A 66,196-nucleotide genomic window follows, 5' to 3' on the forward strand; every position below is an offset into this window, starting at 1 on the left:
TTTTTCTTGACACATTTCTGTTTTAATTTCAAGTACCTGTACCCATCAAGCTGGGTGGGAGAACAGAACCTTTATTCCTTCTTCCTGAGCCATTTCATCTAATTTAAAGTATTTACTGAGTGACATCTTAATCCATTCAGAAACTTTAAAGATGTGTATGACAGATTATGCTTGACTTGATCCCTGCCGACAGGGCTGATTCTAACAGCCTTTGTTGGTTTGAAAACCCACTGAATTTTATAGTTTACCAATTGGGGCTGAAACCCATTTACCACTCTCAATCCTGCAAATTCCTGAATTGCTGTGTTCTCTTTATTCCTCTCTATTTCTTCTTATAAGTTAGTTAATTATTTTTTAGTACTTCTCTTTCATGAAGTTTCTTGCCAAATGCAGCCAACACTAGTCAACATATGCTATTAACATTTGTTTTCTAGTCCTTTCTCCTTGAACTACAAGCATACTAGGTTCATTATTTACCTTCCAAGTTATTGTAGGTGGCAGCTTTAGCAATTATTCTAACATAACAGATTGTCATTCTTCCAGCTTCTAAAATCAGTTTACTTTTCCCCTAAACCAATGTCACAAGAGTCAGGTGTTTGTTAAAATACACTCCATCTATAGGCATCAATTTTCTGTATCAATCAATATATGCTAGGTTTTGTCGAAATCTTAATGTTCTATAAATAACAGAGATTTCTTTCTTGTTCATGCTGCAGGTCTATCGCAGATTGCTAGGGCCTTTACACTAGGACACAGACTGATGGAGCAGTCATGATCTGAACATTGCTAGACTCAAAAGCAGAGAAAAAGAATTCTGGAGGTTCACAAATTGGCAATTCAAAGCTATGGCTCTGAAAGACACACATAATCTGCTTATAACTAATTGGGCAGAACTAGTTATGTGGTTCCACTCAACCACAAGAGAGCCAGAAGTGCAAACTGCCATGTGCCCTGAAAGTAGAGAGGAAATAGTAAGCAGCATATGAACTGTAAAATCAAACTCTAGGACTGGTGAATAGAAGCCCAATTTCCCTAGCCACTGCAACCCCTCACCTGTTCCTGGACTCAGAGGCCTCTGACCAGTTTCAACAGCACAAGTATGTACTAGGCATCTTTCTCCTTTTCTTCCACAAAAGGAAGCTGCAGTGAGTTTGTCAGGGGACTGGGCCAGCTAAAGGAGAATCCCCAAAGCTTCCATTTACAACTGCCCCTGAGTTTGAGATGAAACCTGTTCTTGGATGGTCAGACCTCTAAGTACATCCCCTGATCAGGAACTTAAGAACATCAGTTGATAACGGAAACTTCGGCCAGAATCAGCAAGTTCCATGTGACAGCAGTCATCCTGGGTAATTTCCTCAGTTTTGTAATGCATAGATAGAGCAGACTGCCTCCGTTCCATGGAATCACCCCCTGACTCCCTGACTCAAAGACTAAGTATATTTTAATAGGAAAAGCCAAGCAGAAGCCAGTAAGTAGGATGCTCTTCCTGGCTAAAGGAGGAAATGATAAGTAATTCATTTGGAATCTGTCAGGTAGACATTCTGTAGAATATAAATTCTACAGCTCTATCTCAAAGCAAAAGGATCACATGACTACTAAGCTATTGACGATATGGAAGTGACCTCATTCAACTCCTCTTAGAAGTAAATGATGGATAAATAGATAATCTTGGGCTATTCTTTCCAGCTTTCTTTTCATACAGGTTCCTTGCCCTGAAGAACTAACAGAAACATGCCAGATTCAACTAACACAGCTTTTGAATGAGTGAACTGGTTTTTCCTGTTAATGAGCTGTAATTTCAGTTCAATGGTTTTAAGAAGTGTAATAGTATAGGAATGAAGTGACTCCTGGAAACCTGAGTTTAACTATCTAAGCACTGAAATATTTTGTATTTTTAACAGTGTTGGTTGGACAGAAATCCTTTAAAACAATATATCACTGTGGTATTGGTTCTCTTCCTTTCTTATTTGTCTTTTCTTTTTTTCTACTGAGACTTAAGCCATTAAAATTCCTAAACTACCAGCTATGCTTGAACATACTGATCTGGGGAATGTCACTTTGTATGCATAATGCTTGCGTGTCAACTGCAGTTATTGTGCAATATTATAATGCACTCATGCTTTCAATACAGTTGCCAGATCTAGCATATAAAAAAATAGGACACCCTGTTAAATGTGAATTTCTGATAGGCAAAATTTTTAGTGTAAATATAAACCAAATGTTGCATATATTAAACAATTACTCATTGTTTATTTGGTATTCATATTAGCCAGGTGTCCTGTATTTTATCCGACAACCCTAATCACGTATCATTGAGAAACTTAGTCTGTTTGGTCCTGCCTGTCCTTGGAATGATACATAGTTCTTGTTTATCGCTTTTTAGAGTACTAAAATATTACCTTAAAGATCTGTTACGATAGAGAGTCCAAAGCTGGTTCTCTGCCCTGTTGTTCCCAGATCGCCGTTTCCTCTCTTCCTTCATGGCCATCTTTTTCCCTAATACTTCTTATCCCTATTGCTGCTTTTGCTGTCTGCCACCTTTTTCCTATACTGTGCTCATGCCTCTTCTGTACCAGTTTTTTCTTCCAATGACAGCTAAGTGTATGTTTTAAAGCATGGGCTTTAAAAGAAGATAAATTAGGATTTGAATCCCAGTTTCCTTTTCAGTAGATATGGGAATTTCAGTAAGTTACTTAATGTGAGTAAGCCTCAGTTTCTCCTTTTATAATATATAGGTCTTAATGACTACTTTATAGGGCTGTAGTGCAGGTTTAATGAGATGACATAGGCAAACTTCTCAAAAGTACAATTCTTACTAGATTGTTATTATTAAAAGAGCTTCAGGCTCTGAGTGCTGACTTGACTTCTTTGAGTGTGTTGAATGTGTTTGAATGCATTGACTTGCATTTCAGGCTCTGCTGACATTCTTTCCTGGTAAGTTTTTGTGCTATCTGGTTTGCCTCTGGCATTACCAACCAGGTCAGTTCAGTTCAGGAAACATGTGCTGAGTTCTATTATGTGCTAAGCACTGTGCTGGATGCTGAAGATCCAAAGATAAATAGCGTAGCACTGACCTCAAGGGAAGTGTTGGACAGGAAAGAGATGTATGTTAAAAAAAAAGATCAAAATGCAATGAAGCAAAATGGGTATAGAAGGCAAGTACCTCAACATAATAAAAGCCATATATGACAAACCCACAGCCAACATCATACTAAACAGCAAGAAGCTGAAAGCTTTTCGCTTAAGGTCAGGAATAAGACAGGGATGCCCAATCTCTCCACTGTTATTCAACCTAGTACTGAAAGTCCTAGCCACAGCAACCAGACAAAACAAAGAAATAAAAGGCATCCAGATTGGTAAAGAAGAAGTCAAACTGTCCCTGTTTGCAGATGACATGATATTGTACAGGAAAAGCCCTAAAGAATCCACCCCAAAACTACTAGAACTAATAACTGAATTCAGCAAAGTTGCAGGATGCCAAATGTACACAGAAATCTGTTGCATTCCTACACACTAGCAGAAAGAGAAATCAGGAAAACAATTCCATTCACAATTGCATCAAAAAGAATAAAATACCTAGGAATAAACCTAACCAAGGAAGTGAAAGACCTATACCCTGAAAACTACAAGACACTCTTGAGAGAAATTAAAGAGAACACTAATAAATGGAAATTCATTCTATGCTCTTGGCTAGTAAGAATTAATATTGTCAAAATGGCCATCCTGCCTAAAGCAATCTACAGAGTCAATGCAATCTCTGTCAAAATACCAACAGCATTCTTCAACGAACTGGATCAAATAGTTCTAAAATTCATATGGAACCACAAAAGACCCCAATAGCCAAAGCAATCCTGAGAAGGAAGAATAAAGCAGGGGGGATCTCACTTCCCAACTTCAAGCTCTACTACAAAGCCACAGTACAAGACAATTTGGTACTGGCACAAGAACAGGCCCACAGACCAGTGGAACAGAATAGAGAGTCCAGATATTAACCCAAAACATATGGTCAACTCATATATGATAAAGGAGCCATAGATATAGAATGGGGAAATGACAACCTGTTCAACAGCTGGTGTTGGCAAAACTGGACAGCTACATGTAAGAGAATGAAACTGGATTATTGTCTAACCCCATACACAAAAGTAAACTCAAAATGGATCAAAGACCTGAATGTAAGTCATGAAACCATAAAACTCTTAGAAAAAAACATAGGTAAAAATCTCTTGGACATAAACATGAGCAACTTCTTCATGAACATATCTCCCCGGGCAAGAGAAACAAAAGCAAAAATGAACAAATGGGACTATATCAAGCTGTACAGTAAAGGACACTATCAATAGAACAAAAAGACATCCTACAGTATGGGAGAATATATTCATAAATGACAGATCCAATAAAGGGCTGACATCCAAAATATATAAAGAGCTCATGCACCTCAACAAACAAAAAACAAATACTTCAATTAAAAAATGGGCAAAGGATCTGAACAGACATATCTCCAAAGAAGAAATTCAGATGGCCAACAGGCACATGAAAAGATGCTCCACATCACTAATCATCAGGGAAATGCAAATTAAAACCACAATGAGATAGCACCTCACACCAGTAAGGATGGTCACCATCCAAAAGACAAACAACAACAAATGTTGGGGAGGATGTGGAGAAAGAGGAACCCTCCTACACTGCTGGTGGAAATGTAAATTAGTTCAACCATTGTGGAGGGCAGTATGGAGGTTGCTCAAAAAACTCAAAATAGAAATACAATTTGACCCAGGAATTCCACTCCTAGGAATTTACCCTAAGAATGTAGCAGCCCAGTCTGAAAAAGACATATGCACCCCTATGTTTATTGCATCACTGTTTACAATAGCCAAGAAATAGAAGCAACCTATTTTTCCATCAGTAGATGAATTGATAAAGAAGATGTGGTACATATGCACAATGGAATATTATTCAGCCATAAGAAGAAAACAAATCCTACCATTTGCAACAACATGGATGGAGGTAGAGAGTATTATGCTCAGTGAAATAAGCCAGGCGGAAAAAGACAGGTGTCAAATGATTTCACTCATCTGTGGAGTATAAGATCAAAGAAAAAAACGGAAGGAACAAAACAGCAGCAGACTTACAGAACCCAAGAATGGACTAACAGTTACCAAAGGGAAAGAGACTGGGGAGGATGGGTGGGAAGGGAGGGACAAGGGGGTGAAAGGGACATTACGATTAGCAGACATAATGTAGGGGGGTGGCTCTGGGAGGGCTGTCCAACACAGAGAAGACAAGTAGTGATTCTATAGCATCTGACTATGCTGACGGACAGTGACTGTAATGGGGTATGTGGTGGGGACTTGATAATGGGGGGGAGTCTAGTAAACATAATGTTCTTCATGTAATTGTAGATTAATGATACCAAAATAAAAGTTTTCTTAATGCAATGAAGTAAGTAAAGTCATCTAGGTATGCGCAGGATGCGTCAATATCCATGATACTATAGAGAAGGGGTTCAAATCTCTGGGAGAAAGGAGACAAGAAAAGGCTTCAAGTGTGTGATAGTGTCTGAGCAGATAATTAAAAGATGAGTGGGACTAGCTATAAAAAATATGAGGGAGTCCTCAAGTCTGTACATCAGATAGGACTGGGCAGCTGGAAAGTGAGGACACTGAAGTCTAACCAGGAAATGCACAGACATCCATAGGATTAAGCACAGTCAGTAGGGTCAGTCAGAGCTTGAATAATATAAAACAATTCATTTCAAAGTGTGGTTGTTATTACACTTAAGGTCTTAATCAAATATGCAGGTCCTTCCTGTGGTGCTTAATGGCAAATAATGTGAATCTTATATTCAACAGCATATTTCCTATGATTTCCTAAGTATCTTGTCTGTTGAATACATTCTAAGTGAATAGCATGAGAAATAGGAAAATGTACTCCAGATGTTATATACAGGGAAACTCAAAGTAGCTCAGAATTATTAGAGTATAAATTATAAAGCAAGCAAAGGTGAATGAAAATGTTATTTTCTTTCAGTCATCAGTTTTGGGGCTCATATCTTTACATCAGCTGTTGGTCTCATATATTTGGTCCTCTATTTCCATTGTTGCTTTTGTTTGTATAGAGTTTTAGTCATTTTCAATTTCATGCCTGTCCAAGATGCCAAAACACATGTTACTATTTCATAATTTTAAGTGTTTCCATTTCTCATTTTAAGGTTTCTGAAGTTCTTTTTCTCTAAAAAAATGTATTCATGTCTTAAGGTATATTTTCTGCTGGAAATATTTAAATCTTTCTTTCCCCTTACAACCACACATATTTACTGAGTACCAACTATTTTTTGAATGAACATATATATGCATATATATATATACACACACACACACACACACACACACACATATATATAAGAAAATCTTAGAACAGTGCCTAGCTATTGTCAGGTACCAGTCACATTTTGTTCCAAAATATTTGGACAAACATCAAGGTCTAATATATATTCTACCATGCAGGAATTTTCTCAAGATCATATTATGGAAAATTTTTAATCCAGTTGTTCTATTCTAACACAGTTATCTGATTTTATTTTCCTGTTCTCTCTTTCTTCGTATTTCTCTCTTAGAGGTAGTTTTAATCATCCAATATAGCGACATACGTTTAATTTATAGCAGTATTAGGTTAAGAGGAAAGGGATAATCTTGCTCTATTTGATGATCAAACTGGAGCTAGAATACTAATTTCAGCTTATCCATCATCAAAATTGGCTGCAGTGGTTAGAGGGTTTCCAACAAAGATATTAGCCTTTAAAAGGTAATGCTGTGTAGGGGATCCACGAAGCCAGAAGGGGGTTAGTCCCTTATAACTCAGATCCATTGGCCCCATTTGCTCTTTTTTTCCTCTCCTGGTTAATGGCAGTAGGCCCATTGGTGGTGCCTCTTTAGGCTCTGCTCCGCCTCAGGTCTCAGCTAGGGTGGCGGAAAGGGTCATTCCAACTGAATGAGCCTTCCAGACTACTGCGTGCGGCCTGAGCCAGAGCTAATCTCGCCTATTTTCAGTGTCAGTGACAGTCATTTCTAGAAGCGGGTTTGTTTGCTTCCCGGATCGGCCTCTCCACTTCCAATCAGGGTCCTTTGCCCCAGTGGACTTTGTCTGTCCTTTTTCATCTGGATACACTCCGCAATCGGACAGCCTCGCAGAGGCCAGCGGCAGGAGTCACTCTGCCCGCCTCGTCCCCTCAGGACACATCTAGCAGGAGGCAGTGCCCCGGGCCTTGACACGACAGTGAAACAGGCACCGAGGACTGCCCGCGGAGCAGTCCAGGTGTCCCGCCTTCAAAACCTAACTGGCAACTGCCAAGCTGGAGCCGTCAAAGCCGAGCCTGGAACGGCGTTTGCCCGGGCCAAGGCGGAAGTCGGAGCATTTGGGAGACGGGACCGCGGGATCCCGGAAACGGCCGGGCCGCAGCAGGCTGGCTGCTGCAAAGGCGGCAGGAGCCGTCGGCGCTGCGCGTCAGGGCTCGCGGGGGACCCGGCTGGCTCCGGAGCCTGGGGCTCCCGGTGGAGCTGAGCCGCGGCCCCGAGCCGGCCGAGCTGCACGGGAGGTGAGCACGGCACGCTCCTGGGGAGCGGTGGGGGCTGGAGGACGGCGGCTGCAGCTCCCGGCCAGGGCGCGAGAGGCTGCTGGCGTGGCCCGAGCGGGAGGTGTGCGGGCATGAGGTCCGTCTTAGTGAGGGGAACGGTGTCGAAGACCTTAAGTACGAGCGAAGTAGGGGTGGGAGAGGTTTGAAGTGACACGTTGAACTCCGAGGGACGACGTGTGGAGTGTGCTGAGTGGAGGAGGAAGGGCCCGCGGAAAGGGGTGTGTGCCTCAGAGCCTGGGGCGTGCGGAGCGAGGGGGCGGGTGGGCCCGCTCCCGGCTGGCGGTCATTCCTTCAGTGAGAGTCCGCCGAGGTCCCGCTCCGTGTGTCACCCAGTGTTCGCGCCGATCCGCCAGACCAGGACCCTGCATTCGAGAAGCCGCAGGGACTTCACGAAATGAAAAGTCTCTCCTTGGTAAGGCTAATACGTAAGCAAGTGCGTGTTCCTTTCAGAACAGGTGTGTATGTTGGGTGTGTATGTTAATTAACATATTTATTTAAACCAACGAAACACTTCCCAGGCTCAAATGAATTAATAATATTAAATATAGTAATGAACCTTGCTTAGTAAACTATATTTAATTACGTTAGAGGACCGGATCTTTTGCTATGATCAATTGCATGCAGTATTTGAAAATGGAACCAGAGTGTTTTTTCTCAATCGATATTCAACTTTGATAGTTGAATGAAATTTGATACCGTTTTCCGCTTGGTTCACTTGCTTACTCGTTTGCACCTCTAAACTCAGGTTTTTCCCTTTAAGGAAATGACTACTAAGTTTACATTTCTGGTTCTCACTTTCCCCCCAGATATTGATTCTACTTCTTCAGCATCTGAATTTACTTCTTACCTTTTTCATTTTCACTACTTTGAGCTTAAATGTGGCTCTTCTTTCCTCTTCTTACTTACATTATATTAGTGACTTCCAAACTGGACTTGCTGCCCTCAGCCTGTCCGCATTCCAGTCACAGCTTCCATACTGTTTTTTAGAGCCAGAGTTCTTATGTATTATTTGGTTACTCTTTCCTCAGAAATATTCAGTGACTCTGTTGGCTCCAGAATAAATTTGAAATGATTTAGGGTGACATTCAAAGCCCTTCACAATTTGGAGCTGTCCCTTGCTTCAATCAGACCAATAAGTCCCTTTCATTTAAAAAAAATGACTTTATTCACATATCCTGTCTTTTTAGCTAAATCATAGTAATTACTTTGAAATATAATTTGTGAGTATGCTTTATGCATACCTGCCTTGTTGTTTTTTTTAACTGAAGTATTGTTGATATACAGTCTTATGTTCAATTCAAAAATACAACACAGTCATTCAGCAGTTATCCATATTATTAAATCCTCACCCTCTCTAGTGCAGTTACTATCTATCAACATAGAAAGATGTTACAGAGCATTGACAATATTCTCGATGCTGTACTACGTCCCTGTGATCAACGTACACTGTAATTGGGAATTATTGTGCCTCTTTATCCCCTTCACCCTTCCCCTCACACACCCCAACCTCTCACCCTTGGTAACCACTAGTAACTTCTCCGTATCTATGAGTCTACTGCTATTTTGTTCCTTCTGTTTTGCTTTGTTTTTGTATCCCACAGATAAGTGAAATCATATGGTATTTGTCTTTTCCCACCTGGCTTATTTCACTGAGCATACCTGTCTTGGTTTATGCTTACATCCTTTCTTCCTACAAGAAAGGCCTTCCTTACCATTTTTTGTAGAAAGTCTACTTAGTCTTTAACACCTTAAATACCACCCTCTTTTAAAAAAAAGTTTTTTATTTGAGATATGATTGACATATAACATTGTATTAGTTTCAGATGTACAATATAGTGATTTGGTATTTGTATATATTCCAAAATGATCTCAGTAAGTTGTTAAACACACCCATTGCCACACAGTTACAATTATTTTTTTATGTGATAAGAACTTTTAAGATCTGCTTTCTTAGCAACTTAGAAATATACATAACAATATTTTTAAACATAGTTACCATACTGTTCAGTATTTTTAGGACTTACTTATTTTATAACTGGAAATTGCCACTTCCTTCTTTGAAAAAGCTTTCTGAAGCCTACCATTATATTGAACATTATTTTTTCTTGTGTGCTAGGCTTTATAATTTTATAATACTTGCTAAATTTGTATTTTACTATAGTTATTTGAGAAATTTTTCTGTACTACCTCAGAGATTTATTACTAGGATCAAATGAAGTACTATAACATGGAATAGAAAAAGCACTTTCAAGTATAAAATTGTTACGAAAAATCTGAAATAAGGTTACACTACTACGTAAGTTATCCTTATCTCCAGGATCACTAGAGATTTCTCTAAAGTTTACATCAAGTTGTCCAACTTCAACTTGAAGGGCTTTGGGAAAAAGGCAGTTTTTGTTTTTAGTGATTCCAAGTCAGAAGGGTAGGAGAAAATTGGAGATGCTAGTTTGTAGAGCCATAGCCAGATATTGGAAAAAACTAGAAGAATTCAGGATCCAGTCCAGTTTACAGGTATATAACAAAACTTCAAAGTCAATGAACAGCACCAGAATCTGATATCCACCAAAGTATGCTACTGACATGTAATTTTTCTCTCTGCAGTCATCTCCATTTTTACCAGAGATAATCACAGTAAGACTGTTTTGTCTAGTCTCATTAAACTTGACCTGATTATTAATATAATTGCAGGAAGAATAGCAACTGACCATATAGGCTCTTTTTAAGTCTGGAATTTTTTGCTGGAATTTTTCAGAAGGAATTTCTGATTGGACTTTTAAAAAGTTCTCAAGGCTGGGAAGCTTCTCAACAACTTGCCATCAGATTTCTTCTGCAATAACTACAGATTTGAGTGATTCCTCTCTTCTCCTCTTTTTGAGTTCCCCAAGAAATCCTGAGGTTCTTGGGTCTGCCAGGAAGTGACCTTCCTTGCTCACCTGTTTTCTTCTTATGGCTTTGTTTTCTTCTTATGGCTGAATAATATTCCATTGTGTACCCTGAAAGCAAAATAGTAGGTAGTTTTTTTGAAGGGCCTTTGTTGGCTCTATAAAGTTACCTTAGTTCCTGAAAGCTGACTAGTAACATCCTTTGCAAATGTGGCATTCCAGTGAAAGCTTTGGCAATATAGCCAATGTGTCCAGTCGTGTTCTTTTACAAGGAGAACAGATTCCTTTTAAACTTATGCAAATAACTATTAACATTGAAGTAAGAATACTCACTAAGAGTTTCTGAATTCTGAAAAGATGAGGTCAGAAAAAAAATGTTTCAATTCTGTTTACAAATGTATACTTTGCCAAATTGCCATAAGTTACAGAAAGCTTAAGAGAAAAGGTTTCCTTAAATCTGTTAAGCAAAATGTTTAAGAACCAGTAATATTTCAAACAAAACCTCACATAAGAATTATAATCACTCTCATCAGTTTATTTAGCCTCATGAAAATAATTCTTGTTTTGTTTGATCCTGAGTTAGTAGTTTTATGAATACATCAGTTTTTTCCATGGAGTTCTGCAAATTTTTCCAGTTCAGTGGTATGATTTTAAAGTTATTAGAAATCTGTATTCTAGAATACTTGTAAGACTCCTTGTCATGAACTTTTTTTTATGATATCATTGATATACAATCTTATGCTGAGATTTCACATGAGCAACATTGTGATTACTACATTCCCCCTATTATCAAGTCCCAAACACATACCCCATAACAGTCACTGTCCATCAGCAGAGTAAGCTTCTCTGTGCTATACTTCCTTCCCCATACCCCACCTATATTATGTGTGCTAATCATAATGCCCTTAATCTTCTTACCCTACCCTTCCCACCCACCCACCCAGTCCCTTTCCCTTTGGTAATTGTTAGCCCATTCTTGGGTTCTGTGAGTCTGCTGCTGTTTTGTTCCTTCAGTTTTTGCTTTGTTGTTATATTCCACAGATGAGTGAAATCATTTGGTACTTGTTTTTCTCTCCCTGGTTTATTTCACTGAGCATAATACCCTCTAGCTCCATCCATGTTGTTGCAAATGGTAGGATTTGTTTTCTTCTTATGGCTGAATAATATTCCATTGTGTATATGTACCACATTTACTTTATCCATTCATCTGCTGATGGACACTTAGGTTGCTTCCATTTCTTGGCTATTGTTAATAGTGCTGCAATAAACATAGGGGTGCGTATGTCTTTTTGAATCTGAGAAGTTGTATTTTTAGGGTAAATTCCTAGGAGTGGAATTCCTGGGTCAAGTGGTATTTGTATGTTGAGCTTTTTGAGGAACCTCCATACTGCCCTCCACAATGGTTGAACTAATTTACATTTCCACCAGCAGTGTAGGAGGGTTCCAACATTTGTTGTTGTTTGTCTTTTGGATGGCGGTGATCCTTACTGGTGTGAGGTGATATCTCATTGTGGTTTTAATTTGCATTTCTCTGATGACTAGCCATGTAGAGCGCCTTTTCACATGCCTGTTGGCCATCTGAATTTCTTCTTTGGAGAAATGTCTGTTCATATCCTCTGCCCATTTTTTAATCGGGTTATTTGCTTTTTGAATGTTGAGGCATGTGTGCTCTTTATATATTTTGGATGTCCACCCCTTTTCGGATATGTCATTTATAAATATATTCTCCCATACTGTAAGATGCCTTTTTGTTCTGCTGATGGTGTCCTTTGCTGTACAGAACTTTTAGTTTCATATAGTCCCACTTGTACATTTATGCTTTTGTTTCCCTTACCTGAGGAGATATGTTCATGAAAAGTTTGCTCATGTTTATATTCAAGAGATTTTTGCCTATGTTTTCTTCTAAGAATTTTATGGTTTCCTGAATTACATTCAGGTCTTTGATCTTTTTTGAGTTTATTTTTGTATATGGAGTTAGACAATAATCCAGTTTCATTCTCTTACATGTAGCTGTCCAGTTTTGCTAACACCAGCTGTTGAAGAGGCTGTCATTTCCCCATTGTATATCCATGGCTCCTTTATCATATATTAATTGGCCGTATATGTGTGCATTTATATCTGGGCTCTCTATTTTGTTCCATTGATCTATGAGTCTGTTCTTGTGCCAGTACCAAATTGTCTTGATTACTGTGGCTTTGTAGTAGAGCTCAAAGATGGGGAGCTTAATCCCCCCCATTTTATTCTTCCTTCTCAGGATTGCTTTGGCTATTCGGAGTCTTTTGTGGTTCCAAATGAATTTTAGAACTATTTGTTCCAATTTGTTGAAGAGTGCTGTCGGTATTTTTGATAGGGATTGTATTGAATCTGTAGATTGCTTTAGGCAGGATGGCCATTTTGACAATATTAATTGTTCCTGTCCAAGAGCATGGGATGATTTCCATTTATTAGTGTTGTCTTCAACTTCTCTCAAGAGTGTCTTGTAGTTTTCAGGGTATAGGTCTTTCACTTCCTTGGTTAGGTTTATTCCTAGGTATTTTATTCTTTTTGATGCAATTGTGAATGGAATTGTTTTCCTGATTTCTCTTTCTGTTAGTTCATCATTAGTGTATAGGAATGCAACAGATTTCTTTGTATTAATTTGGCATCCTGCAACTTTTGCTGAATTCAGTTATTAGTTCTACTCGTTTTGGCGTGGATTCTGTAGGGCTTTTTCCCGTACAATATCATGTCGTCTACCAACAGTGACAGTTTAACTTCTTTACCAATCTGGATGCTTTTTATTTCTTTGTGTTGTCTGATTTCCATGGCTAGGACCTCCAGTACTATGTTGAATAAAAGTGGGGAGAGTGGGTATCCTTGTCTTATTCCCAGCCTTGGAGGAAAAGCTTTCAGCTTTTCACTGTTAAGTATGATGTTGGCTGTGGGTTTATCATATATTGCCTTTATTATGTTGAGATACTTGCCCTTTATACCCATTTTGTTGAGAGTTTTTATCATGAATGGGTGTTGAATTTTGTCAAATGCTTTTTCAGCATTTATGTAGATGATCATGTGATTTTTGTCCTTCTTTTTATTGATATAGTGGATGATGTTGATGGATTTTTAAATGTTGTACCATCCTTGCATCCCTGTGATGAATCCCACTTGATCATGGTGTATGATCGTCTTGATGTATTTTTGAATTCGGTTTGATAATATTTCATTGAGGATTTTTGCATCTATGTTCATCAGGGTTATTGGTCTGTAGTTTTCTTTTTTTGTGCTGTCTTTGCCTGGTTTTGGTATTAGAGTGATATTGACTTTATAGAATGAGTTTGGAAGTATTCCTTCCTCTTCTATTTTTTGGAAAACTTTAAGGAGAAAGGGTATTGTGTCTTCTCTAAATGTCTGATAAAATTCAGTGGCAAAGCCATCTGATCTGGGGGTTTTTTTAATTTAGTTTTTTGATTACTGATTCAATTTCATTGCTGGTAATTGGTTTGTTCAGATTTTCTGTTTCTTCCTGGATCCGTCTTGGAAGGTTGTATTTTACTAGAAAGTTGTCCATTTCTTCTAGGTTATCTGCCATGAACTTTTTGAAGACAAGAATTTTGGATCATAGCTGCTTGTAAAAGCTTTTGGAACAGCATCAGAGTAAAAGACTATCTGTAAATGACAAAAGACTTTAACTGTAAATGACAAAAGACTTTAAATTGGCCATTGTTAAAGAACTCATGAGAGTTCATTCTAATAGAGTTGACAAGGTAATTTGGTTATTCCTGTGACACACAACATGTTAAGATGATAACTAGAATTATGACATAATATTATACCAGGGTATAACAGAATTTAGGAATTTTATATTATTTCTGGAACACTTACATTAATAACATACTCTTACAAATGTAAACTAAAAAGGTTAAATATCAGTTCTTATTTAGCAGTGCTTCCTATATAATTTATAAAATAAGACTAATTAGTTTAATATCTCTTTATAAGGAGAGAGATCCAGTCTTTTGTGATATTCCAGGGGTCCTCTGGAAAATCTCAGTCCAAGGTCAAAAAAGACTTTATTTAGAATTTGATTTAGGGAAAGTTGTCAAAAATATAAAAATGTTTCAAAACATCTGATTAAATAGGGTCATAGATCATTGTGAGACAATACTTAATTATCCATTTAACCAAAGTAACAAAAACTTTGAAGGTAAACACTGAAAGTTACATACCTATTTAAAAAAAAAAAACTTAGCTCCTTTAATGGAAAAGACTGTTGTTTACTCTTTTTACTCTTAAGTAATGAGACATCTGACAAAGACAAACAGAAGCACAGGAAGTTATTTTGATAAAACACAGATTCTTTGTTTCCTGGGCAGATTACATAAAACAGAAAGAAAAACCTTTCTCAATCTTATGAGTCTCAAGAGCAAATCCATAGTCCCAGAAAACATTGTCCTTTTAGGAGAGAGAAGACTGTTCTATTTTTACATCAATGTGTTTTTGATATTAAGGCTTATTTTTAAAACCCTTATAATAAGTTCATTCAGTTTTAGTCAGCTTGACCACTAAGTTTCTCTTTCTCTCTTCCCAACTTTATGTCTATTTAGTTTTTTCCTTTATTATATTCTTTCTCATTCTGGAACAACCAGTTATTCTCCTTTAGGACAAAATTAATTTTCCCTTAATAAAAACATTTTCCATATCTCATTCCTTTTCATGCCAAAATACATCCTACTTTCTTTGCATACAGAGTTTTTTCCTCTTATTTCTCATTATTTTAATTACATGCATTAATTAGAATTCTTAACTCTTAGAAACATTCATTTCTAGTGAAAGGTAGGAAATAAACAGTTGTGAGCTGTCTGTCACATACCAACACTCTGTAGATTGGCAAATATATGGCTACTTCATTTCTTAATTTATAGAGGTGTATACTTCCTCCTAGTAAGTAGATCATTGTGAGACAATACTTAATTTTTTTCAGTGAGGCACAAGACATGTTTACTAACAAACCCAGATATCTTTAAATGCTCTTAAATATGAGGTCAAAATTAGGTGAATTTATGTTCAATAATTAATGTTTCAGTATTTGGCCTTTTTTGGAATGATCAATATATATTCAATGAATGTCCATCACTTGACTTATCAAAACTCTAAGGGTGTAAGTTACCGAAGAGATTTGAGAAATTATTTTTAAGCAGACATATTATAAAAATAGTCATTGTTGAAAGTTCATTTATAAACTTTTATATTTATTTAATTTACTTGTTTTAAACAAATATGTTTAGATTATTCATGAAAATCTCATGAAACATTAAACAGATATCTATCTTAAGTTGTTTTTCTCTGACAAATTTTATAACATAGAGATAATATGAGTTTCTTTGACTTGTAAACCCAGGTAGAAAAAGTTGTATGTCTTCATTATATTTAATGTTGACAACTCAGGAGATACAGCTATTTTTTGTTTGGCTGGGGGTTTTTTGTCCGTAATTTTGGCTTGTTTTGTTTTTTGATTTTTGTTTTTTTTTAACTAAACCAACAACATTCTTAATTACAAGGATTACCCAAGTCACATGAACTAAAAAACATTTGGTTTAGTGTCTTTATTTCTCTGAGAGAATATATAACTATGATAGCACTTTTTTAAGTTAATTAAATTGAGCTCTTTCACAAAGTTTTGCAATACCATCTGGAGGTGGAAAAATGTCACACATTTATAACATACACAAATGTACAGGCAAGCACAAATAGAGATCTTATATCTTTCCTTTTAAAATTTTAGCCATGTGTCAGGTACAGTAATACAAAACTCACTATTTTATAAAAGAACAGTTTGATCCAAATTGTGTTTCTGGCAGATTGGAATAAGATAAGATTACCTGTACAGATGGCTTAAGCTTTTGCTGTTTACATTTTAGTATTGTGGAGGCTTTCAACATTATTCATTTGCCTATTTTCCAAATAGCTCCCTTTCCCTTTTTACCTCAGATAGTTGTGTCTGGATAGTTGTCCCTGAATCCCTTAGAAGTCCCTGATAGGAAGCCTAAAATTCAAGTGATTGTAGGAGTCTAAAGTTCCAGTGACGAGCTAAAGTAAGAAGAGAAAAGTCTGGTGGGGGTAGACAGAGGGATGACGGAGGTAGGAGTTTAAAAGAGGACATATCAAAGGATTCAAAGGAACTAAATGGAAGATTGAAGGTGATAAAAGGAGGAAGGAGAAGAGGCAATGGGAAACAAGAGGTCTTAGGGGAGCCAGTGTGGAGAGACCTTGTTTCCCAAAGAAGCCAATAAAGTTCCAAATTATCTTCACCAAAATGGTGCCAACAGGGAGAAGGTGGACAGAGTTGGCAGAGCAGATAGTCAACAAAGGTTTGAGAAGAGAATTTCAATCAACAAAGAAATCCCCATGGGAGGAAGAAGATGAAATAGAAAGGCTTTAAAAAAACAGCTTCCATTACCCTCTGAATATCAGCTTCCAATTAGACTAAGTTGAACATTAAGGCTCTTGAAAAAAAAAAAAACCTTTCAAATATCTCACCAGGTTTCAGCTGGGAAAAACAATAAATATTCTTGGCAGTTTTGAACTCCTTTTTTAAAAATTATTTTTTCCTTTCTCTTTCAAACCAAAAGTATACCTAACAAGTGACTCAAAGTCAAAACCAGTAAGACTTGTATGATTTAACCATGATGCAAGAAACATCCCCAAAGAGGGTACAAAAGATATAGCCCTCCCAAGATCCAGTACCATTCCCAAAGATAGCTGAAAGACATCTTCATAACTATCCTATGACACACATACTATTTTTATCCCCATTTTATAGATAAGTGAAAGGAGGAACAGAGAGGGTAAGGAATTTGCCCTAGTTATCAAGGAGTGGAGAAAGATTGTGAAGTTAGGCAATCTGAATCGAGAGGCATATTCTCATATACTATGCTAACTGACTCTAAAACTTAGGTTTAAACACTTAGGCTTTACTGCAAGAACCACACAAGACTTACTGCAAGAACCCATGGGCCATGAATTGGTAGCTTTTGAAGCCAGAGAAATCTTGCTTCCTATCTGAGCTCTGACATGTTATGCAAGGCAAATTATATACTTAAAATCTGACAACCTCAGTTTTTAAACCTGTAAAACAAGTCATACCTCCTTTTACAGATTAAATGAGATTTAAGTGAGATGATTCCTGTAAAGCACCTAGCACAATGTCTGAAATGCCATAACTGCTCAGTAAATATTCACTTATTAATTTAAGTTCTCCTCATGAAGTTACAATTATTAGAAAACATTTAATGAGAACCACAGTCAGCATGCATCCAATGTTTTCCAAAAAAATCCAAGAAGAATGAGTGAATTAAATTTACTTATTCTTTATTTACTTATTCTTTTATAAATCCAACATAGAGTAAATACCTAATATGTGACAGGTACTCATAAGGAGATGCAGGAAATACAATGATGAATAAAAGAAGGAAATGCATATATGTCAACAAATTAATTTGATAAAACTTATGAGTGGTATTATAAAAGATATGTGCAAAACTGCATGGGAATATAGTAGAGGGAAGACTACAGTTTTCTTGGAAGACTTAGGAAAACTCAGAGTAGACTTGTATTTCTTGAGGCCTGTAAAGTATGTAGAAATTCTACAAGTAAAGAAGAGGAAAGTATTTTTTAAAAAGAGGGATATTTGTTCAAAGTATGCATGAACAATACATATTTGAGACAAGTAATAGTTTATGGCAGGAAATTTAGGTAGGGGCCAGAATCTGAAGGACTGTTTGATGTTAAGGAGTTTGTGCTGTATCTTCTATTTGGTAGGAAGTCAGTTAACATTTTACAAACAGGAAAGAAATGTGATCAGAAACACATTATATGAAATTATATGCTGTATAGTAGATAGAGTTGTGAGAGTCTAAAGGCTGTCCCCATCAGTTAGGAGGTGGAGAGATACAAGACTTAAACGGTAAATACGAAACAGGCAAAATTGAAATGTATTGATATTCTGTGTAGTTTATAAACCCACAGTGTATATAAACTCCGAAAACTGGAGGTTTACCTGGGAATGGTACAATTTCATGCTTAGAAAAGGTGGAGTTAAAAAAAAAAACAGTACATAGCATTTGAATTCTAACAATGGAATTTTGTCCTTAGGGGATGGTGGTAATATTCCATTTATTATCCACACATGATTAATAGCTAGGATTTTTTTTTAATCCTTGAAAGTTTGCATTCCACAAATCCATAAATATCAGCTTATTTTATATGTTCTATTTATTAAGTTTCAGCTAAATTATTTTCACTAATAACACATTTTTCTGAAATTTTTACTATTTGTGTATATACTACAAAGAAAAACATTTTAAGGACTCTCACCTTTGAAGTTTATCCTCGGGCTGAATTAAATAAATAGCTAAACATTATTCTTGATTACTCTTGTACATTTTAATATATAAACATTTGAAAAATAGATAGAAAACACTGGAACCTTGTTATTAATGTTAATGCCTGGTGAGCAACACTATCTTATAGCGTGACTATATTATTTGTGACTTCCTGCATATAGATACATATGTTTCAGATGGCATATTTTAACACATGGAGTATACCTGAAATTGCACAGTCTTTAAAGGAGTCAATTTGAGAATAGTCCAGTATGGACAGAGCACTTATAATAGCGAATTATTTTCTACTTTATAAACTTTAAACCTGATTATCTGCTATTAATATTTCAAATTATAACAGCAAAGACACTAATAAAAATAGTGACAATCTGTACTTTCTCTTGCCTTTTATGCCCTTTAAAATAGCACAGGAATTGATGTTACCCATCAGCAGTAGCAGAAGGATCACTTTGTGACATGGATCAAGTCCTTACAAAACTAAACTAGCCATTTAGTTTTGTGAATCATGTGGATGGGCTTTGGACCTGCCATGACAGAAGATTACTAGAGTAATGCCTCATCTATTTGGAATCCTTGATTTGTTACTGAGTCTGGCATTTATTTTTATTTTTTTATTATTTATTTATTTATTTTATTTTATTTATTTATTTTTTCCTGGATAATTATTTTTTATTGAAGGGTAGTTGACACACAGTATTACATTAGTTTCAGGTGTACAACACAGTGATTCAACATTTATATACATGATAATTCTAGGTACCAGCTATCACCATACCAAGTTGTTACAATATTTTGACTGTATTCCTTATGGCATTTATTTTTACAAGTATTTATTGAGCACATACTATGTGCCAGGAACTGTTCTATATGCTCTTGAATATAACCCAGTTTTCCTGGTAATTTATTAATCCTTTTCAGTACTGAAAACTTAAAATTTAATCAGTATCACTGGTCTGATAGTGACAACAGGACTAAGCTCCCTCTGGAGGCTCCAGGAGAGAATCCATTCCTTTCTTCCAGCCTCTGGTGGTTGCAAACATTACTTGGTTTGTTGCCAAACACTAAAGTCATCACGGCCAGCATCTTCAGCTCTCTCTCTGTTCCACCTTCACATTGCCTCTCTTGAGTAATTGTATTCTCCTCTTTTGTTTGTCTTTATAAGGATGTTTGTGTTGGCATTTAGGGTTCTCTTAGCTAATCCAGGATAATCATCCGACCTCAAAAACCTTAATTTCATCTGCAAAATGCCCTCTTCCAAATAAAATAATAGCTACAGGTTCTTGAAATTTGAACCTGATGTATTCTGGGGCCGTTATTCAGCCTATTTTAATCCTCAGGCATATCTTGATCTCTGGTCACATGCTAGGGCATAGAGATTATAAAAATACATAGAATATAGGATCCTGAGATTCTGTAAAGTTGTAAACTCGATTTGCTTCTTATTTTAGCCTACAACAGGATCAGATTTTTAGATTTGGTTTTCAGAAAAGTTGATTTTGTAGCTAAAGGAAATAAGTTGTTTTAGGACAGTCATAGAAGCTTTCTGATTTCTTACCTTTGGCTGTGAATTTGGACCACAAGTCCATTATTTCCTTTCTCCAAGTTTACTAATGGGCATAGAAGCAAGCAGTGGACACCATTATATACCTATTTCCAGTAAAATGAGGTAGCAACTACTTGATCACCAAAGCCTTACCTTGACTAGTTTACAGGTGATATTTAAGTAGATTTTGCCTTGGTATAGTAAACTAGTATCTCCTTTACCACTGGTAGTAGGTCATTAATGGCCTTAAATCCAGTCAGATTAGAAAACTGATACCAGATTACTATCATTATGGTTCTTTTACCATGGATCCACACTTGATATCAATAACTGTATCAGTTAAGAGTTCAGTAGAGAAACAGAAACCTTTATTACTATGGACTAGGGCATTTATAATAGGAATAAAACCTTTCACAATTGTGGGAGAAGCAGGGGAAGTAGATGTCAAAGAAGAGAGTGTTAGATGAGTACTGAAAAGTCACTAAGCAGCCCTCCTGAAAGACTGATGTGAGTACACAAAAAAGCTTTCAAAGGAATCTGGGAAGCCAGCCATGTCCTGTAGCCAGAGTAGGATCATGCAGTAGAGCGGATGGAAAAGTTTATGGAAAGTTGTCACCTCTATATAGCTATCTTTCTATGTCCACAGTCAAGAGTCTTGGTGGGGAGCCTGGTCCCACTGTAGGGTCAGCAGTTAGGAAGAAAAGCTAACCTAGAGAAGGGAAGAGTGAGGATAAACTGGAACCTGCCGACACCTCTATTTCTGTTTCACTACACTGAACTCTGGGACTTCTCCAAGAGTAAGGCTCTTGCTTCACTTTTGCCTTCCAGATTTTGTACAGATTTTGTGTTTAGCTAATTCTAACCTGCCATTATACAGAGAAAGGGATTTGGGGAAATGTGTTTGAGTGTAGCCAAGTTGCCATAACATAAGGCATCATAATTTCTCTACTTTTCCTCTTGCACCCTATGTCATAACAGCTTATATACTTGTACTATTTCTTGAATTATTTGAACAATATGCCTTGCATGCTAAGGAAAAGCCCCTAGTAGAAACAGATTATATTTGTCTCATTCATTATTGTGTACCCATTGCTCATCACAGTGCCTGACCATAGTGTGTGTTAAATATTGATGGCAAGTTGTGGAGATTTTGTAGTAGCTGTTTTTCACTTATGCCTCCAATCTCCTTGCTCTTGAACCTTCACTAATGGTTAGTGCCTCTGGCCCCTACCTGGCTGTTACACTAATCTCTGTTCATTATAGAATACCTTCAATTTCTATCTTTAGCTGTAAGTCGTGGGAAATGACCATAGCAGAAAGTGGTAGAGCAGAATAGCACAGGGGTGGGGAAATGGGCGAGTGAGGAAGAGTACATTTTTACGTGGCACCATGCATTCAAAGGGGGATCTTAGAGCACTTATTCGGTCATTGTTTTCCAAATCACTGACATTATGTAAAGAGTACAATAATGCTGAACAATTTTTAATCTAAAAGTTAGAATGCAAATAGGTTTTATATTTGTATAGTTAAAGAAATATTTGAGCACTATTGATTTTATCTGAAGGTAAGAATGGAAACTCTGCAGTCTGTGAAAGAACAGGTTAAAAATTGACAGAACCTTAACTTACATATAGTTACTGTTGTCTTATGTAAGCAGACACCTGGAGGAAGAGAGGGAAGGAGAAACAATGAAAAGTTGTTTAACTTAGAATGAAATAAGAACCAGAAGAGTAGATCTTAGAGTTAGTTGTTAAGTGTTATTGAGCAGGATTGAACTTTTTTAAGCACTTGAAAGTGAACTAATTTAATGGAAATTATTCTATCATACAAAGAAAATTGTATTGTATTGATAGAGTATATTACCTTCGACTCATATTTCTTTTGCTTTTATAAAAAAATGATTTTTTAAAATTTTCCACAGAATTATCATGGATTTCAAGTATGACATATTGTTACTTTGGGGGAATACTGTATCTACTTCTGAGATAGTTTGAAAAGAAGATATATGAGCACCAGTGTCAGAAGTAAAATCTGTTGTTATTTCATCTGTCATTATTTAGTATACAGTTACAGGTTTGCAGTTTTCAAGTTTTGACATCATGGAAGATAATGGACAAAAAATTGCAACTGAGGTCAGCATTCCTGTATGTATTTACTTTTTCTGTTCATTTACTTGGGAAAACCTTAAAAGTTACATTTTTATACCAATAGGTGTTTCTGACCAGATATAATGTGAACTTACATGTTTTTGTATGTACTCTGTTATGTCTGAACCTCTAGTAGATTATTATATTATACTTAGGGAGTATGCTTCAAACTAGTGTTTAGAAAGTGTAAATATAGCTCACTAAAACCTGTTAAGTTTGAAGTTTAGCCTTTTGTTTTGACACTAGAAGGAAAATTGATTTGCAGAGTTCCTTAGTTATTTAGTAGTCTTTAAAAATCTATATAAATTTTATTACAGTTTAAAAACATTCTAATTTAGGACTTTTAGTGACAGGAGACATCAATAAATATATACATTGTCCTAGTAGATATGATGGACTTCATATACAACCTAAAGATTATATATATATTGGTAAGCTATTGGAAAAAAGTCTATAGCCAAACTAATTTTCAGATTTATCTAAATGGACCTATGTATGTCTGAGAAGATGAATAAAAATTATTAGTATAGAGTGTTTTGAATATTTCAGAACTTAGTTAATGCATATCTAATACAATTAATGATGGTATAAACAACTGTTTTCTCATTAATCCTGATTAATTTGGGGGTAGAGTAGCAGTGTACATTAATGGTACATATGCCTTATGTAATGCATATGTTTTTTGTTGAACTATTGTTGAACAATCTTATATTGGTTTCAAATATACAACAGAGTGGTTTGACAGTTACCCACATTATTAAATTCTCACCCCCTCTAGTGCAGTTACTATCTATCATCATAGAAAGATGTTACAGAATTGTTGACTATATTCTCCATGCTGTACTACTATTCCCATGACCAATTTATGAGTGAGAATATTTGTGTAATGCGTATTTTTAAACATTTAAAGCCTGTAAAGTAACAATTGTCTGACAGAGCATTGTAAAGCAAGGATCTTCAGGTGCTACTGTAATGAAAATGATAATAAATCTAACTTTATAAATATTAAGTTTATAAATCAGAGGAAAAATAGTTATTGGAAATAAAGTGCAAGATTTAGTAGAGTGACTAACCAAGCCCTGAAATCCTTGTGCAAAGGACTTTTCCATCTAGTACTAACAGTGGTTGCTGTAGCAAGTCAGTATGACTGTAGTATACATACATACACAAAGATTACAAGTTATTATAATAAAATAATTATACACTAATAATCATATAATAGTTCATTGTATGTTATATATTACTATATATATGCTCACAGTTTATAATTTAAAAATTTAGACAAGTTTTAGGCTAAAAATTGAAATTAGATTAATAGAATTATGTGTGTGTATTAGAACTGAAAGAGATGAGAAATCATATAAAGTATTAGATTTTAGAAAAATAACAATACTTGTGGCTTGCATAATATTTAGGAGATACTTTAGAAAAATGTTATGGAAAATTTTAATCTTTTAAATTTAAATTTTTAAAAGGAGAAGAAAATTATCTTAAATGTTAATGAGGAGAGTGGGTAGATAAAAAGTCCACTCATTTGATGGACATTAGAGTTGTTAGGAACAATGAACTAGGTCTGTATATCAGTATAGATGGAAAAACAGTGTTGAATAAAGTAAGGGAGATGCTGAGTAATATATACAGTTGGTGCCACATATGTATATTTAAAATAATTATGGCATATGGGTATGTCTATATATGTATATAAAATTTTTTTAAGTGGACTGGAGATATATATTCCAAACTCATGATGATCAGTTCCTGTTGGGGAGGAAGAAAGGAATAGAACTTCAAGTTGCTTTACCAATTTACATTCCCACCAACAGTTTTGGAGGGTTCCCTTTTCTCCACATCCTCACCAACCTTGTTTCTTGTCTTTTGGATAGTGGCCATTCTGACTGGTGTGAGGTCTCATTGTGGTTTTGATTTGCATTTCCCTGATGATTAATGATGTGGAGCATCTTTTCATGTGCCTGTTGGCCTTCTATATGTCTTCTTTGGAAAAATGTCTATTTAGGTCCTCTGCCTATATTTTAATTGGGATAACTGTTTTTTTTTTTTTGTATTGAGGCATATGAGTTTTTAAATATATTTTGGATGTTAACCCCCATCAGATATATCATTTACAAATATATTCTCCCATATTATAGGTTTCCTTTTTGTTCTGCTGATGGTGTCCTTTGCTGTACAGAAGCTTTTTAGTTTAATATAGTCCCAGTTTTCATTTTTTATTTTGTTTCCCTAGCCCTGGGAGATGTGTCCAGAAAAAAATTTCTCATGCTTATGTTCAAGAGATTTTTGCCTATGTTTTCTTCTAAGAATTTTACAGTTTCATGTCTTCTATTTAGATCTGTAATCCATTTGAAGTTTACTTTTGTGTTATGGAGTAATCCAGTTTCATTCTCATGCATGTAGTTGTCCAATTTTTCCAAAACCATTTTTTGAAAAGACTGTCTTTTCTCCATTGTATATTCATGGCTCTTTTGTCATATATTAATTGAATATATATGTGTGGGTTTGTTCTGGGCTGTCTATTCTGTTCCACTGATCTGTGCATCTGTTCTTGTGCCAGTACCATAATGTTTGATTATTTTAGCTTTGTAGTATTGCTTAAGTCCAGGAGCATGATCCCCTCAGAGCTTTGTTCCCCTTTCTCAAGATTGCTTTGGCTCTTTGGGGTCTTTTGTGGTTCCATGTAAATTTTAGAATTATCTGCTCTAGTTCATTGAAAAATGCCACTGGTATTTTAATAAGGATTGCATTGAATCTGTAAATTGTGTTGGGCAGGTGGCCATTTTGACAATATTAATTCTTCCTATCTGTGAGCATGGGAAGCATTTCCATTTATTTGTGTCTTCTTTAATTTCTTTCATCAGTGTCTTACAGTTTTCAGAGTATAGGTCTCTCACCTCCTTGGTTAGATTTATTCCTAGGTATTTTATTCTTTTTGGTGCAATTATAAATGGAATTGTTTTTTTGATTTCTCTTTCTGATAGTTTGTTGTTAGTATTGCAACAGATTTCTATATATTGATTTTGTATCCTGTGACTTTGCTGAATCCAGATATTAGTTCTACTAGCTTTTTTGTCGAGTGTTTAGGGTTTTATGTATGTAGTATCATGTCATCTGCAAATAGTGACAGTTTTACCTCTTCCTTACCAATTTGAATGCCTTTTATCTCTTTATCTTGTCTGATTGCCATTGCTAGGACTTCCAGTACTATGTTGAATAAAAGTGATGAGAGTGGACATCTTTGTCTTGTTCCTGATCTTAGAGAAAAAGCTTTCAGCTTTTCACCATTGAGTATAATGTTAGCTGTGAGTTGTATATGGTCTTTATTATATTGAGATATATTCCCTCTGTACCCATTTTGCTAAGAGTTTTATCATGAATGGTTGTTGAATTTTGTCAAATGCTTTCTCAGCATATGTGGAAAATAATCATACGGTTTTTATCCTTCCTTTTTTTAATGTGGTATATGTCATTGATTGATTTATGACTATTGTATTATCCTTCCATTCCTGGAATAAATTCCACTTGGTCATGATGGATGATCCTTTTTATGTATTTTTGAGTTCAGTTTACAAACATTTTGTTGAGGGTTTTTGCCTCCCTGTTTATCAGTGATATTGGTCTCTAATACTCCTTTTTGGTATTGTCTTTGTCTGGTATTGTTATTAAAGTGATGCTGGCCTTTTTGAACGAGGTTGAAAATATTTCCTCTTCTTTTTTTTTTTAGAATACTTTAAGGAGGATGGGTATCCTTTTCTTTAAATGTTTGATAGAATTCACCTGTGAAGCCATCAGGACCTGGAATTTTGTTTGTTGGGAGTTTTTTGATTACCAGTTAAATTTTGTTACTGGTAATTGGTCTGTTCAGATTTTCTGTTTCTTCCTGGTTCAGTTCTGTAAGATTGTACCTTTCTAGGAATTTGTCCATTTATTCTGTATTGTCAAATTTATTGGCATATAATTTTCATAGAATTCTCTTACAATTCTTTGTATTTCTGTGGTGTCAGTTGTAACTTCTTTTTCATTTCTGATTTTGTTGTGTCATACCTTTTTTTCTTTTTTAAGCCTGGCTAGTAATTTGTCTGTTTTGTTTATTTTCATAAAGAACCAGCTCTTGGTTTCACTGATTTTCTTTTTCTATTGTATTCTTATTCTCTATTTCTGCTTTGATCTTTATTTTGTCCCTCTTTATACTAACTTTGGGCTTTATTTGTTCTTTTTCTAGCTCTTTTAGTTGTGAGTTTAGATTGTTTATATTGGACTGTTCTTGTTTCTTGAGTTTGGCCTGTATTGCTACATACTTCCTTCTTAGAACTGCTTTTGCTGCATCCCATATTTTGAACTGTTGTGTTCTGTTTTCATTTGTCCTCATGTATTGTTTGATTTCCTCTTTGATTTGTTCATTGGCCCATTGATTATTTAGAAGCATGTTGTTTAGCCTGAATGTGTTTGTGGGTTATTTTTCGGTTTTCTTCATATAGTTGATTTCTAGTTCATACCACTGTGGTCTCAAAAGCTGTTTGATGCTATTTCAATCTTTTAAAATTTATTGAGGCTCTATTTGAATCCTAATATGTAATCAGTTCTGGACAACATTCAATGTGCACCTGAGAAAAATGTGTATCCTTAACATATATGTATATTAAATCCATCTGGTCTTGTGTGTCATTCAGCACCTCTGTTTCCTTATTTATTTTGTCTGGATAATCTGTCCATTGATGTATGTGGGGTGTTAAAATCCACTTATATGATTGTATCACTATTTCCCCTTTTAGGTCTTTTAGTATTTGTTTTATATATTTAGGTGCATATTTACAATTTTTATATCCTCTTGTTGGACTGAATCCCTTATCATTATGTAATGTCCTTCTTTGTCTTGTTACTTTGTTTTGAAGTCTGCATTGTCTGATATAAGTACTGCTACTGCTTTTTTCTCCCTATTATTTGCATGAAACATCTTTTTTCATTCTTTCACTTTCAGTCTGTGTATGTCTTTGAGTGTGCAAAGAATCCACTGATGGATTCAGGGAGTTTAGTAACCAGGGTCCTTAAAGGAATATGGGAAGTAATTTGTTTACTGGTTTATAAGGGTTTTGACAACAAATCAAATGAAGCTACATTTCTGAAAGAACTTAGCACAGTTTCTTATTGATTATTGATATGTAGGTTGCCTAGATAGGAAATTTTTATGAAATAGAATAATATGGAAACCAGAGGATTGACAACACCTGAAAGGATTAAAGAGGGGGAATTAGGTGGTAAGAGAAAAATGTGGGAAGGACTAAAATTAAGTCTTAAACATGAAATTGTTTAGAGTTTGTTTTCAACTATAATGGGAAAATAGTATAGATTTTAAAGTGAAGAAACAGTTGGTTAATCTTATAAACTGTAGACGTGGAACATATCTTTATTTTGGTATATTGCATATTTGTAGGTTTGCTGTGTATTTATGGTTTGTATTAAGTGAAAATATGTAGTTTTACCTTTATTTTACTCCAAAACCAAGCTATATATTTGTGTAATCTTAGAAATGCTAGTGTTTTGATTTTTTCATTTTTAGTTTATTGTCCCCTTATGCAGAATTGTGAATTAAATTGTAGTTCTTTACAGTTGATCTGGTACACATGATCATTTGTTTGCAATATTTTAATTTTCTACTTTGTACTAGAAAACAACCCAGTTCTTTGCTCCTGTGGTCTTCTTTACTTCTCATACAGAGTGCTTCACTTCTGACACTTCAGGTCAGTTAAGGCAGGTATTCCCCATACCAAGCAATTCTCTGCAACCGGGTGTCCTACAATTTAACTCAATTCTAACACTACTAGGTTAAGGGCTCAGTTCCACAAGACTGCTCCCACCCTACTTCAGACTCCACTCTTAAATAGTAGGTTCCCAGATTACCCACACATCTGTCTGTTCTCACTACAAATTGGAGGTTCCCACCACCCACTCCTAAAGTTCAATTAATTTGCTAAAGCATGTCATAGAACTGAGGGAAACACTTGCACCAGTTTCTTAAAGAATATGGTAACTAATACAGATGAATAGCCTGATGAAGGTGTATGTGGGGTGAAGTCTGGGAGAGTCTTGAGCACAGGAGCTCCTGTCCCCATGGAGTTGGGGTTCATCATCTTCCCAGTGTAGATGTGTTTGACAAGGTGGAAGCTCTCTGAACCCTATACTATTGGGATTTTTAAGGAGGCTTCATCATGTGTGCATGATGGATCATTAGGTCCATTTTCAGCCCTTGTCCCATCTTAAGAGAGTGGGGGGTGGGGTTGAAAATTCCAAGATTCTAATCATGTCTTGTGTTTTCCAATGTTCATCTCTCATCCAGGAATCATCCAGGAGCCCACCCATAGTTGTCTCATTAGAACAAAAGAAACTGCTCTCATCCAGGAAATAACAAGGGTTTAGGAGTCCTGTGTCAGGAACCAGGATCAGAGATTAAATATTAGAACTCTTAGGGCTCTTATCACTGAGAAAATTACAAGGTTTTCAGGAACTCTGTGTCAGAAACCAGGGGTGAAGACAAACATATATTTTTTTCTTATCTCACAGACTTAAAAAAAATTATTAAGAACTGTATTAATAATTAACTGTATTATCAAGGTGAATGTTTATGTTGATGTATGTGCTTGCAAATGGAAAAGCAAAATAGTAAAAATAGTATTTCCTAGTTTAGAAGCTGATCTTTACATTTTCATTTGAAAAGAAAGTAGAGTATTGCTGTTATAACAGGTACATTATAGTCTTAGTTGCACAGAAAAAACAAGACTTCCTTGGACAGGTTTTCCAGAATTGGCCTATGCCAAATGTAAATTGCTGGCAACTTGCTCTCCTTGCGTACAGAGATAAAGGCCACAGAAAGTCCTTTGGTATTCTCAGTAGCATGTAGTGAGAGCTAAGGAGCCTCAATCATACTGTCATTTAACTGTATAACCTAGGATTTCCAATTAGTGGTTATGTGATCTTAACAAATCATCTTAACTTCTGTTCACTATTTTCTTCATTTTAAAATGAAGAGATTTTTACTAGATGATTTCTAGATCATTTTCCACCTCTAAAATGCTGTAACTTTAATTCACATTAGGACTCTGCTGCTAATGCAGGTTCACAAAAGTGAGATAATTGGTTAATGAAGTCTATGTATTCTTTCCTCTAAGCTTGATCCTCTAATTTATATGTGACAAAAGGAGATACAGTATTCAAAATTTCTCTCTGAAGTTCAAGTGAAATGCCTAATTTTTTCAATCATTTTATTAAATTTTCTCCTATTCATGGTGCTGCATTGTTTGTATTTGGGGCATATTCAGTTAGAGGAAGGAATTGCTAATTTTAGTAAGCTAAACTTTATGCCTTCAAGGATTGGCTGTCCCTGTAATCATTGCACTTAACATAGTATAGACACTAAATTGTGATTGTTGAATATGTTTGAATGTATTATATGCTATTTTAATAATTATGAGCTAAGGAAAGAAAAGGATCATTTATCTAGAACCATAATGGTAGCTCAGTTATGAGAGCTTTGAAGATATATACTATAAACAGCATTCATATGAATGAAATTTAGAACGGGATGGAATCATGTAAAGGACAGAATTGGGGTAGACTATCCTTTAAGAATAGTCTAACAGAATGCTATTGGTATTTATCCAAAGAAATCAGAGCCAGGACCAAAGCTATGAGGAAAGCCTAGTGAGGAATGCTGCTACTTAGTATGTCTTCATTCTTTAATTTTTTAAAATCAACTTTATTGAGTTATAATTTACATACAATAAAAATGTACCCATTTAAAATATACAGTTCATCGAGTTATGACAAATGAGCATATACATTATGGTCTTATATACAATCTTGTCTTATATATAATATACATATGGTCATGTGTACAATCATATAACCATTATACAATCACGCTAGAGAATTCACCACCAAAAATTCCTTGCTACCCTTTTGCAGTCAAACCCAACCCCAATCCTGGCTACAGTTAAGCACAAATTTGCATCTGTTACTGCAGATTAGTTTTGCCTTTTTTTGATTTCATATAAATGGATCAAATAGTATTGTTTTGTTTAAACACTTTTACTCAGTATATTTTTGAGATTCATTGATGTTTTATTGTATATCAGTATTACATTTCTTTTCATTGCTGAGTACTATTCTGTCATATGTACATCAAACAGTATGTTTAGTAATTCAACTATTTAATGCGCATTTGGGTCATTCCCAGTTTTTGGCTGTTACAAATAAAGCTTTTATGAATAATCACATACAATTATTGTGGATACCTATTTTCAGATCTCTTGGCTATACCTAAGAGTGGAATTGCTAAGTCACAGGAGAAGATTATGTGTGGTTTTTTTAATAAACTACCAAACTGTTTTACCAAGTGATTGTACCACTTTACATTTCCACTAGCAATGCTGAGAGTTTCATTTGCTCTAAATCTTCTCCAATACTTCATGCATCAATTTTTAAGATTTTAACCATTCTAATAGTTGTATAATGGTATCTTATTGTGCTTATAATTTATATTTACCTGACTGATGTTGAACATATTTTCTCGTGCCTGTTAGTCATTCATTTATCTTTTCTGATGAGATGTCTGCTCAAGTATTTTGCCCCATTTAAAATTAGATTGCCTTTTGTATATTGTGTTGTAAGAGTTCTATATGTATTTTGGATGCATATTGCCAGATATATGTATTGAGAATATTTTCTCCCCTGGTGTGGTTCCTTTTATTGTTTTTACAGTTTATTTGGAAAATCAGTTTTAATTTTGATGATGTCTAATTTATACATATTTTTCTTTTATTGTTTGTGTTTTTTGTATCCTAAGAAATCTTTGCCTATCTCTGTGTGGCTACGATTTTCTCCCATGTTTTCTTGAATATTTATAGTTTTAGCTTTTATAGCAGGTCTGTAATCCGTTTCTAGTTAAATATTTGATGTGAGGTATGTAAGGGTGGAAGTTCATTAAAAAAAAAAAAAATCAGATATCTTGTTGTTCCAGAATTTTTCACTGAAAAGACTGTTCTTTCTTTTTGATACTGTTGTCAAAATCATTTGACCAAATATGTATATATCTGTTTCTGGACTGTATTTGTTCCATTGATCTATACTTCTGTCCTATGTCAGTACGAGTCTTTATTACTGGAGCTTTATAGTTCATATGGAATTTCAGTAGTTTAAGTCCTTTAACTTTGTTCTTCCTTTTCAAAATTGTTTTAGTTGCATAGGGCATTTGTATTTCCATATAAATTTTAAAATCAGCTTGTCAATTTTTACTGAAAGAGCCTGAATGAATTTTGTTTGGGATTGCACTCAATCTTTAGATTTGAGGCAAAGGTTGTGACCTTAGGGAGAAAGGCAGTAAACAGACCACACACACTGCATTAAGTCCTTCCTTGAAGGAGGGTCTTAGTGGAACATCTCTATGTCTACCACAGTTATAGTAATTAATAGTGTTCAGATCTGCTATATTCTTACTGTTTGTGTATGAGTATGCTCACGTTCTATTAATTACAGAGAAAAGTGAGTTAAGATCCACATTATGACTGTGGATTTACTGTTTTTCCTTTCAGTTCTGTCAGTTTTTGCTTTATGCATTTTGAACCTCTTTTATTAGACACATATATATTTATAATGGTTGTATCTTCCTGATGTATTAGCTCTTATCATTATGTATTATCCTTCTTTAATTCTAGAAATAATTACTATATAATCTATTTTTCCTGATATTAATATAGTCCCTCCAATTTTCTCAGTTATTTTCTTAGAGCATTTTTTTTTATCCTTTTACTTTTTAACCTATTTGTATCTTCAGATTTAAAGCAAGTTTCTTAGAGTTAATAATGAATTGCTCTAGAGAAAGTATAAGCACTTGGCAACTTTAATCATTGTGGGAAGTGGATAAAGGATACATAAAACTCCTGTACTTTTTTCAACTTCTCTCTCTATATAAATATATATGAGTCAGATTATTTCAGGAGTGTTTATAATTGCTTGTTGTTGGTACCCTGTTATGGTGATTTCTTTAAAATTCTTGTCTGACAATTCCAACATCTGTGTCCGCTCTGTTGTTTGTTGGTTGTCCCTACTCATCTTAGTTGAGATTTTTTTCCTGTTTTTTGGTATTATGAGTACATTCATTATGGGTTGTATCCTGGACATTTTGAGTATTGTAAGAGGTTAGTTACTAATTAAATTTCCTATAATACTATATGGCCATTGTGGAAGGACAAAGGGCGCTGCTTCTTTGCTGATGCTTACCTTGTATAGGGCAAGACCCTGGTGGGAATGGGGAGGGCCAGCACCTTGGCTCTCGTTAGTGCAGGGTAAGGATGTTTGGCAAAGCTCTGTCCTACCCATTACACAGCATCTGGGTGGGAAGGTTCCATGCTGCCAGGCTGCTGTCTTCTCATTCTTTTGGTTGGAGACACTGGATTTTTTGGGGGTATTTTTGTGTTTGTTGATTTACATCTGTTGGTTCTAGGTTGCAAACTGCTGTAGCAACAGGGTGAGATTCAGAGGTGGCAAAAAATCCTTATGGAATTCACTGTTGGGTGATCACTCGAGGTCCGACATCTCTAACTAGTTTGTCTTATTTTTTTTCACCTTTCAGAATCTTCTGGAAGTTGCTGTTTTTCTTTGCTTCAAAATTTATAGTTGTAATTAGCAAGAAGACTAAGGTGAAATACACTACTCCATCTTGTCTGGACCTAGAAGGCTCTAACTGCTTTTTAATATATTAGTTTCTGTATTTTCTAATTTTGTGTATTTGCCCTTTTTGTTTTGTTTTTCAGGCAAAGGAAGATAAAAGAATGTCTGCCAACCTAAAATACCTTTCCTTGGGAATTTTGGTCTTTCAGACTACCAGTTTGGTTCTTACAATGCGTTATTCTAGGACTTTAAAAGAGGAGGGCCCTCGTTACCTATCTTCTACAGCAGTGGTTGTTGCTGAACTTTTGAAGATAATGGCCTGCATTTTATTAGTTTACAAAGATGGCAGTAAGTTCTAGGTTTTGTTTTATAAGTCATTGCAATGTATTTAATTGTTTTGGTGTTATTTATGTTTGACATATAGGTAAATATATATTGGTAATTACACATTTGAACAGTACTGCATTATCTAATGTTCTAGTAGCAATATTTCAATATTTTTCAATTTATTAAGATGGTTTTAGATTAGTAATAAAGGTATTTTATTCTAATCTATACATGTTTCATGTCTTCTGGTTAATACTGTAAATATGAAATGTAGTGTCTTGCATTTACAATAATTTGAGAATAAGAGTGAAGTTCTGTAATTCTGTGACTTAGAAATTTAGGAGTCATAATTTTTTTACTAAAGTCAAGGCTTTATATTTTATTTACTGCATTGATTAGTCCAGCAAGTTAGTCAAGTGACTAATTTAATACAGTTTTTTTTTTTTAAGTTTATTGAGATATAATTCACACACCATACAGGTCACTGATTTTGAAGTGTACAATTCAATGGTTTTTGGTATATTACATTACTAATTGAAGCTGTAGTGAAAAAAATACACACAAATATAATACAAAATTTACAGTTTTAACCATTTTTGTGTTCAATTCAATGGCATTAATTACAATCACAGTGTTGAACAACCATTAGCACTACCTATTTCTGAAACTTTTTATCATCCAAACCAGAAACTTTGTAACCATTAAGCAACAACTCCCACTCTCTTCAGTCCTTGAAAACTTCTAATCTGCTTTCTGTCTCCATGAATTGGCCTATTCTAGATGTTTTATCTACGTAGAATCATGCAGTGTTTCTCCATTTATGTCTGGCTTATTTCACTTAGCTTAACGTTTTCAAGGTTTATCCATGTTGTAACATGTGTCAGAACTTTACTCCTTTTTATGGCTAAATAATATTAGAGTGTGTGTGTATGGCATTTTATCCATACATGTGTTGATGGACACTTGAGTTGTTTCTACCTTTTGGCCATCGTAAATAATGCTGCAATAAACAATGAATAATGTTGCAATAAAGGTACAAGTCTCTGTTCAAGTCCCTGCTTTCATTTCTTTTGAATATATACCTTGGCGTGGAATTGCTAGATCACATGGTAATTTTTTGTTTAACTTAGAAGAGCCACAGCAACTGTACCATTTTACATTCCTACCAACAATGTATGAGGGCTCTAATTTCTCCACATCTTCACCAACACTTGTGATTTTCCATTTGTTTGTTTGCTTGTTTTTTAATTATAGTCACTCCAGTAGATATGACACGGTATCTCATTGTGGTTTTGATTTGCTTTTCCCTAATGATTAATGACATTGAGCATCTTTTTATGTACTTATTGGCCATTTGTATATCTTTAGAGAAATGTCTATTCCAGTCCGTTGCCAATTTTTGAATTGAGTTGTTTGTAAATTTAGTATACTTCTGAAATATCATGGTGGCCAGTGTGGTTGTAGCACTTTGATCTAGACAAGAATGGAACAAAGAGAGATTGAATTGGCATTCAGAAAACAGACAATGCAGGATAGCCTTGTAGGCTAAGAATTTCATTGTAAAAGCAAAGGGAAGTAATTAAAATGTTCTGGTCTGTTTTGTATAGAAAAACACCAAAGTGGCAGTTTTATTGACAGGGGAGGAGCTGCAAGAATAGGTGTCAGCAATCATTCAAGCTATTGCACTAGTCCAGGCAAGAAGATAATGGTGGCTATGTTGTTAAGAGAGGATGTTCATGAGATGTTTTTTTGAACTACAGCTAATGTGACTTGCTGGTAGATTAGGTCGGTGAAGTTCAGGAAAAAGGAAGAGTCCAGTTTAAGGAATAATTCCTAGGTTTTAAGATTAAATTTCTGGGTGAATGGGTGCTACAATAAATGATATATGGATCATAGATTTGGGAGGAAATCAAGGCTTCTCTTTGAGCAATGTGTTACATTTGAGATGCTGTAAGGCATGCACGTCAAGATGTCAAATAGTAGAATATATGAATATATGACATATCAAGGATATCTCAGCTTATATATTGCTTTACAGTTAAGGATTGGATGGATAACTTAGTATAAATAGAGAGGAGAAGAAGGCCAAAGGCTAAGCTCTGTAGCACTCCCAACACTGAGAGGTCAGGTTGAGAAAGAGGAACCAGCAAAAGAAGACTTGAAGAAGTCACAGCAAGACAGAAAAAAACTTGAAAATGAAATAGGAAACCTGAGAAAACAGGTTTTTTTGCTACTAAGGTCTAGATGAATGGGAAGTTTCCACTCATTTAGCATTGTGGAGCCAAAGGTATGTTTGATATGAGTAATTGGCATTGTGGAGGGATGTGGCAAAACCAACTCTTAATGAACTGAAGCACAAACTGAAGCACACCAATCACAAAAATAAATTCCAGGTAGATTGAAGATTGACATTAAAAAAGCAAGACTTTATCAATGATTTCAAACAAGATACAAAAATAAAATAAGCTGTAAAGGAAAAAAAGGACAATTTGAGGCACATTAAAATGAAAAATGCCAAGTGAGATGATGGCAAGGCACATACTGGAGAAGATATTGTATCACATATAACCAACAATAATAAACACCCATAATGTACAAAGAACTCCTATAACAAAAAAAGACAGGCAACTCTACAGAAAAGGTCACAAAAAATATAGGCTATTCACAGAATAGGAAACCTGAATGGCCAATAAATATATAAAAGTATAAATATATTGAAAAAGACATTTTATAAATACATGGAAAGATACATATATCAACCTTATAACAGTCAGAGAAATCAGATTAAAACCACAAGACTGAATGTTACTACCCTCTGATTGCCAAAAATAAAAAATCTAAAAATACTAGAAATGGGCAGAATGTAGAACAAGACCTTCCTAAACTGCTGGTGAGAAAAATACAGCACTAATTATTTAAAAATTTAGCTACAATTTTTAAATGAATATTTTATATTTTTTTCTCCTAAAGCTAAGAATCTTTTGATAATTTTTATTTTAGTTACCTAATTTTAAGTATTATTTTAAGGTGAGGAAGCAATGAGTATCAGGTATCAAAGTTCTTTGGACTTTTTTTGTGACTAATACTGTAGGTTGGCTAGCTCAAAGTCCATTTCCAACCCCCTTTCTCCCTTTCTTGTCTCTAATGTTTTGGATATAAAAGAAAAGACTCAATTTCTCAGCTTCCTTTCAGGAAGGGGTAACTATGCAACCCAGCCCTGGTCAATAAGAGCAAAGAAGATGCCTGTGACACCAGTTTCTTCTTTTTTTCTTACTGCCTAAAACAAGAATCAGAGGTGCAGCAGTCATTTGGTGACTTTGTTGCAATAATCATGCTGATAAAAGAGGAAAAGCATGAAGGTAAAAAGCCAGTATAGAGATAAAGCTCACTTAAGTCCCCAGTGTCGTCACTGAGCCGTTTTAGCAGCTTTTTATCTGGTCTCACCATTATGGGGGTGAGACAAATCCCTATGGAGTTGAGCTCATGTTGGTTGGGTTTTCTGTTGTTTGCAACCAAACCCGCTCCCTCACTGATTTACCTTCCTTTATGATTAAAGTTTCACATTATTAATTGACTTGAATGGCTGATGATAAAATAGAATGCACAGAGTACAAGTTTTTAATGTTGCCACTTAAAGTAAGAATACTTGGGTGACAAGTTAATAGTTTGAGCTTTTGATTATCATAAATACATATGTGTGTGTGTATATATGTGAATATATATATATATATATATAAAATCATATATAATCAATTTAGTTGTTTCCTAATAAAGAATAATATAAGGATAATGTTCTTAACATGCTACTTATAGTAGTTAACATTTGAAAAATTAGTATCATTAAAAATAAATTTTAGACCTAAAAAATATCTTAATATAGCCCAATTTCCTTTTTTACAGGTGAGAAAACTGTGGCCTTGAGAGTATGTAATTAGCAAGAGTTAATTACTGATTATGCCATTTCATATTTTTTTCTAGAATGTAGTCTCAGAGCACTGAATCGAATCCTACATGATGAAATTCTTAATAAACCTATGGAAACACTTAAACTTGCTATTCCATCAGGAATATATACTCTTCAGAATAATTTACTCTATGTGGCACTGTCGAATCTAGATGCAGCTACCTATCAGGTACTTAAAATACATTTCTAGTAGTCCCTTTCAGAAACAAACAAACAAACAATAATATTAGTTATTTTCTTTTTCAGGTCACATATCAGTTGAAAATTCTTACAACAGCATTGTTTTCTGTGTCTATGCTTAGTAAAAAACTAGGTGTGTACCAGTGGCTCTCCCTAGTAATTTTGATGACAGGAGTTGCTTTTGTACAGGTAACTATTCAAGATAAGTATATCTTTCATTTTTATCAAAGTTTCAAAACCTTATTTATGTACAGAGAATATAGTTCTATTTGTTGAAGCAAATAAAAGCTTGTTCTTAAAAGCTTGTTCAATATTTTGGGGACTTCTTTGAGCAAGATACTACATTATGACTGTATAACTGATACAAAGAAATAAAAAACTATCTGACATGAATGAACAATCTAGTTATGGAAATAGATAACTGCGTGTTAAACAAAGCTAATTTGTACTGGATACCTGGAGCATTTGAGAGTATTAATCACATCGTTATAGTCTGTTAGCTCCCAATACCGTTCTTTCCTGCTGCTTCTTATCTTTCTAATGATTCCTTCCTGTGGCCCTCTTCCTTGATACTCTTTTAAAATAATGGAGTTGCTTATAGGCTTCTTATTTTTCTTAAGTAATGTACTTGTTTTTTGAGATTTCATCTATTCTGAAGGTTTTTATTAACAGTTATATGCCAATGGTTCCTAAGTCTGTGTCATCAACTCTGGTTATCACCTATGGTTTCAGGTTGGTCTGTCTAAAAGCCTATAAGGTATCTTTGCTTGGTTGTTCAATAGGCCTTATAAATTCAGCATATCCCAAACTAAACTTTACCTTTTCCCCATGAAGCCTGTTCTTGTTTCTATGTTCTTAGACATTATTTGTTCAGCCTGGGAGTTGTCCTAGGCTTTTACATCTGCCTGTACATTTAATCAGTTACTAAGACCTTACTGATTCTTCTTTCTAATACTTTTAGATTCTGTCTTTGTCCGTGTGTCTGTACTATCACTTCCCCAATTCAAGGTAATCTTTTGCCTCCTGATTTTTTTTTTACTTCAGTCTTACCCATCCATCCAAATTCAGCTTCCACTTAGTCACCACTGTGGTCTATCTAAAACCAAATATAATCATGTCAATTTCCTGCCATCCAGAGCACTGCCCAGAGTATGGCAAATATATCTTGAGTAAATATTTTTAAGATTTATTTTAAATGGGTATTATAAAATATAACTGGCATTTTAAACCCATGTTTTCACAGATAGTGCTTAGGATAAGCTAAAATTTTAGAAAGTGAGATACTTCAAATTAAATTATCAAGTAATTAACAGTTAAGGTAGAATTGGATTTGACAAAAATCATGAAGATGATAAGCAAATAACTGAAGTTTCAGGAATACTTACTTTGAAAATAAAGCCCAGGATAGTTAACATGATATCATACTGATCTTCTGTAATGTACTGACAGCTCCAGACTTATTTTTGCTTCTCTAACACATCACACTGAATTTTTACAACTGAACTGCTTGTAGAGGCTATTTTGTGCATCAGCATTTACTCATTCTCTTTCTCTTTTTCAGGGTATTTTTTGAAATTATTAAGTTGTAAGTGGGAAAAATAAAATGATTCTAAGGTTTTCTTTCAAAAGCTGCCCTCTGCAATCCCTAAGAATGGTATTGGTTGCATTTTTATTTTAAGGTCTTAGAGTATGCTCTAAATAAGCATTTTGTAAAATATTATAGGAATTAAACTTCAGTCTTTTCTTTTTGTTCAGTGGCCTTCAGATTCTCAAAAGCTTGAGTCTAAGGAACTTTCTGCAGGCTCTCAATTGGTAGGCCTCATGGCAGTTCTCACAGCATGTTTTTCAAGTGGTTTTGCTGGGGTTTACTTTGAGAAAATCTTAAAAGAAACCAAACAGTCAGTATGGATAAGAAACATTCAGCTTGGTAAGTTTTTAATGTTCTTCTAATATTATTTCTTGAAGTGGTTATATTGTTATCTTTAAAGTTTTCCATGTATCTTTAAATAAATAAACCTTTCATAAAAATCTGCTGTTGATCCAAATATCTTGGCAAGGTTTTACCCTTTAAAAGATTATACTTTAAATGAATGTCTTTTATTCAAGAATATGGAATTTTAGGTCTGTGACATAAGGTATATGTAGCCTGTTTCTGTTCCTTATCATTTGGGGCCTTAGTTAATTTATCCTTGATTGCTTTCATTTTCCTTGAAGATGTTACAATTAACTTACATATTTTTCTCCTGGAAAAGCAGATTAAGATACTTAACAAATTTCAATTATATGATACAGTGTTATCAACTATAGTCACCATATTGTCTAAGAATATCAAATCACACTAATGTGGACTTTAATCTTACAATTTTGCCTGTTTTATTCAATAAAGCTGAAAAAATACTTAAACAGAGAAAGTTCGAATTGATGAACCTTTTGTCTGATTTATATTCTTAATATACCTTTTTATTTTAAAACATAAAAATGTTATGTTTTAGCTTTTGAATAGTAAAGCATTTTTCTAACTGAAGGTAAACAGTGTAAAAGGGAAGAAAGTCCCACATATCAGAAGATTGCCTCTGAGCAATTAAAACTATTTATATATATAGTATTTATTATAATATTTAAGTCCTTATACAAATATTCCAGCATTTAATATTCCCGGTATCTATTCATTTTGCAAGACGCTTCATGTGAGAAGCAGCTCAACAGCAAATCCACACATTCTATTTTAAGCCTTTGTTCTTATGACTTGGAGTTCATCTTTGAAATCACAGTTTCTGTCTGTCCACATCAACTTAATATTTATACTTAATCTCTCTTGATAGCAGTCATAACAAGCCCTTTCAGGCCCCATGCAGTAAATGTCTGTACTCCTAGTCAATGAATCCCAGACAAACATTCCACATTTAATTAAAGTCCATCATGCTAGATGCTTTTAAGTAATGTGATAACAGATCGAGCCTTCATTTTATCACATAGGATATATTTAAGTTTCTCTGCAAAATTTATAGGAATGTATTGAGTTTGTTTTTTTTAAAGAACCATTCAAGGTGGACAAAGACAAGTATCAAATGATTTCACTTATCTGTGGAGTATAAGAAGAAAGAAAAACTGAAGGAACAAAACAGCAGCAGACTCACAGAACCCAAGAATGGACTAACAGTTACCAAAGGGAAAGGGACTGGGGAGGATGGGTGGGAAGGGAGGGATAAGGGGGAAAGGGGGGCATTACGATTAGCACACATAATGTAGGGGGCATGCACGGGGAAGGCAGTATAACACAGAGAAGACAAGTAGTGATTCTATAGCATCTTACTACGGCTGATGGACAGTGACTGTAATGGGGTATGTGTTGGGGACTTGATAATAGGGGGAGTCTAGTAACCATAATGTTGCTCATGTAATTGTACATTAATGATACCAAAATTAAAAAAGTAAGTAAAAATAAATTTAAAAAAGAAGAACCATTCAAGGTAAATATCTGAAAGACAAAATTATACTTTTTGTTCAGTTGGTCTGGAAGGCAAGTTCACAGACTTTTCAAGCATTAACCAATTTAATTCATTTCAGAAAGACACCACTATGTACTTTAGATAGATAGATCATAGATAGATAGATAGATAGATAGATAGATAGATAGATAGATAGATAGATAGATAGATCTATAGTTCACTAGTTAAGAACACTTGGTTTTGTAGTTAGACCACTCAATTCCTGATGTCATGACTTAGCACCTGGTACCTTAGGGAAGTCAATGAACTTGCCTCTGCTTCACTTTCCTCATCTATAAAATGTATTTCATTGTAGTATTTACTACGTATGTTGCTGTGAGGAATAAATAAGATAATGCAGGTAAAGTTTTTAGAATTAAACTGCCTTGTATATTTTAAGCACTGATGTCAGCTATTTATATAAATATGTGTCACAAAAGAAAGATATATTCATTTTTGTGAATTGCCCCAAATTTTCTGAAATTGTAAATTAAAAATGAAAGGTCAAAATTCATGATTCTGTGGTGCTTTGTGGATTTCTTATTCTTTGATATGACCGTATAGCACAATCTAATGGTAAGCTGACTGAGAATTTTGAAAAGGATACATAAGTAAGTTGTAGATAATTCAAGTTTACATATACAGAAATTAAAACAATGTAATAGCATTTTTCAAAGATCAAACTGTGAAGATTAGTAAACTGATAAGATCCCATGTTAGCCAGAAAGTAGACAAATAGGAACTCTTATTGCCTATGGTTGCCACAGATATAGACGATATAACCTTATTGGATCTCCATTTGGGAGTGTTTAACAAAATTTTACATAAAGGCTTTGATGCAAAAATTTCATGTCTGTCTGGTGTAGAATTTGTCCTACAGATATACTTGTACAAGAGGAAAAGATTGATGTCCAAGGTTATTCATTTCAGCATTGGTTAAAATTGTAAAAAAAATAAGATACGTAGAACACTGGCTAAATAAATTACTGGTATGATTTAATAGTGTAGTGGTTAAGTTCATTGACTCCAGGGCCACATTGCCTGGATTCAAATCCTGAGCCCATCACTCACCTGCAGTGTGACCTTGGGCAAATTTATTTAACCTCTCTATGCTTCAGTGCTTCATCTACACAATGGGCATAAAAATATCTGCCTAATAGGGTTGTTGTGAGTTTACATGAAGCGCTTAGAATATTTTTTTGTGGCCCATGGCATCATATATGATTTTCACATTATTATTATTATTATCTATAGAGTGAAATATACAACTGATAGAAAGAATGCACTGTATCTGTACATACTGACATGTATGTACCCTTCTGTATTGTATACATTTATTATAATTATCAAATATTAGTTTTATCATCAAAAAAATGAATAGTACCCTCAGAGGTGTTTATTTTTACAATTTGTATTATGCCAGTATTATTTTCATGATTGAAATTAGACATGTTAAAATAATTGAGTCGGCGTAAATAAAATTTTAGGAGGAACATTTCATATCCGTTTCAGTTTCTTTCCATCATGGAATACTTTGATTAGTTATGGCTTTATTAAAAAATTGTTTCACCCTGCACTCTTGATTGTATACCTGACCAGAGACTGCCCTGTAAGTGTCCATTTCTTTACTTGTAGTTCAGAATTGCTCCTGGTAATCTCTTAGGTTTAGTAGTCAGGGGATAAGCTCTGTGGTAGAGGTAAGGGATGCAGCAGTGAACAAGACATAGTTTTTGGTCTCACTGAGGTGTGAGACTTCAGTAGTGACAGCTTCTGATGTTGACTGCATATAACTCTTAGCTCTGATTTTTTGGATATTATTTTACTTTCAAAACTTCTTAATAAGGAAAAATGCTATGCCACATATCTAAGATTTTATATCTTTATGTACGAATGTGAATATATGAAAATCTAGATCTAGCAATAGGAAGATACAAGATATAATGAAAAATATAAAAAAATGAGCGTTTTCCAAATATTTAGGTGGAGAGTCATGTAGTCATGTAATTTATGCATTATATATTTTTGGTGCTCCAAAACTGGTAGCCCCTATTTTTCAATTCTTCTGTCTTTGTCTTATAGTCATAATATAGTATTAAGTATTCTTTTGTCAAGTTTATATAAATACATCAGTAAAAGGTTTTTAAAGTAGTAAAATTTTATCAAAAAGAAAAAGTTAAGTATAAAATTATTTGGAATGCCAATGGAAAAATATCTCTTCAGACAAACTAAATAACACATGACATACACTTTACATTTATTTTTAGGTTTCTTTGGGAGTATATTTGGATTAATGGGTGTATACATTTATGATGGAGAATTGGTGTCAAAGAATGGATTTTTTCAGGGATATAACCATCTGACCTGGATAGTTGTCATTCTTCAGGTAAAACATTTAAAGTCTTATATTTAATGCTAATAAACTTTATTTTAATATAGAGAATCCAAGTAGCTACTGATGTACAATGTGAGAAAAAAAAGTCCCTCCTGTTAGTGCTCTTATTATTTCTAGTTTATTCAGAGATGTTAAAATAGAACTGATCTTAATGCTGTAATGAAAACTTATTTTGCAAAGGGGTCACGAATTAATGTTGTGGTATTTAAATTTAATATAATGAAAGTGTAAGTTTAGAATAAAAGAGTTGAAGCTGAGGACAAATTTAACTTTTGATTTTTTTACAATTCTTAGAGTTGTACAGGAAGTATATGGTTTGCCCATTAAGGCTCAAAAACCAGGTCTGGATATTTAAATTTGTAATAGTTTACAGCCTCATATTGTAGTCACACAATGGAATATTCCTGTCAAATCACCTCACTTTATAATTTGAAATTGTTCAAGGGTTGAATAATTTCATCTTCAAAACATACTTGAATACTCTGGAGGATATTAAAATGAAGATACAAGTCACTGTAGGGTAAGTCAGGAGAGTTTATATATGATGGCTTTTATTCTAGCAAAGAGGGACATCCTCTACCTTAAGTAGGGGCTGAAGACTTAAATAAAATGAAAAAGGTTTGGTATAGTTGGTATGAGGCATTCATTCAACAGGCAGTAAGTAAATGAATAAGAACATTGCCAAGAAGTATTTGGACTCAAACATCAATTTGTTTTGAGCATAACTGGCGTAATTTGTGACTTTCTCTAATAAAGCTTCCATCATTTGAGATACAATGAAAGTTGTTAAGGTGAGTAAACCAGATTTGGGAGTCTGTAAGTAAAATCTGGCAGAAGACAAAACTATGTAGTATGGTGAAACGTTCTTATTTAAGTAACCACAATTTGGAAGTTGAGAAAGATTTGGTAGAAAGTTATTTCTACACTCTTAAAGAAAGAGAACAATTAAAATTGCTTTAAGAAGAGTAATCTAACAGCAATGAAAAGTGAATTCGAATGGGGAGTGGCTAGAGGAAGAAAGCTAATTAGGAGGCTCTTGGAAAGGTCAGTAAGATAACTTTCAAGTTACACTTTATTTTTTTAAATACCCAGACCTAAAAATACTTCACTAATCAGCACTCTGTGACTAATCTTCCCATATTTGTCTGAACAAGTAATGCTTAATTTACTAAGTTGGATGAGGATAGATGTTTTATTTGTAATATGATTAAATACATTATAACAAACTGCAGATTATGCTGGCAGTTACTTCGTCAGATAACCTTTTGAAAGTACCAGATACCATTAGGTGGGCTATTGAACAAAACCTAGAAGTCTATTGGTTATAAGATATGTTTAACAAAAATCACTATAATGGGATTAAATTTATAGGACAAAAGCCTAATACTTCATTGAGGAATGAGATTGTTTCAAAAGGCAGTTTTATATATGTTTGTTTTTTTAAGTGATCTTTTAAAACTTCTGCAGGCACTTGGAGGCCTTGTAATAGCTGCTGTTATTAAGTATGCGGATAATATTTTAAAAGGATTTGCAACATCTTTATCCATAATATTATCAACATTGATATCCTACTTTTGGCTACAAGATTTTGTGCCAACCAGGTAATATATTCTTTTCTATTTAAGTACCCAAAAGTATAGACAAGAATAAGAATTCTTCATCAGATCTGATATGAAAAGTTTTGAAGAATCATGGAAATATAATAAAAGATCCATCTAGCTATATTTTTTAAAAAGGTTTCAAAAAAGATTCATGAAAGAAAATCTTCCCCTGGAAAGGTTTTATACAAATTTGGTTAGCTAGAATTTTCCCAGTAGACTGGAATTTTTTTCTCCAAAGTAAAAAATCATATTAAAAAAGCTGGTAAGTATATAAAGTCATAATATAAGTCATGTAATGACATTTTTAAGTGTAGAATTTATATAGCTAAAGCCAGGAAAGTGGATGACAATCTTTAAGAGGAGAATTTATATACAGAAGGTAGCTCTAAACTGTAGTAAGTGGTGGCAAAAAGAAGAGTGGTTTGGAAAGGAATTGCAAAAGGAATAATGAGTGAAGCAGGAGACCATGGACTGTGTAGTGGCATGGATGCCAAGGGAGGAGACAGAGTCAGGAAGAATGAAGGGTAATGAATACACATTACAGATGGTTTTGAAGGTCCTATTGTTATTATTTTTTTTAATTACTAATTTGTAATCCCAGAGTAGATTACATGATACCATACTTTGATTTCCTCCAACTTTACTTCCCTCATCTTCTCAACTTCTAAATTGAGTCTCCCAAGGATCGATCCTTGGACCTCTTTTATTTGCACTCACTTGGTGATCTCTGTTCTTAAGGCTTTAAATATCTATATACTAATAACTCAAATTTGAATTTGGATTCCAGGCTTATATATCTAATTGACCATTTGACATTTTCATTTGAATGTCTACTAATAATTCGTTTTCTGTCCCTGTCAGGGTTTCCCAATTTAGTAAGTGGCAGCACCTCCATTCTTCCAGTTCCTTAGGCCAAAATCCTCCTTGACTTAGGTAAGAACAGTTTATTCAGAGTAATCTAAGAGAAGGCAGAGTCTATACACTAGGATATAGATAGATTCATAAGAAGAAGTTGAAATGTATGGAAGTTATTTTCGAAGTGAAATAAGAAGTAAAGTCATCAGCTTCTCTTTACCCTTCTCTCATATGCCATTCTAATCCAGAAACAAATGCTCTCAACTCTTTCTTTTTAATATCTTCAGAATCTGACCATTTCTCATAACCTTACTACTACCACTTGGTCCAAGCACCCTCATTTATTATCTGGATTAACAAAATAGTCTCCTGACTTGCCTCCTTGTTCCTTCTCTTGCCCTGTGCTCCCCAATTTTCTCTGTGTAGCAATCAGCATGATTTGTTTCATGTAAATCAGATCACCTCACTACTCTGCTCAGAAACCTTTTAATTGCTTCTCATGATGCTGAAAAATTGTCATCATCATCAATGGCCTATTTGATTTGGTCCTTAGCTACCTTTCTGTCCTCATCTGATGTTACTTTCCTTTTGTTCTTTTTTTTTTTTTGAGCTACTATAGCTAAAGTAACCTCTTTGCTGTTGACATTCACTTACCCTTTACTCATCTTAGAATACTCATTCCCTACATATTCGCATGCATACTCCCTCACATACTGTATTGGCTGAAATGTCTCTCTATCAAGAGGCCTCCCTAAATAAAAGAGCACCCCTCTCCATTCTAACATTCTTACTCCTTTCTCCAGAAGACCTATCATCTGATCAGTAAGGAAAGCCAGAGCTTGGCATGTAATAGGTACTCAGTATGTTCATTGAATGAATGTTCAAGACCTTAAAATTTTACTACAGTTACTAAAATTCATTTATATTATTGATAGTGAGATAGGGTTATGGATGGAATTTTTTAGTAGAAAAATATAATATGCTCTTCATAGTTTTATATTGAAGACTTATGGTTTGATTCTTTTCTAGCAATCTGCATATAGGTCTGGAAGTTGAATGTTAAGATCTTTAACTTTTCTAAGGCATGAATTTAAAAGTACTTCTGTTTTTAGCTTAGTATAGGAATGAATTACTTTGGTAGTGAGACTAGCCCAAGAACTAGCACCTAATATCTTAATGATGCTCTCTTTATTCCCTATCCATTAAATGGGGAAATTATGTACTTTAATATTATTTGAGAATGTTTCAAACTTGTGAATTTTTCAGGTACACTTAAAAAGGTATACTTGTTTCAAAAAAAGAAAGCTCTCACATAAGGCTAAAGGTATTAACTTAAAATCTTTGAATCATGCAAGAAAAAAACAGTGAATGAACAAGCAAACTGGGAGATGACAAGAGAATAGTAGTTTGTCAATAAGATATACACTTGTATGTAAATCCAAGTTTCTGATGGAATACATAAAGTATATTGGGGTGAAGATAAAAGGAAAAAAGATAATGATACTGTTATTATTGAATGAATGAATGATGTTTTGAGAATATGCATAGGACACCCAGTCAGATGGGGGTTATCTATTTCCTAAAATAGATAACTGCCTGTCACTGTACTAGATCCTAGAAAAACAGTAATACATTAACATGATATGGTTTCCTGTCTTAAAGGAAGTCAGATGACTAGAGAGGTAGACATGTGAATAAATAAATACAGCCTTATGATCAGTCTAGGAATGGAAATACACATACAATTCAGTTGGAAAATAGGGCCCAAGTCCTTGAAATTATCACTAAATTCTGATAGTTTTTTCTCCAACAGATATTTTTTTCTCTAAGAACCATTGTAAAAAAACTGGCTTGAGAAGAAGAGGTTTCCTGACATTTTTAGGTATTCTAGGAGATTCTGCTAGAGATATCATAGAATGGGTCCCTGCAGTGGGTAGAAATTTGGATCAGACAGCTTTTCAGCTAAGCATGTGATTCTATGTAATTCCAGAGTTCCAGAAAACTAAGAAAAGGTCTTTATACCTGACAAAGAAAATTTTCAGTCAGAAGCTTATCTCCAAAACCTGAATAATTATCAAATATTCCTTAGGTAGTAATTTTCTTCAAAATACATTATAGGAAGTTTTATGTTATCTTAATCTTACATGTACACTGCATCCAAAGCTTTTGAAAAATTGTCCATTTGCATTATTTCAACACTAGATATTTATCATAACAGGTAATTATTGAGCTCCCTATGTATGCTAGGCACTGGGCGTATAATAATGAAATATGAGCATGTGGTTGAGCAGGGGAGCAGACATGTAAATAATGCATTATTTAATACAGAGTGATAGGTGTTATCATAGAGTAACTCTGCATAGGGGAATGAGTCCTGAAGATATCAGACCTGAATTGTTATGAATAAGCCATTTTCTTGGGAAAAAGGGCATTACAGGCAAAGGGAATAGCATTTATAAGGACATTGTCCTAAAAGGCACTTTGTATTCACTGAATGGATAAATTATAGATTGGGTGGGGTGGAGTGTGGAGGAGGTTGGAGAGACCACAGTAGGAAGGATTCTTTATGTCTTAGTAAGGATTGCTGATCTTTTAACTTTATAGAACAAAATTATTTTTTAAAGCATGGGAGTGACTTTGAACTGTTAATAGAAACTTTAAAACCAAGACTAAATCATATCCTTATAACAGCACTTTGAAGAATATACATCTTAAAATTTAAGATTGGTATTCTAGTTTTATGTCCAAGTTAAGCTCCATTATCAGTTTAAGTTCACTCCCAGTTTATAGTAGGGTATATTCTATCTATGGATAGATAAAGAAGAAACCAACTCTACTTGCATTTAATCTAATTTGTTTTTGTGAAGCATCCTATAAAAATTGGTCTTGAGTTTTACTTACTTGGATTTTAAACTGAACTTTACTTAGGTTTGAAAGGGATGCAGTTTTCCCTTTACATTTTCAAATATTCAAAAACAGATAACTTATTATTCAATATATTGTAGGCAAAAGGCATATTAAGGTAAAATACTACACTTAAAACTCTGCTTTGGGAGACAATATAGTACAGGACAGAAGTACAGGCTTTTAGAGTCAGACATATGTGAATTTGAATCCCATTTTCCACTTAAAGTTGTGAGACTTTTAAGCAAGTTACTTAAACATTCTAACCTTCAGTTTCCTCATATATAAAAACATGAGAAAATACTAATACTTCCTCATAGGGTTGTTATGAGAACTTAATGAGATAATGTGTGTGTAATGCTTAGCTGAATACCTGGAATGTGGTAAGTTATGTTACTGGACCATTTTTCCCAAATTATAATTATCTGTATAAGTAAAGAAATAGAATCTGTTTTGTATTTAATCTGATTTTCTCCTTTTGATTTTTCTTCATCTTTTTAGTGTCTTTTTCCTTGGAGCCATCCTTGTAATAACAGCTACTTTCCTATATGGTTATGATCCCAAACCTGCAGGCAATCCCACTAAAGCATAGCCATATACTATCTTTAGCTGTTTTTTCACAATGGTGCACTAGAAATCTCAACATTAATCTTGCACAGGAGGACTTCTACAGATTCTAAGAAGATATCATCACACTGAATCTGATATTGTTGAAATGGTCTGAAAATATAAAAGTGTAAGGACAAAATATGTGTACTGTAACAAAATACCTATTGCATCTAGAAATCAAAGCTTGAAAGTATTTCCAGGGATTAGAATAATTATTGGAGAAAACATGAAATCTGAGTTTTAAAAGATTTTACCTTTTTGATCGCTGCAGAAGTGTCCTATGCAGTCTTTGCAAGAGCACACAACAAATCAGATAATTTTTGAAAATTAGATCTATTTAATCTTATTAAATGTTTTTTATCTTACTCTTTCTGTACCAATATATCAAATCACATGGAATATTCAAACTTTGAAAACTATAATTACCTCTAAATCTGTGAAGAAATAGAAGTATGATTTGGAAGACATTTTCATGTATCAGAGTTTTATATTTATACAAAAGATTACTAATCAAAGGATTGCTAAATGTTCTTTGTTCAACTACATAGAAATTGATAAAGTAATGTTCTGAGTTTGATTTGTCAGAGAATAAAATTCATTTTAAATTTAACGAAGAGAAATATTTATTTCTCCATCTACATTTTAAGATCTTGCAGTGCTTCAAAACTGCTGAAAGCAATCCGTTTGCTCCTGTGCTAGGTATTAGCCAGTAACTTCCATTAGTCCATTAGTGGAGTTTTGTCCTTAATTCTTAATTGCATTTATTTTCTGTAAATCAGATTAATTCTTAATATTACTTTAAATTTCTCTGTGCATTTAATTTCCATGAAATATTTGAAATATAATTTAAAGGGATTAAATACTCATTTAATAATTTAAAATAATTATTGTCTTATCTCCATTTGGAGAACTTTGAACTGTCAAAGCATATACTGTATAAAACTAGAATGTTTTTAAATTAATATTTCACTCGTCAATCTATAAAAACTTCCTTTAGTCTACAACTGTTAACAAACCAAAAAAAAAAAAAGGATAGATGTCAATAAATTGAGACCAAATGACTTTTCTTAGAGACATTCCAAATTGCCATGATACTATTTTATTTCAAGCGGCACTGTAACTATAAATTCAGGGCTGCTCAAAAGAACTTTTAAGGCACCTCATAAACCCATCGTCCCCAGGAATATTCTGATCACATGTCTGAGAGAGGTAGCCAAATTCTGAGTTCCCTTCCGGTGGCCCCACAAAAGCTTCTGGGAAGGAGCCACCAGTTTGCATTAAAACAGTGGTTTCTTTTCCATCTTGATAAGCACTGGAGTTGAAGTTGCACATTACATGAGTTATTTAATAAGTTGGTTCAAAGGAGAAAAAATATAATAGAAACAATAAGATGAACTGGTGTGCAAAAATACTTTCTAAAATTGGAATATGGGTTTAATTTAATTATTGACTATAGACAAAAATACTTACTGTGTATAAGTGATTTTTGTACTTTTTAAAAAGTCTCCCATTCTAATAGAACTATAAAAAATAAATATTTTATATAGTTCTAATGGATTTTATTATACAGAACTTGGCTCAAAAATACCATGTTACAAACTGTTAGGTACTTTTGGCTAATTAGGATGGGCTGTGCTACTTTGCTGATGCAAACCTAGTCTCTACAGGACACAGGCCTAATCTATTTCGTCCAGAGTTTAAAAGTGTTTAAATTATGAAGTATTTTAATCCATTTGCTGGTGATTCCAAATTGGCACCAAGCGAGTTTTCTGGAAGCCTGAATTATGATAGTCAGTGACCACCTTTTAGAATACATATTTGTTTAATAACTCTACCACATTTCTAGCATGGTCTTTTTAGACCACAACAACATGCAGACTTACATTTAATTACCTACTGCTAAATTCTGGAAATGCACAGAATTCAATATTAAATATAAAAATTTATGTTCAGCCCACATTGAAGTAATGGGTACATATGTATTATATTCAGTGTGCATTCACAATTAATTGTTAATTCAGGTTTAGTCTATCCTTGTTTTAACACTTCAAAAATGATACAAGCAAATAATTGAATATCATACATGTTACAGTAATAATATATTTTCAGGTGTCCAAAATAACACAATTATCAATATTCCCAACAAAGAATAAAAATATAAGCCTTGTAAGAAAGGACAAAATAGTCTATTTTCAAAACAAATTTTTATTAGGCATAATTTATAGTTTTCTAGGAAGCTTGAAAAAGTTATTAGAGATTGGGCTATGTAGCTTATATTTTAATTCATAAAGAAATAATCATATTTGAGAAGGTGGAGCTGTATCCTAGATCATGTCATATATACAGATAATGCCATTTTCTTGTGTGTGTGGTCTGTTTTTAATGACCTCCAAAAGCCTTATTATATCAGTCTTTTATAATAATGACTCCCTGATTACTTAAATTCTTATACTCTTCAAAGTATACTTATCTCTCAACTACTTTGTTCATTATAAAAAACATGCTAATCCATAGGATTACAGTGCCAATTGATAGTTGTATTGAAAATTAAGAATATAGTATTTGGGAAGAAAAGTTGGAGATCCAACATGTAGATGTTTCACCACAATTGTATTAATTCTTTAAAAAGTGATTTTATAGAAGTTGTAGGCTACTTTTATGGTGGAAATGTAGTTTAGAGATGCAAAACTTAAATGTTTACATCAATTTTTATTGACTATCACAATTTCATAGAAGGAAAAGTAGTTTTGTATTTAAACTAGATTCTAAGGAAACAATTGAAATGAAACTAGTTGACTGTGCTTAGTAGACTTACTGTAATTCTGACTGACCTTAAGAATTGATACTTCTACATAATAAATTATTGGACTTTTAAAATGTCATTGTATAGTCAATTCAACTGTGTTTTGTTTTTAAAAACAAAGTTTAGCATCATTCGTTTTATTTACACTTTCATTTTTACATTATTTAATTACATATGGATGTATGCTTTACATAAGAAAAGGTTTATTAAAGATATTTATGCTATATTGAAAGTCATCTTAAGAATCTTCCAGACATTTAGCATATTTAAACCATTTACAGGACCAAAGAAGAAGCACCTTAATAAAAATCTGGTCCTATGTGCCTTGCTTTACCAAATATTTGACTTTTCTGGAGGAATTACTGTAACTCACAACTGTGGACACATGGGAATTAGGACATTTTAAGAATAACTATAATTCAATTTTTGATTGTTTCAGCATTTCTTTTTAGATCTATTATACAACAGAATGTTAAATTAGGTATATTATATAAACATTAGCAAACAGTACTTATTTAAATAAGTTATGGCAATTTTGCCCCATCATTGAGCTTTTGAAACTTTAACAATTGTATATAACTGTCATTATGTTGTTTTATTTCTAATATATAATTTACTGTGGTTTTTTAAATATGTTTTTAATCATTTGAATTCTGAATTTGTCTAGATGTCTATGTATTTCATTTATTTAGAAAGATTCTTTTGGGTTTGGTAATGTGATATGTATATTTAAATTTTTTATGGACGTAATTTAGAGGATGTACACATTGGTCTTTTGGTAAATAGCTTTTAAACTGATAAATTTCTTTGTCTTTTTTTGATATCCATTTATTATCTACTTAGTAGATTCATGGAGAATATTTTCATAAATAACCATGTAAATGTCTTCCTATATTTACATGTTTCCCTATTAACCTGACTTAACCATGAATTAGTCTCCTTTCCATATATAATCAAAATTGACTCCCTGATCTTCTCCCTGTCTCTATAGCTACCTTTATCATGTGTGATCTTCCTCCCAATTTTCTACCCTATGCTCTGGGCATGAAAGACTGGGTCTTATTTAAACTAGTGAGAACTTCTCTCCCTGTATGATGATAACAGCCTAAATTTTTTTTTTTTTTTAAATAAATTATCTCTTTGCTAGCCTCAAGGTTAAGTAATTACAGTAACTGGCATATGTTTTCTTTATAATTTAAATGTATTTGCTTCCATGGTGACTGTCAATTCAGTGCATAGAAATTAAATGATAAGCAATATAAAGGATTTTATTGCCACATCTATTACTGAAGTAACCTTGTACAAAATACTTTGTTTTAAAAGATCACTAAAATAAGAACATCAACATTTTTAAAATGTGTACTTTTCTTTGTTATCTTCTCATGAAAAAGCACTAACTGAAAATCTTAACTTTTTTTTGTATCAAAGTGCTGCTTTTGTTGAAAGTCTCTCACAATCCTTGAATCCCAGTACTATGCAAACACACCTCAAAAATCTAGATTTTATAGCTACTACTGCCATTAAGCAGAGTCAGATAGTGACCAGCATTAGTAATCATAATGGCCATTATTACTGTTCTTATAAATCCTTCAAAACAAAACTGATGACATACATACACACTCCAGAAAAGAAAATAGCAAAGAGAAAATAAATTGCCTTGAAAGCCTAAAAATTTAAAATTCTACTATAGTAGAGAGTGTCTTGGTGGGTATATATTCACTGGTTTACCAAATTCACTTTCAGGTCCAATAATTCACTAGAAAGACAGAACCCACTGAAAGCTATTATACTCACAATCACATTTTACAGAGAAAGGACACAAATTAGAATCAGCCAAAGGAAGAAACAGGGCAGAGTCTGGGAGGGATCCAAACTCCAGTCCTCCTTTCCAGTTGTCCACTCTCTGTGGAAGAATCTTTGGCAGTATTATCTACTCCTGGCCACTGTGTCTGATAATACACAGAGTATTGCCAACCAGGAAAGCTCATCCATACTTTGGTGTCCAGGTGTTTATTGAAGGTTTGTAACTTGACATGATTGACTGATTCTTTACTCACATGGTTGAACTCACTCTCCATCCAGTCCTGCCCCTTGGTGGAGAACTGGCTGACATCAAGCTCCAGTGGCTTGTCCTGAGTCATCTTGTTAGCATGAATTATCAGGCGTGGTCGAAAGGGCCCACCATAAAAAACAAGACACTTCTAGCCCTGGGACCTCCAAAAGATGCAGGCCAGACTTTCCTTGGACAAGGCCAAATTCCTTAGTACACAGTGACCATTAATCTGTCTAACACTGTTTTCTGAACTGATGAAGATGATGAACAATGACAGTTGTTATAGAGGGACTTTTAATTTGTACTTTGTCATTTTTAATTTCAGAAATTTTGTCAAATGATTCTGAATATATGACTCGGAGGTAGAAAAATATAATCAGATACAGTACTAAGTAGCATATAATTCACTTAGTTTTCAGTTCTGATGTTTAATGACAACTTTATTCAGTGCATGAATATTTTAAAGAACAATAAATTTAACAGTAAATAAGTCTTTCATCTATACTGTATAGTATACAATTTTGAGCTAATTTTAAATTATCATTAACCACCACTGTTATAATGAGTTAGTAGTATAAAACTGGTAACAGTTGTTACTTTGGCTCACAGGGCTTCACTTCACCAAGTTAATTGATAGGTCTACATTTCTAGTCATCCTTAACAAGGGTTAAGTATCAGCCCTCCATTGGATCTAATCAGGTTTTAAATTTATACATTTATTTACATTTATTCATTTAGGATTTTGAATATGTCAAAATAACTTCTTTAAAACAAATAACATGGCATTCCTTTGCAAATAAAAATGTTTACCCAAGATAGAAACATTTGTCCTTTTTTAAGTAGAACTCACTGAAGATTTGAAAGAACAGTGAACATTGTTACAGTGTTTTGGGGTAATCATCTGAAAATACATTCTTGTTTAAATGTAGAGATCTAAGAGTTTAGATAAACGTGCAAAATCAGAATTCACTTGTAAATTTTTAACAAAATTGTTTATGTGTGTGTGTGTATTGGCTCTTTTAAAAAGATACTGCATATACAAAAACATGATTTCTAGTAATTAAGGGTTTAAATTTTCTCCTTTAGGCTGAAGTTAATTTTATTGTGTTTTATTTTAATCCACTTGAATAATAAATACAGCAATTAAAGATTATGATGCTAAGTGCTTTTCCTAATATATATAAGCTACTTCAGTTTTCTAAAGTTATAGCAAAGGTACAGCAGTATTTCTTGGGTGATGATAGGATTACAGAAAATCATGACAGAGGTAAGTCCATGTTTCATTTTTGACTATTTAAAAATATATTGCTATGGATTAAAGATGGTGGCATGAGAGGAGAGACAGGCTTCCTCCTAAAACTGGATACAATTAGAAAATATAGTTGGCCCAACTAATCCTGAGAGAGCAACAGGAAAGAGGACGGCGTCAGACTGCATACACCTGGAGAAAAGAGCAGACCTCAGCGAATGGGGTAACATACCAGACCTGTGGCTCTGCGGGACCCGAGCCCTTCCCCCACCCCAGCTCACAGGTGGGAGGAAGAGAAATAGAGCAGGGAGGGAGTGGAAGGCTTGGGACTGCTGAATACCTAGCTCCAGAGATCTGTGCTGGGAGCACAAACCTACATTTCATGGTGCTTTCATGAGACTTGCATGACTACCAGGTTGGAAAGTTAATACAGGCAGAGTTCCTGGGGAGACTGGGATTCCAGCCACTTGTGGAAAGCAGGGATCCACATCCGGCTGCTCTGGGACAAAAACTTGTACCTGTGTGACTGGCCCACTAGCTCAAGCAGTCGAGACAGGCACAGCAGCCAGGAGGTGGGGAATAGCTCTTTGCCCCCGCCAGGCACCAGTACCGCTCCCCTGCAACCCCTGACATTGCTTCAGGGGCTCAGCAGCTCCAGAATAGAGCTTCTGGACACTAGAGGGCACCATATACAAACATGAAACGCCAAAGGAACCTTGTCCAGAGTAAAATTATTAATGCAACTCCCGAGAAAGATTTAAATGATATGGACCTCGTGACTCTTCCTGAAAGGGAGTTCAAAATAAAAATCATCAACATTCTAATGGAGGTATGGAAAGACATCCAAGAACTCAGGAATGAATTCAGGTTGGAGTTCCAATTGTTGAAGAGCACGATGGAGGGTATTAAAAGCAGGTTGGATACAGTGGAGGAGACAATAAATGAAATGGAAGCTAGAGAAGAGGAATACAAAGAAGCTGAGGCACAGAGAGAAAAAAGGATCTCTAAAAATGAAAGAATATTGAGAGAACTGTGTGACCTATCCAAGCGGAACAATATTCGCATTATAGGGATAACAGAAGAAGAAGAGAGAGAAAAAGGGATAGAAAGTGTCTTTGAGGAGATAGTTGCTGAAAACTTCCCCAGTCTGGGGAAGGACATAGTCCCTCAGGCCATGGAGATCCACAGATCTCCCAACACAAGGGACCCAAGGAAGACAACACCAAGACACATAGTAATTAAAATGGGAAAGATCAAGGATAAGGACAGACTGTTAAAAGCAGCCAGAGACAGAAATAAGATCACATACAAAGGGAAGCGCATCAGGCTAACATCAGATTTCTCAGCAGAAACCTTACAGGCCAGAAGGGAGTGGCATGATGTATTTAATGCCATGAAGCAGAAGGGCCTGGAACCAAGATTACTTTATCTGGCAAGATTATCATTTAAATTTGAAGGAGGGATTAAACAATTTCCAGATAAGCAAAAGCTGAGAGAATTTACCTCCCACAAACCATCTCTACAGTCTATTTTGGAGGGACTGCTATAGATGGAAGTGTTCCTAAGGTTGAATAGCTGTCACCAGAGGTAATAAAACCACAGTAAAGAAAGTAGAACAGCTAATTAAAAAGAAAATGCGAAATTAAATTAACTATCCTCAAAGTCAATCAAGGGATAGACAAAAAGTACAGAATTTGATACCTAATATATAAAGAAAGAAGAAGGAAGAAAAAGGAGGGGAAATAGAAAAGAACCTTTAGATTGTGTTTGTAACAGCACACTAAGTGAGTTAAGTTAGACTGTTAGATAGTAAGGAAAGTAACCTGAAACCTTTGGTAACCACGAATCTAAAGCCTGAAATGGCAATAAGTACATACTTATCGATAATCACCCTAAATGTAAGTGGACTGAATGCACCAATCAAAAGACATAGAGTCACTGAATGGATAAAATAATAAGACCCATCTATATGCTGCTTACAAGAGACTCACCTCAAACTCAAAGACATGCACAGACTAAAAGTCAAGGGATGGAAAAAGACATTTCATGCAAACAATAGGGAGAAGAAAGCAGGTGTTGTAGTACTAGTATCAGACAAAATAGACTTCAAAACAAAGTAACAAGAGATAAAGAAGGACATTACATAATGATAAAGGGCTCAGTCCAACAAGAGAATATAACCATTATAAATATATATGCACCCAACACAGGAGCACCAGCATATGTGAAACAAATACAGAACTAAAGGAGGAAACAGACTGCAATGCATTCATTTTAAGAGACTTCAACACACCATTCACTCCAAAGGACAGATCCACCAGACAGAAAGTAAGAAAGGACACAGAGGCACTGAACAACACACTAGAACAGATGGACCTAATAGACATCTATAGAACTCTACACCCAAAAGCAACAGGATACACATTTTTCTTCTCAAGTGCACATGGAATATTCTCCAGAACTGACCACATACTAGGCCACAAAAAGAGCCTTAGTAAATTCAAAAACATTGAAATTCTACCAACCAACTTTTCAGACCACAAAGGTATAAAACTAGAAATAAACTGTACAAAGAAAGCAAAAAGGCTCACAAACACGTGGAGGCTTAACAGCACGCTCCTGCATAGTCAATGGATCAACGACCAAATTAAAATGGAGATCCAGCAATATATGGAGATAAATGACAACAACACAAAGCCCCAACTTCTGTGGGACGCAGCGAAAGCAGTCTGAAGAGGAAACTATATAGTAATCCAGGCATATTTAAAGAAGGAAGAACAAACCCAAATGAATAGTCTAACATCACAGTTATCAAAATTGGAAAAAGAGGAACAAATGAGGCCTAAAGTCAGCAGAAGGCGGGACATAATAAAGATCAGAGAAGAAAAAAACAAAGTTGAGAAGAATTAAACAATAGAAAAAAAATCAATGAAACCAGGAGCTGGTACTTTGAGAAAATAAACAAAATAGATAAGCCTCTAGTCAGACTTATTAAGAGAAAAAGAGAATCAACACACATCAACAGAATCAGAAACGAGAAAGGAAACATCATAACGGACCCAACAGAAATACAAAGAATTATTACAGACTACTATGAAAACCTATATGCTAAGAAGCTGGAAAACCTAGAAGAAATGGGCAACTTCCTAGAAAAATACAATCTGCTAAGACTGACCAAGGAAGAAACAAAAAATCTAAACAAAACAATTACCAGCAAAGAAATTGAAGTGGTAATCAAAAAACTACCCAAGAAAAAAAACTCCGGGCCAGATGGATTTACCTCAGAATTTTATGAGACATACAGAGAAGATATAATACCCATTCTCCTTAAATTTTCCAAAAAATAGAAGAGGAGAGAATAGTCCCAAACTCATTCTATGAAGCCAACATCACCCTAATACCAAAACCAGGCAAAGACCCCACCAAAAAAGAAAATTACAGACCAATATCCCTGATGAACATAGATGCAAAAATACTCAACAAAATATTAGCAAACTGAATTCAAAAATACATCAAAAGGATCACACACCATGACCAAGTGGGATTCATCCCAGGGTTGCAAGGATGGCACAACATCCGAAAATGCATCAACATCATCCACCACATCAACAAAAAGGACAAAAACCACATGATCATCTCAATAGATGCTGAAAAAGCATTCGACAAAATTCAACATCCATTCATGATAAAAACTCTCAGTAAAATGGGCATAGAGGGCGGGTACCTCAACATAATAAAGGCCATATATGATAAACCCACAGTCAACATCATACTGAACAGTGAAAAGCTGAAAGCTTTTCCTCTGAGATCAGGAACAAGACAGGTATGCCCACTCTCCCCACAGTTACTCAACATAGTACTGGAGGTCCTAGCCACGGAAATTAGACAAAACAAAGAAATACAAGGAATCCAGATTGGTAAAGAAGAAGTTAAACTGTCTCTATTTGCAGATGACATGATACTGTACATAAAAAACCCTAAATACTCCACTCCGAAACTACTAGAACTGATATCGGAATACAGCAAAGTTGCAGGATACAAAATTAACACACAGAAATCTGTGGCTTTCCTATACACTAACAATGAACCAATAGAAAGAGAAATCAGGAAAACAATTCCATTCACAATAGCATCAAAAAGAATAAAATACCTAGGAATAAACCTAACCAAAGAAGTGAAAGACCTATACCCTGAAAACTGTAAGACACTCTTAAGAGAAGTTAAAGAGGACACTAACAAATGGAAACTCATCCCATGCTCTTGGCCAGGAAGAATTAATATCGTCAAAATGGCCATCCTGACCAAAGCAATATACAGATTTGATAAAATCCCTATCAAATTACCAACAATATTCTTCAACGAACTGGAACAAATAGTTCAAAAATTCATATGGAAACACCAAAGACCCCGAATAGCCAAAGCAATCCTGAGAAAGAAGAATAGTGGGGGTGATCTTGCTTCCCAACTTCAAGCTCTACTACAAAGCCACAGTAATCAAGACAATTTGGTACTGGCAAAAGAACAGAGCCACAGACCAGTGGAACAGAATAGACTCCAAACATTAACCCAAACATATATGGTCAATTAATATACGATAAAGGAGTCATGGATATACAATGGGGAAATGACAGTGTCTTCAATAGATAGTGCTGGCAAAACTGGACAGCTACATATAAGAGAATGAAGCTGGATCACTGTCTAACCCCATACACAAAAGTAAATTCGAAATGGGTCAAAGACTTGAACGTAAGTCATGAAACCATAAAACTCTTAGAAAAAAACATAGGCAAAAATCTCTTGGACATAAACATGAGCGACTTCTTCATGAACATATCTCCCCGGGCAAGGGAAACAAAAGCAAAAATGAACAAGTGGGACTAAAATAAGCTGAAAAACTTCTATACAGCTAAGGACACCATCAATAAAAGAAAAAGGTACCCTACACTATGGGAGAATATATTTGTAAATGACAGTTCCGATAAATGGTTGACATCCAAAATATACAAAGAGCTCACACACGTCAACACACAAAAAGCAAATAACCCAATTAAAAAATGGGCAGAGGAGCTGAACAGACAGTTCTCCAAAGAAGAAATTCAGATGGCCAACAGACACATGAAAGATGCTCCACATTGCTTGTCATCAAAGAAATGCCAATTAAAACCACAATGAGATATCACCTCACACCAAAGGATCACCACCATCCAAAAGACAAACAACAACAAATGTTGGCGAGGTTGCAGAGAAAGGGGAACCCTCCTACACTGCTGGTGGGAATGTAAATTAGTTCAACCATTATGGAAAGCAGTATGGAGGTTCCTCAAAAAGCTCAAAATAGAAATACCATTTGACCTATGATTTCCACTTCTAGGAATTTACCCTAAGAATGCAGCAGCCGAGTTTGAAAAAGACCAGTGCACCCCTATGTTTATCACAGCACTATTTACAATGGCCAGGAAATGGAAGCAACCTAAGTGTCCATCAGTGGATGAATGGATAAAGAAGATGTGGTACATAGACACAATGGAATATTATTCAGTCATAAGAAGAAAACAAATCCTACCATTTGCAACAACATGGATGGAGTAGAGGGTATTATGCTTGGTAAAATAAGCCAGGCAGAGAAAGACAAGTACCAAATGATTTCACTCATATGTGGAGTATAAGAACAAAGAAAAACTGAAGGAACAAAACAGCAGCAGAATCACCAAACCCAAGAATGGACTAACGGTTACCAAGGGAAAGGGACTGGGCAGGAGGGGTGGGAAGGGAGGGATAAGGGTGGGAAAAAAGAAAGGGGGCCTTACAATTAGCATGTATAATGTGGGGGGGAGCATTGGGAGGGATGTGCAACACAGAGAAGACAAGTAGTGATTCTATAGCATCTTACTACGCTGATGGACAGTGACTGTAATGGGGTTTGTGGGGGGGGTACTTGGTGAAGAGGGGAGTCTGGTAACCATAATGTTCTTCATGTAATTGTAGATTAATGATAATAAAATAAATAGAAAAAAATATATATTGCTATGAATTCTATAATTTTAAAACCTGAAGTTTACTTTGGATGTTAACATGCATAGTGCTCCAAATTTCCATTTCTTCATAATATTTTTCTACATTTACCTTATAGGCCAAGTTTGGTTTTGTTTGAATATTTTGTTTTTATACTATTACTATTTTATGGCTTCAGTTGTGCTATGACAGATTTTGCCATCTTTGAAAACTTGATGGACTATCTCAATGAGCTCACAAAGTAGTCATTGTTATAGACTTTGTTTTTTAATTTTTCTCCAGTTTTTCATTTTGAAAAATTATAAAATATATATATACAATTTAAAGAATGGTATATCCATTTTCTCTCCACCTAAACCCAACAGCTATTAACATTTTGCAGTGTTATCTTTATCAGGACACTTTACACCTAAATACTTAGGCATGGTTATCCTAAAAATATGGACATGTTCCTTATTAAACCCAATTCCATTATCACACATAAGAAATTTAAATTCGATTTTATCATCTAAGTTCAAGTCAGGTAATTCCAACTGTCTCAAAAATGGCTTTTTACAATTTTTTTTGTTTTTGAGCCACAATTCAGTTGAGATTCAGACTGTGTATTTGATTGTCTCTTTTAATCTAGAAGATCCTTCCCTGCATCTCCATCACTTTTTTTTCCCCCATGATGTGACTTTATGAAGAATCTGAGTCCTTTGACTCCTATCTTTCATCTTTCTATATCCTTGGACTTGTTACCTTTATTTGCATTTCCTTTGAACTGGAAGTCAAGTGTATAGGTTTGGCTTCAGATTAAATGTTTTTGGAAAGAATATTTCATAGGTGATTTTGTAGATTTTGTATTGTATGACATTGAAAGATACATAATTTTAGATTTAGTATTCATAGTGATAATCATTTAGTCAAGGTGGTGACTATCAGATCTTTCCATTGTTAAGGTCATTTTGTCCCCTTAACAATTAGTAATCTCTAGGATGATGTTTTGGCATCATGGGAATATTCTTTTTCCTAATTGCTTTTCATTTAATGGCTTTCATCATCAATTGATGATGATGATTCTTAACTGAATAGTACATTGAGATGCAAAATGGGGATTAAAAAATTTTTAATTCTGTAGTATTAATTTATATTCTTCTACCTAAAAAAAGACTGTTTGCTACTTTTCCCCAGTACCTCTCCTTTTTCTCAAATATCATTATGTCTTCAAGTCATTGAATGTACTATAGTAAATTAATCACAGCTCTTTCTGATGTTCACATAGTGAGCCAGTAGCCAGTGGAAATCACTGCAAGCTAGCTCCTGTGTCTCTTAAACGTGATCATATTAGTCTGATTTCTTCCTTCTTTCAGTCACAAGTTGTCCTAGGCTTATCTCGTATTTGTCCTGTCTCAAACCTGGAACATCAGTTGTTTCTCTAAAAAGCCCTTTCCCTTTTAGGGGAAATGGAACTTGAACTGTTTGCTTCTAGGCCATTTCAGGGACAGAGCTAGGAAATAAAATTTTTTAAAATTTGTAAATTCAAATGAAAAGTTGACATTACAAGGTTTTCCTTTATATCTACCTATATTTTTTCTCTTACAGTGAAAATAGTTGTTCCAAATAACATTATTTGCTTATATATTTCAGCACTACAATACCAATATTACTAATGGTAAACATACTAAGACTTAAGATTTCTTTGCAGTTCTCTTTGTCCATAGAATAATAGCCCACTGAGAATGTAGATTCAGAGTACTTTCAAAACTTAATGAAAATCACTTTTTTCACCATATGGTTGTTATCAGCATGATATAATTAGGTTCATTTGTTTCTGTTTGTATTCAATTCTAGAACATAAAAATTTTTTTGGAGTATGTGAAGCATTTACATGGTTCAAAGTTAAAACTACATAAAAAGTATACTATGAGAGTCTCGCTGTCATGCCTATCCCTCCATCCCATTCCTAGCCACCTCCTATAGGTAATTATTTTCATTAGTTTCTAGTTTCTCTCTCATTCCTTTTTGAAAAATAAACAGTTATGCATATTGCCATATTGTGTTTCTTTCACTATGGGGAGTGTGTTATGTGCTTTTTAAATTTTTTATGTTTAGAAAGGTTTTATGTCCTAGTGGTTACATTTATTCTGGTAGTGTTCTCACAGGTCCCATTTTGCTTGTCTAGGCTTCCATTTCATTTCCCATCTTTAAGTGATGTTCTTTGACTCCCCATCTAATTGCCCTTTTAAAAATCAATGAACTTGCCCCACTCCTTTGTCTTTTTTTTTTCAGTTGCCTTATTTCTATTTGACTTATTTCTATAGAACATATAATATTTACACACTATTTTCTCACCCCAATCCCTGCCTTTGTTTAAAATATATATATTTTAAACATACTTAATACCCTTCACCACTACTTTAGCTGAAGCCTCTCTAAACACCTCTTGGCTGAAGCTCTTACTGTAAAATACTCAGGAAGGGCTTGTAAGTACAGTATACAGTATATTTAGAATTTCTTTTAGATCCTAGATACTTTAACTACAGCTTGATTAGATAAAGAATCCTTGGCTCACACCATCTTTCCTTGAGTTTGAAAATGTTGCTCCACTGTGTGTACCTTGGTGTTATGTCAAGAAGTCTGGTGCAACTTATATTTTTCCCCTTTTGGAAAATGTTTGTTGTTGGTTTTTGCCTGGTAGCCCAGATGACTTTCCATATCGTTTTCTCTCTGGCCCTTTTTCTTTCTTTTTTTTGACTCTCTCCTATTTATGCTGGTTTATTGCTCTCCTCAGTATTTCCTTTCATTTGTATTTCTTCTCAGGAAAACTATAATGTAGTTTTCATTTTTTAGGTTTTATTTTTTCAGTATTTTGAGTGAGTTTAACTCTCATTTCACATCTTCCTATTGAGTTTTAAACTTAACTGCGTTCTTTCACATCAGCAATTGCTTATTTAATTCACACTGTAGTGTATATAGTTTTCACATTTTCTAGAGGGTAGTGATTTCTATTAATTGAAGTCTCCATTTTGTTTTATTTATATAATAGTTTTGTATAGGTTTTTGGTGGCTTTTTCTTTCCTGAAAAAATGTATAAGATTTTCTTGGCTCAACAAGAAGCAGATGGTTCTATGGAAGGGATATGGGTGATGTAACTCAGTTTCATATTATTTAAGGCCCTCTTCTGTTAGTATAGTGAACTGCCGTTTCTTTAATAAATGGTACACTTTGGGGCTTAGATTCTGTGATACAGTCTTGTTTCTTTAGGAATATTTAGCTTTAGTCACTTGCCCTCCTCTCCAAGGGTCCCCTCTCCCTTCTAAGGTGCCTCATGAAGTATTCTCATGAACTTTCCAAACTTTGGTTCTTGCCTCTTTCCAGGCCTGATTCTTGGCCTTCTCATTAACTTTAGAAACTCCCGATATCCTCCCAAATCATTCCCTTTTGCTTATATTAGCTAATGCTAGTTTCTGTTGACTCTCACCAAAGAACTCTGACATATCAACTTCTTAATGTAATGTTTGTGAATCTTCACAACCCCAAATCATATACAAAGCCACAAGTATGTATGTCATAAGTCCATTAGAAGAAGAGTGATCTCTTTTTACTGTTGCAGCTCTTCTAGCACAAAGCTTGGAACATCCCAGACAATGTGTTAAATTTCTCTTACTGCATTATTTCCAACAGCACTTGCCACAGTCTGTGATTATCTTCCTTTTGTGTTTGTTTTGTAACTGTGTCCCCCAGTATAATTAAGCTCCATGCATATAAATACAATCTCACTTATTGATATAGCCCCAGTGTCTAGGAAAACAATGATGAACATTAATAGGTTCTCAAAAATATTTTTTGAGTGAAAGATAGTTCTCAAGGATGATAAAATTGGTGGAGCTGGATGAACTATGATTTTGAGGGGCTATGAAAGAGTAACCACACAATAGATGATCTTACCAGCCCTCTACATTCATCCAAAACATCCTGGAGATTGTCATGAAATCTATCTCAAATGACTTTCTCTAAAGAGCAAGCTAGAGTTCAATTAAGTGTTTCAGCAAGATATTTTTAAACAAATGATGAGGTTAGTTAGTAATGGGAAAATGTAACTTGAAGTATGTCAGGCTAAAATACCTTTCATCTCCCTTCCATAGAAATTGGTTTGTTTTCTATTCAGTTATGGAAATAGAAGGAACAAATTCAATCAAGATTATTTTTTTGATATTTTATTTTGAAATACTTGCATACTGACAGAAAAGTTGTAAGAATGTACAAAGAACCAACATTCTCTTTACCCTGTGCATTAGTTATCTGTAGCTGTGTTACAAATTATCCCAAAGTTTGTGGCTTCTTACAGTTTCTGAGAGTCAGGAAGCACAAATGACTAAGCTGAGTTGTCCTAGCTCGGGGTCTTCTGAAGTTGCAGTCAGAATGTTGGTAGGGGTTTAGTCAGTTAAAGATTTGAACAGGACTGGAGGATCTCCTAAGATGACTCACATATCTGCTGTTAGATGCCTCCTGACACTTAG

The 66,196-nt window shown here is 34.5% G+C and overlaps 1 protein-coding gene across 3 annotated transcripts; it reads left to right on the forward strand.

The window, feature by feature from the left end:
- Positions 1-7,161: 7,161 nt before the first annotated feature.
- SLC35A3 (solute carrier family 35 member A3) lies at positions 7,162-53,497 on the forward strand. 3 transcript variants are annotated; one of them, XM_036883845.2, is made up of 8 exons: positions 7,162-7,591; positions 33,401-33,605; positions 37,563-37,717; positions 37,795-37,917; positions 39,484-39,655; positions 43,481-43,599; positions 45,076-45,209; positions 49,470-53,497. In XM_036883845.2, exons 2-8 carry the CDS (start codon positions 33,419-33,421, stop codon positions 49,558-49,560), a joined length of 981 nt encoding a protein of 326 aa, XP_036739740.2. In that variant the 5' UTR covers positions 7,162-7,591; positions 33,401-33,418; the 3' UTR covers positions 49,561-53,497. The 3 variants fall into 3 exon arrangements, with proteins under 3 accessions (XP_036739740.2, XP_036739739.2, XP_036739738.2); XM_036883843.2 differs by lacking the exon at positions 7,162-7,591 and adding an exon at positions 7,892-8,042; XM_036883844.2 differs by lacking the exons at positions 7,162-7,591; positions 49,470-53,497 and adding an exon at positions 7,890-8,042 and having other exon boundaries at positions 45,054-45,186.
- The last annotated feature ends 12,699 nt before the right edge of the window (positions 53,498-66,196 follow it).

The sequence above is a fragment of the Manis pentadactyla genome, chromosome 4, assembly GCF_030020395.1.
Source record: "Manis pentadactyla isolate mManPen7 chromosome 4, mManPen7.hap1, whole genome shotgun sequence".
NCBI lineage: Eukaryota > Metazoa > Chordata > Mammalia > Pholidota > Manidae > Manis > Manis pentadactyla.

Coding starts and splice junctions, on each gene's coding strand:
- SLC35A3 (XM_036883843.2), top strand. Junction 33,606..37,562: donor ATTAGTTTACAAAGATGGCA/GTAAGTTCTAGG, acceptor ATTTTTTTCTAG/AATGTAGTCTCAGAGCACTG. Junction 45,210..49,469: donor CAAGATTTTGTGCCAACCAG/GTAATATATTCT, acceptor TCATCTTTTTAG/TGTCTTTTTCCTTGGAGCCA.